General features: G+C 35.8%; 1 protein-coding gene across 1 annotated transcript; it reads left to right on the top strand.

Moving 5' to 3' along the window:
- Positions 1-36,450: 36,450 nt before the first annotated feature.
- SAK (polo like kinase SAK) lies at positions 36,451-66,306 on the top strand. The gene is made up of 12 exons (XM_089640554.1): positions 36,451-36,589; positions 36,674-36,948; positions 40,487-40,628; positions 41,449-41,541; positions 42,410-42,553; positions 43,060-43,271; positions 44,151-44,707; positions 45,260-45,447; positions 45,858-46,107; positions 61,680-61,801; positions 63,936-64,133; positions 65,356-66,306. Exons 1-12 carry the CDS (start codon positions 36,551-36,553, stop codon positions 65,575-65,577), a joined length of 2,442 nt encoding a protein of 813 aa, XP_089496680.1. The 5' UTR covers positions 36,451-36,550; the 3' UTR covers positions 65,578-66,306.
- The last annotated feature ends 5,783 nt before the right edge of the window (positions 66,307-72,089 follow it).

The following is a 72,089-nucleotide window of genomic DNA, read 5'->3' as shown; positions in this document are numbered from 1 at the left end:
AATATAAAGTGTATTAATCGGGAGATCCCCGTGAGGTAATCATTATCTCTATATCTTACTAAGAAATGAAGACAATAAATCATTAGTATTATTATATGTTATATTTTGCCTATGTAAGAAGTCAACTTGAGTACAATTCTCCTGTCTGGAACCCATATTATAATATACATGTACAAGCTTTTGAAAGAATACAAAACAAATTCTTACGTTTTATAAATTTTAAAATGGGTATTCCAGCAATTATGTTGAACTACAACATTATAATTATATGAATATGCTCAAATTGTCAGACATAAGAATTTGCACTAACTTGGTATTTCTATATAAAATTCTAAATGATTTAGTTGATAGTCCGGTATTGCTAGAATTGATAAGATACACAACGTAATACTAGAAGTCAGGATTTATTTCAGTGCAGAAATTCTGGGACTAACTACCATATGTATTCCTCTTTGCCCAGAATACTTATGGAGGGAAACAATTATACCAAGTCAGTGAACATCTTCAATTTATGTTTAAACAAATCTAAAATGTTGTTAATGAAGCAATTCAGTTATGTACAATAAATAAGGTATGTTTCTTAATATTCTCATGTAAAAGCCCTGAAAAAGGGCGTTAATAAATAAATAAAACATGCAACAGTAACATAAAATAAAATAGAAACTAAAACAATACTAAATATAAGACAAATCACTATAACTACATTACAACGCTACTATAATTTGTAGGATTCAACAAAACACTGGTATAAATTTAACTTAATTCTTTAAATGGAGTCAGTATATATCAATAGTACCCCAAGCTTGTTGCCCAGATTATGCATCCTATTGGTTAGTGAGTGTGTCTGATCATTGAAAATGTATGTATTGCAGAAGAATGTTACATTTTGTTCTGTGTTCCTAGTCGGTACATGATATTGAATAGTGGCGACGATGGCAGGGCTAACAATTAATTTGTTAATGACTCTGTATAATACTACCAGGTCTGACACAATTAGCGTTATAAGTTTATTAGATGGAATTGATTCATCAAACTGACATAATTAATATATTCAAATGGAATTTTAAGCACAAAATTCATGTACCTAAATAAATTAATTTGTTTTGAACTCGTTCTATATTGTTTGAGTGAACTTTATACAAAGTTCACTCAAACAATATAGACAATATATCCTACAAATAATTTAAATTTAAATTAACAAAATGTAAAAAATACTAAAAATAAAATAAAATAAATAAAAATAATAATTAAAAATAAATAAATAAAAATGATAACAACTAACAATTTGTAGGCTTTTAAGACAGTTAAAATACATTTAAATTAAAATAAAAACTATAGCAGACTTAAGATCATGCGACGACCAGTGTTTTTTGATATAGTGTCCTCTGCGTGCAGTTCTATCTTTTATAAGCATAAACTTTTTGATATAAGTGTGTTTGTTGGAAGTGACTTGCCAGGTAAGTATGTTTTGGTATCATTTCTAAATAACAAATGTAGATCCTAGGAAATAAATTGTACAGCGCCCTTGAGGTGATTTTTCACAAAAACGGCGCTCTACAAATTATCCAATTATTATTATTATTATTATTATTAAAGGGTATAATACTCGTATATATTTATTTAATGGTATTTTTAAATTGTATAAAGTTGTGTTAGGTAGTACCGAGCCTAACCTTTACATTCCCTTTTCCTGACCCTTGCCATTACATTATTTATCAATTCAGTCGGTTGTAACAAACATTGAGGCAATAATAATATTGACTTGCAGAAAATACATTATTTTCAGTTAAGTAAGTCGTAAAAGAAAACAATGTATGGAACAAATGAAAAACGTTAACAATTATCGTCAGGAAATATGATTTAAGATTTTCACGGCCAAAAGTATTTTTGTTATTTGTTTTTGGGGTGTTATGCCGTGTTGCGCTAAGTCCTTCTTTAGCCAACGTTTCGGACAGCATTGCAGTGTCCATCATCAGGGCAGATGTGTTATTTGAGGTTGTATTAAAATGTGAGCTTAAGTATGAGGTTGTGATACCGTGTTGCCAGCTCCAACCCTCTGAGCTAACATTAACGTATAATTTTTAATTTTTTTAAGCTCCTACTAGCCCACTGTTGGCAGATATTTTTATGAATAACTTAGAAAATAAGATTTTTAATCGTAAGTCATCACTTTTAAATAATTTTCTCACTTGGAAACGATATGTAGACGATATTTTTTGTATCTGGACGGGAACAGAGTGGCAACTAACTAAATTCCTTCTTCTTATAAATTCATTTCATAAAAACATTCAATTCACTGTAGAGGTAGGCAGTAATGCATCGATTAATTTTCTGGATTTAACACTAACTTCAATAAATAATACAATTGAATTTAACATCTATCGTAAACCGACATTCACGGATATAACTATACATAACACGTCAAACCACCCGATATCACACAAACATTCTGCCTATCATTCAATGGTACACCGCTTAGTAAAAATCCCAATATCAGCTGTTAATTTCGAAATTGAACTGTCAAAAATAAAACAAATTGCTCTAAATAATGGTTACTCGACACACTTAATTGATAAAATCCTGAATAAGAAACTTAAACTTATTTCGACGAATACATTTTTATTTGGTACACCTGAAACTAATAATAAAATCATAAATCCCTTTCAATGGTGTAAAATCTTATACATATCCAATTTTTCTTCACTTAGTACAAAAAATTTGCCTACCCACATTAAACCCGCGTTCTATACTGATAACAACTTGGGAAAATTACTTAAAAATACTAAAGATAAAGATCACAAATTTAGCCACTCAGACATTTACCAACTATGTTGCAATGATTGTCCATCGTTCTACATAGGTAAGACAACTAGAAATATAAATATTAGAATCATGGAACATTTAAGATGTTTAAATAACCATAATTTTTCGGAGTTTGCCAATCATCTCATTTCCACCGATCATACTTTTAGTAAAGATACAGGGGTTAAAATTCTTCACCGTAGTAGTAATAAAGGCAAAAAATTAGATAATTTAGAAGCACTTGAAATCAGAAAATCCCTCAATAATAACTCCAGTATAATAAATAACCAAATTAATCTGTATTATAGTCCTATTCTAGACATATTTCCAGTTAACCGCTCTGTTCTTCCTGGAATTCCCGTAATTACCCCTGCCACTTTGTCCACCCCTCCCTCAAACACTTAACATTTTTGTATTTATATGTCAATATTTTGTGTAGTAGATCAGTTTTAAATATTTTCCTGACGAAGGAAGGGATCTTCCGAAACCGGTAGAGTGAAAACAAAACTATAGTGGTCAAAAACAAATTTGTGTGTTTTTATTATTTTAGTATAATTTTTTATTTAAAGTGGTTTTCTTCGTTTAGCTCTGGTGTAGCCGTCAATTACCGAATACCAAGAACTATTGAGCTTAGCTCTATCGTCTCTATTAATGTTTACGGGATTTTTATGAATTTCAATGGCCTCCGTAATCAGCCGTGCTCTATAAGTTTTCGGTCTCCCCAGGATTTCAGGAACAAATCCAAAGTAATGCCCGGTGTCAATCAAATGCTCGGCAATTTCCGATTTGTCAGGGTGGCCGAGTTTACAAGCTCTAAAGTGTTCTGAAATCCTTTTGGAGATAGTCCGCTCTGTCTGGCCTACATAGACCTTGTCACATCCGGAACAGCTGAGTTTATACACTCCATCTGTTTCCAGAGGAAACTTAGTCTTTGCAGACCTCAGTAAGTCCTGTAACTTTGTTGTTGTTGCGAAGAAAGTCTTGATACATTCTTTTCTCAATAGCCTGGCAATTCTGTCTGTCACATTGTGCACATAAGGCAGGAAGACACAGCCTTTCGACTCTTGTTCAATTCTGTCTTCGTTTGGTGCAGATTTGGCTCTTATGATTTGCCTTGTCTGACTTGCTGGGTAACCGTTACGCTCCAGTGCATCGGTCAGCTTCGTAAGTTCCGCCCAGATTTTATGTTCTTCACATATTCTGAAACGTTGGCTAAAGAAGGAGTTAGCGCAACACGGCATAACACCTCAAAAACAAATAATAAAAATTATCGTCAGGGTTTAAAAAACATATCGATATAAATAAAATGCAATTTCTGTATGTGCGTACCCTATAGACTTAAAGACTACAGTACCGATTTTGCTGAATGTTTCAAAGTTTGTTCTTATTAGTACCAGGAGTGTTTAGAGAGTGTTTTGAATGGTATAAGGAGTCGGGGACACCCGAAGAAGACTTAACGCATTATCTCTGCACTGGAATGAGATACGGAGTCGAATTTAAGGCGATGCCATACATAGTAATTCAAAATCATGTGTTTTTGGTTTGAAAATTTGGTCGCCTAGAAATGTTTTAGATGCTTTTATTAAATATTGCGAGTAGAATACATCTTGGCCTTTGAAATAATCGAGCATTTTTTAGATAAGTCTTTTTATAAGCCCAGAAAAAATAATGTATAAAGCATATGAAAACTGCTTTAAAGTTCAAAATATCCTATTTAAGAACCCATTTTCGGTTATGATTTTATTGTATTATGTGGAAAATTAAGTTATATATAAAATGATCGAAAAAAAAAAAATATTTATGCCTGAACATCCACAAAATAAAATAAAAGGCACTTTTTGGCCATGTTTTTTTCTTGCATAAATCAAAACAGGCGGATGGTGTTAAGCGGGAATCTAAACCTTATCGCCATCTACGTAAGGGTTGTTATTGATAGTGACTCAATTTAAAATATTACACAACGTAGTGCATCGCCTTAAGTCACAATTACAATGTGGTATACTTCATGAAGTTAATGTTTGAAGAAATCGGGGACGTTCGAGGAAGAAACAATCAAGTAAATCAATATGACGTGGCGTGTGTGACGTGTGTGACGTGTGTGACGTGTGTGACGTGTGTGACGTGTGTGACTTGTGCGACGAATGAATAAACGGGTATGAGGAGAATGTATGACGTGGAAATGAATGGTAGAAAGTTAAAAAAAAAAACTTTTCAATTCTTAACAGTAATATTTCTTCCACTTTAAAACTAAACCCAGTTTTCAGGTATACTGGAATTCAAAACTTTATTCCGAGCCATTCATAACCCCGAACAACGCCGGGTATATACCAGCCAATGTATAATATTTTATGAAATTGAAAGCGGTTTTCGATTCTACTATCCAGAAAATTTATTACACTCCTACAAGCTGCAGGTATGAAATACGATCTTAATTATGTCAACGGAAGTAACGAAACCTTCCAACTAAAGATTGGTATGACTTTGTTCCAACCGTTGTTCAAACCTTTGAAAATAACATATAATAATAAGCATCACCGCAATGTATCTTAAGGCGATGCCATACGTAGTTATGCAAAATCATGTGTTTTTGGTTTGAAAATTTGGTCGCCTAGAAATGTTTCAGATGCTTTAATTAAATACTGCAATAGTTCAAATACTGTAGAATACATCTTGACCTTTAAAATGATTGAGTATTTTTTAGATAAGTCTTTTTATAAGCCCAGAAAAAAACAAAAAGTGGGTGTGTCAAGCCTACGCAAGACAGAAGTGAAACTTCTAGTATTCCTCTCTCTCTATTTTCATTTCATCAAAAATTAAATGAATTAATTAAATGAACTACAACTATAAATGTAAATGTAAACGCAACACAAAACGCGAACACAACTTATCACAGCGGGAGCACGCTGCTAACTGATTCACTGGCCGTGGTGGGCGTGGCCGCGCAAGTGCGCTACCGGCCGACCTGCTAAACCGAACTCGTATCTCGCTCGTAACTCAAAGCAAAACGTTCGTGAGCGGCTCCCCCACCTCAACAAGCGCATATGGTGAGAGAGGGACAGTGAACGGTGAGCGGTGGTGGGGGTACCCGCATTTTCGTGTCGATCCTGACTCGGTTTTACTCCGTCCCCGAAAATCCATTACGCGCCTAAAGAAGTTTCACTTCAATAATGTATAAGACCTAAGAAAACTGCTTTAAAGTTCAAAATCTCCTACTTACAAACCCGTTTTCAGTTATGATTTTATTTTATAATGTGGTAAATTAAGTTATTTATAAAATGATGGAAAAAAATTTAATATTTATGCCTGAACATCCACAAAATAAAATAAAAGGCTCTTTTTGACCATGTTTTTTTCTTGCATAAATCAAAACAGGCGGATGGTGTTACGCGAAAAGTTAAACCTTATCACCATCTAAGTAAGGGTTGTTATTGATAGCGGCTCAATTTAAAATATTGCACGACGTAGTGCATCGCCTTAATAAATATTTCAAAACGCCGTAGTCCATGACCGAAAAGACTTTTTCATCTTTGACTTTCTGATCACTGTGTAGTATCTTCAAAATAAATCATTTTTCATGACATCAGAGACCACCGTTAGAGAGTTTTTTTTCTGCAAAAAAAAACCAATAAACTATCTGATTAAATTGCAGACCACTTTCAGAAATTTGTTTTCTTTTACAAATAATTCGTAAGTCTGGGTAAAAAAAATAACGTAATATAAAGAACCTTTTTTTTGCTTATCCATTTTGAGGTATATATTTTCTCAAGTACTTCTCAGAATTTAGGTTTATTTCAAATACGTAACTAAAAAAACAAACTCCAAAAAAATCTATTATGAGACTACTAAAATGTTTCAAAGTATTGTTTACTTTCAGCACAGTCCTTTTTCGTAGGATTTGCCAAGGCAAATACAATACTTATTAAATACAGATAAATCAAATTTGCGAAAAAAAATGATTGAATCGAAAATTGTCTTAGAAATAAATATACTGGAGCAATTAGCTCATTTCTTTGAAGCCAGAGAAAATGAGCTTGACTTTGGTTGCAGCGCGGTTGGTTGGTTTTGTTCTTTCACATATGTTTTTGTTGTAAATTGACACATTTATTGCGTTTGATTACATGGTATCGCCATAGCGCCCAACGGTTGTACCTATTTTTTTCTCTTTATTTAATATAATGTGTATTTTTTCATGAAATATACTAATTATTACATGTCAGTGATAAATGAAAAGATTTTCCACACCATAAAGACAGGACTCTTGTATTTCGTGAGGTTTACAAGAAATATACTAATTGTAATACATATCAGTGATAAAAAAAGCTTTTCCACACCATAAAAATAAGATTCTTGTATTTGGTGAGGGAATTCATGCTCGAATAATAATTTTACGTAAGTATTACAAGATTTGTTAATAATTACAAATATGAAAAAATATTAAATTTTTCAATTTAAGCTTAAATTCGTGAAAATTTTCGATAATTTAAAGATTTAAAGGAAGCTTGTTCAAATAAGTTTTTCCTGGAAAGGGATATGCTCGGTGTTCAATTTTCGAATTGTAACATTATTTTGATATCTTGCTGATATATTAAATTGTAAGTTTTTAAACTTTTTTTCTTTAAAAATCTTTTTTATTGAATATCTTTTATACGTTTTGTATGTTATAGATATATTGAATATTGTTAAAAGATTTCCACTATAAAATGGAGACATTTTTTTTCGTTTCCTTAATTAGCAGTAGTTTTAGAATTGATATACTCTAGATATAAAATGTTAACATTTTGAAGCCAAATAAAATATACGAATTTTCTAAAATAATATTATCTATATTGTATATATTGGTGACCGGATAAATGATCAAAATGATAATTCATCACATCTTTAAAAAATTATATAAAGTCATGGAAAGTGATGAAACAAAACTTTATTAACTGGGTTAAGTAGGTTAGGTTATGTTAGGTTTAAATTTTTTTTCATCGTTTCTAATGACTTTATATCACTTTTTAAAGGTGTGTTGAATTGTCACTGTGTTGAGTTATCATGGAACCGTATGTATTATATATAAGTAGCTAGAAGAATTGATCCCCTGTGCACCTATGCACTTATGCAAAATACGACGGACACGAGCAGAATACCCGTACGCAGTAAGTTAATGTTGGCTTCATGAGAACAGGTCGTTTTTTCAACCTCCTTTTTATTTTTTAAGTCGGCTCGTATTTTAAACGAGCTATTTTTTGTCATAGCAACACTTTTTCTCTATTTTCTTCAATGTTTTTTCCAATACAAGCATTTCATCCCATGTTATACTTCGCCGCAATATAATATATATAGAACATTGCAGAGCTTTCACTGGTAGATCTATACACTTGAACATGCGGTGTATAGTGTACACGTCATAGGATTCTCCAGAAAATGCTTTCATCTCGTTCCCCTAACAATGTGGTCGATATCTAATACGAAACGTCGCATTCCGTATCGATAACACGTTGGAGCGATAATATGACATTTGATATTTTGTATTTATGCAAATACAATGCATTTGCAAACTCACATCGAGCCCGGGTAATAAGGAGTAATATCATTTTGTATCATATCGGCTTAAAGTGCTTGAGGCGCTTGTGCATGTCTGAGGTATTGAAAATGGGATTATTACTGAGATGCAAAAACTAACTTAGTACAAGCAAAAAATAATTATTGCTGATTTATCAAAATCCTATTAAAATGTGATTGCAATCGATCCTTACACACGGAATACATTACAACTACAATACCCATTCATTCTACACTCTTATCATTTTAATCACCTTTCAGACAAAACATTATATATCCTTATTCCCTAACTTAGCTGTATAGTATATACATAATTAATTAGTGTGATCTATTTACTAATACTTTCTCAAATATTTCATCTTCTTATAATTCTCTAACTTCTCCATCCAATTTGCAACCCAAACTAGCTATACATCATTTTTCTTATTTCTCTATTTTATATTATAGTAATGTATAGATTCTATGTCCGCAAACTGTGAAATTCACCCGCCATAACACATGGTCATCATGCATGGAGGGTGAAATATTACAAAAAACCACATGTACTCTCTAAATCATGTATCAATAAAATAAATAAATAAATAAAAATCCATTTCCTAATAAAATATTAGCCCATTTGGAATATTATATCCGAACACGTTCATGTAGCCTAGTCCTTTCCTGACATATATAATGAAGAAATGCGACAATATTATGATTTTAAGAACAGTCCCTTTTTTAACAGAAATACGAATAATTTAACCAGATTTTTAATATATTAGCAATAATTTAGATCAGCAACTTTCCAACGTGTACAGGTGGATATTCTTGTGTTCAGTTCCTCCTAAAACGTGGGTCTCTTCAAGACCGATTCTCTCCTTCCTCTTCTCAAAGAGACCCTTCAGACAACATGGCATAGGCCCCGAGGCGAATTATTTTCCTCATGGTGTCCTGTATTTGATTTGATTTTTATACAATAATAATAATATAATCCGATATTGATTAAAACTGGCACAATTGACCTTCAAAACAAGAAGAAGGTCAGTGTATACATTTGTTTTTTTATGTGCAAAGCTCAGGCAACGTCGGGGAGTTGAAAAATAAATAAAAACATCAAATAACAACGCCCACCGTTAAGATGAGGTAAACCTGAAGCGTGGAGTACTCCCTCTGGTGCAATGGTTATTACCTGTATTCCTGTTGGTTGTACAGTTCACTAGATTGCACCTTTCCATAGTAGTTATTGATGCTCAAGCCATACAGGAATAGGAAAAGCAATTTCCACAGTTTTATAACGTCCAGCTTGACCTTTCCCATGCTTATAGCGTGTACCCTTACCCTTTATAGCTTATTTTCTTATGTACAGCACATATTTTTATAGCTTTTACTTTTATCTGCACTAGTTGTATCAACTGTATATGATTCTAGGTATACGTATTCTAGTTTATATAACCCATTCATGATACATACATATAACCCATAGGGATGATGTCTAAGGAACTGAAAAGAAAAATAAATTACAATAACGAGATACACGGACACGGGACGAGAAATTCTAAGCAAATTAGATTGCCAACAAGAAAAAAAACAAACACCCAAAAATCTCTGATGTACCAGGCCGTTCAACTCTATAACAAAATCCCGAAGGAAATTGCTGTGATAGAAAATATTAATAAGTTCAAAAATGAATTAAGAAAATATGTCTATCTCAATTATTAATGTTTCTTTTTTGTGACTTTATTGAAATATTTAAAGAAAGATTATGTTTGCCAAACAATGTACATGTTTATATGTTTATAAAACTATTAGCACACACGAAGATGTGAGCTAACTTAAGATTAATAAATAAATAAATAAATACACCAATGTTCAAAGATATATATTTATGGAGAATTCACACTCGAAACATTCGAATGTCTATATTAGATTCATCTCCTTGTAACTTTAAATCCATTAAGATGTTTTTTAACGTGATTATGAGCTAAAAAAATAATTACAAGTCACTTTGGTATAGTAAAACGTTAAATTCAATCATTTAACATTTTACATGATAGGGGCAGTAAATTAACAAAAACTATGAGTGGTTAGTTAATAAAAACAGTAATTTTATCATCCTTAAGATGAAGAAGTTGTCTCTATGGACCCACAAATACCACGAAAAATTGTCCCAATTGAAAAACATTTATGTCTCTCTCAAGAGGCCTAAAATTTATAATTTTCTTTTTTTTATTGTCATATATAACATAATATATAAAGATATTTTGGTTATGTAAGTTTGTTACTAAAAATATATAAAATCAAATATCTCGTTAAATTGTTGATTCTATTAAATTGTGGATTTTTGTCGTTCCTAGCACAATCGACAGTAATTTATAAAAATAAGCTAAATTTGTTGAAATAAAACTTAATTTAAGTCCAAATACACAATTACGGGAATATATTTATTTTCAGGAAAGCGACAGCTTACATTTTGTCATTTTTTTTATTTTTTGAATAATTTAAAAATTGCTAATATTGGAGATAAAATTAGCAATTTTTAAACGAAAATATGAAAAAGAAAAGATACGGTTGTATCTGGGACTTGAACCTAAGACCTTCAAGGGGAAGGTTCTAGCGCTAGTATTATCTTCAATAATTAAATAAATGTTATCAGTTTGTACATGTGCACTATAGAAAAAATAAAACCAATTATGGACTTCCTCCAACAACACAATAAAAAATATTATTTAATACAGATGAAAAATGAGAAAAACATTTATTTTATGGAGCTTATTTAGGTCTAATTGAAGATGTCATATTAAGACAAGATATCATGTTTTAATAAGACAGGATATGACATTAATAAAGTTCAAAACAGAAATATGTAAAACAGCAAAAACTCACTCGTGAAAATAATTATTCAGAAAAACATTTTAACCTTTGGTCACGGTTGTCATTTATTGGTAACCAGAAGAAGACAGGATTGTACATAAAATAAAATCAAGTCATAATTAAATTATTATGGATAGAGCAAAGTTGAAGGACCCTGGCTATAAAATATAAACACAGTTTATAGTTCAGATGATATTTCGTTCTCAGAAGCTTCGCTGTATGAGCTAGGATCTAGGATGGCATAAAATTATACGAAGTGTAGGTGCTTGCCAATCAATTTTTCCGTTTCGAATATTGAATATAAATTTACGAGTGGGTACCGTTACCCTAAACAAACAACTATCTTTTCTCTTATACCCGTTTTACATGACACCTTTTTCATCCAGTTTGTCTAATGGGGATGAAAAAAGGACGTGTTTTATTTTCGTAGTTGGTACCGTAAGTGACTTGTGTTGGTATTACTGATTTTCGTACAGTTTAAGATGGCGGACATTATTTGAAATCTTCGTGAAATATGTCATCTCTCATTGATTTACGTAAATATATTACGTGAAAATGTTGCATTTGTATTCAGCTTTAATTTAAAATATTAATAGAAACGCTATATCTATTTATTACTGATAGGTATTGTGAATTTCGCGTATACGTTTGATGATTTGACATTTTGTTTCTACCATCTCTCATTGTTTTACGTAACTATATTACGTGAAAATGTTGCATTTTATTCAGTTTTATGTTTAAAATATCTAAAAAAAGTTTAAGTATTAATAACAATGCGTATTTATTACCGTATTACTGTTGCGTATTGTAAATTTCGCTTGTATATTTGATGATTTGACATTTTGCGTTGAGGAAATAATACACGAGAACTTTACATACGTACTGTTAACTCATAGAATAAATTTCAACGTTTGTTAACTTCATATTATACCATAATGTTTAATTAAGGAAGGCTAGTGAGAGCTAATGCTTTGGCATCTGCACTGCTGTGTTTTATTATTTCATTTTTTATACGAATATCGTACTGATCAAGATGCGGTGATCAGCTAGGCAGTTTTACCAAGACATAGGTATCTATAAAAATCATTATGATAAAGGTTCAAAGACAAACGGTTAAACAAAACATTGATTGGATAATGACCAAGCAAGTGACAAAATGACAGATGCTTTCATAAATGCAATCTGTGGTTTTGTTCAAGGTGTTGCCATTTTTCGACGATTTAGTACCGTCACAAAATATTATTTCTTCTCTAATGCCAATTATCTATGTATACAAAATCGTAAGTATGAAAATAATGTACGTGTCAAGCGAATTTTTTTGGTACGGTTTCCGATATGAGAAGTGGTATGAAAATAATTATCGTGTAAAGCAGGAATTGCTCAATTGAATATTGAAATTGGTTTATCCAAACAGTAATACTTTTTATTATTTGTAGGTAACTACTCAAAGTTGTTAAATAGATATAACATAATAGTGTTGGCCACAATATACATTAATTATGTAGGTTGGTACCTAACTGAAAGTTTCATCCAAAATTTAGTGATGAGCATAATCAAATTATTTAGATGGTTAGGACAAGTGGAAAGGTTCAGCGCATACTTGCCATCAGCATAATTAAATTAATAATATAAACACAGCTTCAACTGGTGCTTCGTCATACAACTGGAATTATCAGTGCTTTTTATGGTGACCGGATAACTCTCAAAATGATAATTCATCACATTTTAATTTTAACATCAGTTATACAGGGTGTATCGGCACGTACCCGACAAACTTTAACCAGCTATTCCTTAGCACATTTGGAGTAAAAAATCTTATGTGCACTTTGCTGTCCGGTAACGTTTTTTTTAATAAAAAATTTACTATTCATATTTTCACCACATGTCACCACTGTTTTATCCTTTGTCAAAGTTTGAAAACCCATCTGGCAAATATTTTATTCGAATTCCGTTGAATAATGCACGCGTGTATCTATATTGGCGCACTTTTACAAGCACAGCGAAATGGCACGGCACCATTCGTCTCATTTTTAACTATTATTATTTAGTGTGTGCGAAAGAGCGAAGACGCTTTTTGACATACTTGCTTATAACAGCTGTTGAACACGAAACGCAATGCCAATGACAGTGATGTAGTGTGGAAATTTTATTTTTTTTTGTTTTTAATTGAAAAAAAATGCTACCGGACAGCAAAGTGCCTATAACATTTTTTACTCCAAATGTGCTAAGGAATAGCTGGTTAAAGTTTGTCGGGTTAGTGCCGATACACCCTGTATAAAGTCATGGAAAGTGATGAAACAAAAATTTTATTAACTGGGTTAAGTAGGTTAGGTTAGGTTAGGTTTAATTTTTTTTCATCGTTTATAATGACTTTATATCATTTTTTAAAAGTGTGTTGAATTGTCACTGTGTTGAGTTATCATGGAACCCTTTTATACGTGTTCATAGCCGTTGAATGCCAAAACCTTTAGAAGAAGGTTTCGTGCATCACTATTCATAGGTTTTATCAATTTATGGAATTATATCATAAAAATCAAGTACGCCCAAATATTCATTTTGGGAGCCACCTCTGGCTGGAGCCCCTCAACACTTGATAAACCGACGTGATTCTACGCTAAGGAGAGCAGTCCGTCTGATTAACAATCCATGTTAACAGACCGATTGCAATCTATAATGCACAGACGCAATGTGGACATTCTGAGTCTGTTCTACAGGTATTTTAAGCAGCATTTATCCCCAGTGCACCGATGCACGTGCGTGAAACTCGACAGACACGAAAAAGGTTGGCTTCATGAAAACGGGACCGGGTATTAAAAAATCACTTCCTTTACCTTAACCCGCCTTACAACGCTGTCCAACCGGGTGACGACGTAGTTCCCCTTTATTTACACTGTACTGACAGGGGCGCTCTTGTGAGGTGTCACATAAAAATATTTTTTAATTAATTAAATCATCAATTAAAAATATTTTGACCGCCGAATAACAAAAAACATGTTTTTTTAGTTCTTCTTTTGGCCGTCTGCAGAGATAAGTCAGTGCAACAAACAGGCGACTGACGTCTTATTTGAGAGAGACAGCACGAAAGAGAGGCTTAATGTAGATTTGTAAGAGCATGCAAGATTGCCAAATGTCGCTTGTTATTGACGGTCATTTGAAATCTAAAAATATCTTTTCAACCGGTCAAACTTATGAGATTGAATAATTATGGCGAGGAAGCTTCATACTTTAAAATTGATTCGTTGATTGTACGAAGACATCACATATTATTCTCGTAATAATTAGTTAACAATAATATTCAATGCCCGAAGTGGCTAAATAAGATACAATATGATGTACCTGCGCGCTCCACACGCTCTTCTATCCTATTCAAAGTGGTTCAATAAAAAAAAACTTTAACAAAAGTGTTTCTTCAACAGACAGTGTAATAATTACAATAACAAGATACTATCAAAATTGAACATTTTCAAAAATCAACCCGTAAAAACTGCAAAAGCCTCTTTTATTATAATACATCTGTTTTTGTTAACACGTTTATTTAAATATACCTTTTTTGGTGTGGCTGAAGATGAAACCTTCTTCCCCTGGGTCTGGAGTCAACAGCACTAACAATTGAGCCAAATCCCGATAGGGTAGGACCAACATTTATTTCGTAAATTAACTGCTATATATCCGCTCGTATGCGCGATTGTCATCAAAATTTGATAGAATGCATTGTCGTCGACAACGAGTCTATCTGCAGAGTTGTAGCTAAAGCTGGTGTCGAGAAAGGGGTTAATTTCCACTTTCACGATAAGAATTCTTTCATCACTAAAAACAAGTGAAATTCAATTACGTGTTTTTAATAACAAACTCTAACATCTGCCTAACGATACGTTTGTGGCAATCGGATAAAATTACAGAAGTTAATATACAAAATAGATTTCGGTCATACCCGATCGGTATTTGGCGACGTTGGTAGAGTTGTTCTCCCCCAACTTAGACTCCAGTTCCTAGGAAGGTTCAATACTCATTCAAAATAAAAAATTGAAAATTTTAAGATATTGTAGGGTAAATTATGGGGAGTTTACAACTGACAAAAATGACAACATTACTTTTACCCACATTCTTGTGAGGCTGGTATCACTGTGAACCTGCGCGCGATGGTCAGTGGTCTAGCCGCCGGTTTAGCCCCAAATCTCAATCAATCCTTCAAAATATTTTAAAATATTTGTATTTTAGAAAAAATCAAGAAGTTAGGTTAAGTACGAATCGTGTATCCCAGATCCCAGCTAGATCTTTCCCGGTTCTATGGTAACCGGTGTAACCACCCAACGATGTATTTTTACAGCCTTCTTACTTTTCATGGTTGTAATAAAGCGGGTCGCGGTGCTTGCTTTAACAACCATTCACCGCATATTTTCGAAACAAACATAATTATTTTTGTAAACGTTACGATTACGCAATGTAGATTTTCCGCTGTTTACTCAACAGGAGCGGGTAATTGTTTTAATAAATTTCCAGACAAACCGAAAAATTTCAGGCGTGGGAAATTTTATTCTGCCAAAAATCGTATTTTTAAGGCATTGTTTTACTCAAATATTGGATGTAAAACCTTGGAAACAAAACGATTTTTTTAATACACAGAAAAATGAGTTTTGCTGATTTATTAAAATCCTGTTAAAAACGTGATGGCAGGCCATTTCCTAAAAAACTCTCATTACATTCAGAATATATATCTATGCAGCTGCGTATATCCTAATAAATATAGTGACGAAATGCGAAAATATTAGAATTTTTATGAAATCCCAACACCCCAATAACACATTCTTGTTTTACCGTCAGTTTGTTAAGAAACCTGTCAATTCATTCGTTGCAGGCAAGGCCTGCAGTCCCGTTTATAACAGGAAAACGAATAATATGGCCAATTTTTTTTATAAATAGTGTTAAGATAACATAGAGTTAATTATGTAATTCACAATGTTTCATGATAGGCAGGTAGGTACCTAGGTACTGAACTCGACAATAAAACACCATGTTATATATTTATAATTATTTCAGAAAAAACACCGTTCAATATATTTATAATTACTTCATATTAACCATACTACAAAATTTTAATAATATGTAAATGAAATCCTCAGCACGGGAGATTCCAGTGAGGTTATCATTTGAAATCCTCAACACGGGAGATTCCAGTGAGGTTATCATTTGAAATCCTCAGCACGGGAGATTCCAGTAAGGTTATCATTTTAAATCCTCAGCACGGGAGATTCCAGTGAGGTTATCATTTGAAATCCTCAGCACGGGAGATTCCAGTGAGGTTATCATTTGAAATCCTCAGCACGGGAGATTCCAGTGAGGTTATCATTATAACCTTACTAGAATCTCCCGTGCTGAGGATTTCATTTAAGTATTATTAAAATTCACTTATTATTATTATTATCTTTGAGTTGTAGTTAAAATGTGGAGCAAGTGATTGTAGTTCTACTCCAAAAAATTTTACGAATTCTTGCAAAAAAGAAATGTTTTTTCCAATTTTCTTTTGTTTATACTTGCATGCTTGTTAAAGGTTAGTTTGGAATCTAATATGACTCATAATTTACCTAATCAGAAACATTTTCAATAATTTCACCATTGTGTCCAATTTTCACACATGAGATAACATGTGTGAAAATTATAGAATTTAATTTAAGCTTATTTATTTTTAGACATCTTGATTCATTATTCAGTTTACTGAATAAAATGTTTGTTAATTTTCAGAAACAACTTTTTTCTTTTTAACTTATTTTGAAAGTATTACCAATCAATATAATATAGGTACATTGCAGAAGAAGATAATACGATAATACGATAAGAAGATAATAAATCTAAACGAAAAAGGAAACAGACCAAGTCACAGAAAAATAAAATAACTAGGAATAGAACCCAGCTCGATTACTTAATTTATTTATTCGATTCTTAAGTGTGACCGTTATTTTTTTATTTTTCTGTGTCTCATTCTGTTTCATGTTTCGTTTAGATATATTAGTATTATCTACTTCTTCAATGATATTTATTAATTCCTTAAAATTTCCCCCGATTATATATATATATATTTTTAGTGTATCATCTCAAATGGTTGTACTTTGCATTTTGTAAATATTTTAACCATGTCTTTAATATAGTTTATGAACAATAGATACCTTACAAAAACTTTAAAAAAACTCTTCTTTTTTTAACTTATTACTGGGAATAAATTTGCCAGAAGCTATGAATTGATAAGAAAGGTTTGAATTAATTTTCACTTTGATAGACACTGACTCTTTAGACCAAAGGGGCAAAGGGGTAACTTTAAACCAGTCTAGTAGTTTGCATTCAATACCGAGTTTGCATAGTTTGTCGAGAAGAATGTTGTGATTCAACTTTGTCAAAGGCTTTGACATAGCATTTGCATGAAATCCACTACAACACCCAAACTCTCCGACAATCTTTTAAATAAGAGTAGGTATTTACTTTCCTTTACTTGAAATTTCATTTTAACGTAATTATCGTACCAAATTAACATAGATTAAGAACAGACAGATCAACTCTAACGAATCCATCTTCATTTTTGACTAGACATCAGGTTATATAAAATATATATATATATATGTTTAAGCATTTATATAATATACATATTTGAGCATTTTTTAGTAGACATCGGGTTATATAATATACATATTTGAGCATTTTTTAACAGTCATCAGGTTATATAAAATACATATTTAAGCACTTTATAGTAGACATCAGGTTATATAATGAACATATTTGAGCCTTTTTTATTAGACATCAGGTTATATAATATACATATTTCAGCAATTTTTAGTAGACAACAAATTATATAATATACATATTTGAGCATTTTTTAGTAGACATCAGGTTATATGTTATACATATTTGAGCATTTTTTAGTAGACATCAGGTTATATAAAATACATATTTGAGCATTTTTAGTCATTAGCTTCGCCCAGGCTCTGAGAGGCGAGCAACGCCAATTAATATAATAATTTAGTGCGAACAAACACCAAGCAATAGTTGAACAGTAATTGTATATGGTCACAAATAAATTCATACACTTTAAATTTAACCTTTTGACGACTTAATTATTCATTGAATTAAAAGATAATACTAATTACTCTAAACGAAACACGAAACAGAACAAAACACAGAAAAACAATTATTAAACCATTCTCAGTTCCGACCGTTATCTATTATTTTATTTTTCTGTTACTTGTTCTGTTTCATGTTTCGTATTGTATCATCTTAGTATTATTTAATATTTTTACGTTAGTATTATCTTCTTCTTCAATAATATATTACATTGAACCTTCAAAATAAGTTAATGAAAAAGTTGTAATTACTGTAATGCCGAATGTGGTTTGTAAAACCCTTAGAGCCACAAAATTACAACTTTACAGTAGACGATAAAAACGAATATTAGTTTGTAAAACTAATTAAAATTATTGAAGTTTTTATGAAAGTGGTTATTTGTTTATCAAAATGTTGATGTAAAATATTGCAATTCTATTTATAATTTTGAAAAAAATTGAGGGTGAGCATTTTTATCATTGTTTTCATCAAACAAAAACCAAAAACAAATTGAGTTTTAATTAATATTTTAGTATTACAAATGACTTTATTAGAAAAAAATTCTTTACAAGGTTGTACTTTGAAAACTATTCTATATGAAAACATGAAAAGTAACATTCCCAAAAACAGGCATGAAAGGTTTTACCAGAACACAGTCGATGTGTTGTGTGGACTGTCTGGACGAAGCTTATTAGACCATACTTACCAGTTAGTCCATTAATAAACCACTCACAGTTAGTCTAAAAATCACAAAATCTAACTTTTGTTGTCAATAACCCTTTGAAATTTAAACAAAAGCCATTTCAAATACAGAATAAAAACAATCTTCCGGTAAAATTTTATACTTTAGGTAAGTACTTGGGTACTTTATCGCTTGTTTGAATTCTGAACACGGAACAGTTTTTTAAAATGACACTTAAATTCCAAACAAATCCGAGTTTTTGAACCAGAGTTACAATTACAGACAGACCCACAACCGAAATTAGTGTTTTTGATTGTAAAGTTAACCTGTAAATGCGTAGTTTTTTTTCAATAAATCTAAATTTAAATCTTCATCACCAAAAAAATATAAATATTCGTGGAAACTAAAGAATAAACACAATTTGCATCTAATCCTAAGAAACACTTTCTTGCAAATAGAGTTGTGGAGTGGACGCATGGAGCAAATGTGTCATAGATTCTACTAATATAAACCAATTTAATGCTCGATTAGATTCTTATTTGGAGAGAAGAAAAGATTAATTTATTTTAAATATTAAAAAAACTCAATGAATGTTAAACTTATTATGAAATCAAATATGAGCGCGTCAGCAGAATGCTGCCTCCTCGTTAAATAATAATAATTAGTATATCAACTATAGTTTGTATAAACTCTTGATTCATTAATCAAAAATATGTTTTTTTAAAACACGGCGAAACGTGAAAACGCTTTTCTGGCATGGAAAATGCCGCAAGCGGGGACGTCGCATCGGGTGTGAACCACTCGACAAAAAGACAAATGAATTCACAGAGCTGTTCCGTCATCCATTACGGCGGACTAACTCTCTCTTCCATCATGGGCGATCCTGACAACCCATATCCCATTTGCCCGGCGATCAAAAGTTTTACGACGCGAGAATATGTATACAGATTCTATGCGATCGCTGAGTCGTAAGGGATAAATTCCGGAACTACAAGTACCTACTATAACTGTACTAAACATTCCCCTTTTCACGGCCCTCCTCCCTTTTATATCGGTACTTCCTCAAACTACGGTTAAGGGGAAGGGCTCTCAATCTTAAGCTGTTCGAAATAAATTTATGTAGCCCTTTTTCGAGTTCTCTAAGCCACATTCTATTTTTGGAATACTGCAGTTGATTTTACTTTTTATTGAGTTAGATTAGATGTTGGGTAGGTACTAACGGAGTCTTGTTAGGGCCACATTCACTGAAGTTTTGCTACCTTCTAGATGGGTAGGTCCTATCAGGGCCAGACCATGCAAAGGGTGGCATAGGTGAATCTACCTACATATTACTCAAGAGTGTATATGGATGGGTTTTTACAGTTTTGTTTCAAGATTGTTGAAAATTTGCACACTTGACCTTCGAAACAATAGAAAGGTTACTGATTACGTGAGGATTAAAAAAAATACTGCCATCCCCTTTGCAGACCATCTAAAGCCAAATTTAGATGTCGCAGAATCATTTTATTAATGTAAGCTGAATGAATGCTGTAGGTATTCATAGCAAGCAAGAAGAATTAAGTAACAATAAGGGCAAAATGCATTGTTAATGAGATTCTACTGATATAATAGAAAGCAATTACAGTAACAACAAACCGCTGAAGATTTGAGACAGCAAAAAGTAATGTCTTGCAAGAGACATGCCAAAATGTATCTAATATGTGTTATTGACTGTCCTAAAGACATCGATAACAACGACATTGCTTCTTTCCAATTTTTAAATTTAGTAATATTTGAGGGGGTAAAATCCGAAAGACGAGATCTACAATTTAATGGTACCTACTTGTATATTTTAATACAGTCACACCACTTATCTTTTAAACTTTATACGCCCTCATCAATTTATTTAATAAATCAGTGAGGGGTCTTCAAGGAGAAAGAGACTTTGCCAAGCAAAGGAGAAAATATATAATATATAAAATGTAAGTCAGTACTTTTTTCTACACTCCCCTTTTCAAATTCACGTTGCACTGCTGCTTTGTTGATATAATCCTATTTCAAAGTGTCAGAAGAGCGCCAAGCTGTTATAAACTTTCATAAATTGCTATAATATTCCCAGACCCATTGCAGAAGAAGCGACCCCACAAAATACTACAATCTTATTATAACCTACTTACATCAATTTGCACGAGGGCGCTCATTTACTCCAGTCAGTAGAGATAAAAAAGGCACTTGTCTTGCAAAAGGCGGTCTAAAAGATACATTTATATTATGTTTTAAAGATTGGTACCCTGAAAAAAAAGTTTTCGACCGTGGGTGACCTCCTGAAGATGCCAAATTTTTTTTTTTTTTAAATAATTAATCAATGGTTGATTTTACGACAAAATTATCGAACACAAATTAAAAAAAAGATAAAATTTATTATTATTGTTGAGTATAATACACAACGAGTCACAGCGGCGGAAAGATTAACTCTTTTTTAAATCGTGAAAATCATTTTTGTAATTTTATTTTGTTATTTCTGGCTATGCATAACAGAATTATGATAATTTTTTAAACTCATTTTCACACTAACACGAAGAAGAATATAAATGGTGTTTTTTTTAAATGTGGTATCCATATAAGGTATAATCCAAATATGTTCCAGTTTCGCAAACAGAGATCGAAATGGGGCTTGAGCCGTGCGGACTGCGGATGCCGTGCCCTGTAATGTACAAATTCATTTCAACAGTATTCTTATGAAACCATCAAAAAGCGACGACAAAATGTAATTGTATGAAAGAGTAGAAAAAAATACAAAGCTGATTGAAATATAGCAGTTAAATGTAACATTTGAGGGTAAAATCAGATAATAGAGTTACAAATAATATGCAGACAATCACATCAGAAATTAAATGGAATTCCGTAATACGTTCTCGGTTAGGTATGTTATTACTTTCCTGTCACGGTCGGGGTCGGTACTTGTCGACATCTTCGTCCTCAACGTCTGTGCTCCTGAGAATATGGGGTACCATTGATGTCACATCTTCGTTCTCCATTAAAAAGTCCACGTACAACAGAACACTTCAAACCAGCTTTTCTGCAGCCACATGTAGGTATATTTGTTACAACTACACGAAAAGAAATTTTCGTGTGCTGGCTTGTCTATCATTGTTATTGGAGCGAGCCCATTGGTGCCAAATTTCTGGATTTTTGTGGATTCAATACCATTTTTGGACTTGATGGTGGTCCTTAACGTATTATATGTCCTTCGTTGGTGGCAAAGAAACAAGATGTAATTTGTTGTCGATTTAGCGAAACGCTTGTATCGGGCTTCTTCCAAATTTTCCTTTTCCAAGTGGCTACCACACAAAGCAACGATAAAGCGCTTGAATATGTCAATGATGGAATAGAGCTGTGTTATTTCTGGATAAGCTTTTTAAGGAAAACATTTTTTTTTTCAGGGTATCAACCTTTACAATTTAAAAATTTAAATATCTTTTAAATCTCCTTTTGCAAGGTAGAAACCTCTATTGACTAGAGTAATTAGGTTTGTCGCGATACTATGTTCTAGTTCAACCTCTGAGAGCTCCGCTGTAATCACTCTTTAAATTGCATGCGTTGTTTATGAAAATCAGGAGAGCTTTCAATGAAGCTATCGGCGATTTGCCAATATTAGAATTTAAAAAAATCATCATGGCTCTTAAAAATATATAATATATTGTACGCAGTGAGAAATCGTATCCGATAAGCTATTGCAAATAGCTTGTCAGCAGGAGCTTAGTTCAACAACATTATTTAAAAATTATTATTTTAACTGTTACTAACTAACTAACTAACCATCACGCCGTTTCCCCGCAGGGGTAGGCAGAGAGGACAGACCGCCAAACAACTCGGTCTTGGCACACACTCCTTGCCTCATTCACATTCATACATCGTCTCATACATACTCTTCTATTGTTCTGACTCTTGACATGGCCCGACACAAGTATCTGATTCACTTGGTCGTGCCATGTCTTCCTCGGGCGTCCCCGACTTCTGCTACCATTCACATTTGCATCGTATATTCTCCTTACACTCCTTTCTTCGCTCATTCGCTCTACATGCCCAAACCATCTAAGCGTCCCTTTCTTGATCTAACTCATTACGCTTGTAATGATCTGCACTTTTCAAACTTTTCCTTCTCTTCTTTCTACGATAAATTTTCTTTAAGTCCCATAGGTAACTTTTCCATAAGGCTTTGGTTATGTATATATCCGGGGTAGGAATGTCCTCCCTGCCGTCTTTACAAGCCCTTGCCCCTCTCTTTATTACACACCCCTTCAAGTGTGTGCACCCTAGTTTGTCTACGTGGTTTACGATCTTGAACGTAATCATTTCACGTGACGGTTCAGTATAAAAAGTTTTTTTTTTTTTTTTTTATATTTACTCCACACAGGAGGCCCTGAAGAAAATAATTTCCCTCAGGGCCTATGTCATCTTTGGGGATGCTGTGTGGAGGGTCTTTTTGTGGAGAGAAAGGAGTGAACATGGGTCTTGAAGAGTCCCATGTTGTAGGAGGGAGGAAACACAGAGGCCGGCAGTTCGTTCCACAGCCGAGCTGTTGAACTTAAGAACGAATCATAGAAGCGACCCGTTCTCATGTGACAAGTGTCAACTGTGTACAAATGTTGGGCGCGCGTTTGGCGTGTATCCCGACTACGCACCGGTGCCGAAGGGATCAATGACGCTAGTTCCTCAGAGCATCTTCCATTGTAATACCGATAGAACAAGGACAGCATACCTACCTGACGCCTGTGCTCTAAAGATTGCAGTCCGTTTGTTAAGATTGGGGAATCTATCAAACGGACCGCCCGTTTCTGCACAGAGTCAAGGGTTTTTTTCAGGTATTTTGGGGCTCCAGACCAGAGATGGCTGCCAAATTCGACAGTAGGGCGCACTTGCGATTTGTACAGGGTGAGCAGTTGTGTACTATTAAAGTATCTGCGGGCCCTGTACAGTACGCCCAGCTTCTGAGAGGCCAACTTTACTCTAGCTTCGATGGAGCCCCCGTACCTGAGCTGGTCACTTATAGTTACACCAAGCATATCAATGGAAGGCCTGTTCGGAAGATTGCTTCCGTTGAAGGAGACTAGATTATCATTTGGATCCCTTTTAGACGTAATCAGACAGGATTGGGTCTTTGAAACATTAAATTCGACGAGATTATTTTTACCCCAGGAGGAAATACTCTCGAGATAACCGTCCATTCTCTGCTTCAAAGCCCTCCGAGCCGTTGGAGTTTGTGTGCCCTTTGGGGGCTTGTCAAACAAAAAGCTATCATGAACTGTACTGTCATCCGCGTAACAATGAATCGGTGCACATGTCAAAAGGTCATTGATGTGCAACAAAAACAAAGTCGGAGACAGAACCGATCCCTGTGGGACGCCAGCATTTATGGAGTGCGAGGAAGAGGTGAAACCGTCAGCAACCGCCTGAATCGACTTATCCCTTAAAAAGTCAGCAATCCACGTACACAGGGATGCGGGAAGTCCGTAAGAATGCAATTTGTTGACAAGTCCTCGGTGCCAGACCCGGTCAAAGGCCTTGGATATGTCTAGTGCGACCGTTTGGGTCTCACCGTGACGTTCCAGGCACCGCCCCCAAACATGCGTCACATACGCGAGAAGATCACCGCACGAGCGGTTCCGCCGGAATCCGTATTGACGGTCGTTGATAATTTTGATCTTCTCGACGTTTGTGAGCAGTTTGTCGTTGATCACACGTTCCATCACTTTGGACAGAACTGATGTGATCGCTATGGGGCGGTAGTTGGCCGGGTTGGAGCGGTCACCTTTCTTGGGAATAGGGTGAATTACCGCTTTTTTCCAACCAGAGGGCACAGTGCCACACTTCAGGGACATTTTGAAGAGCTTTGTCAAAACTGGAACTATTTCCGCAGCACACCTCTGCAATACCAGGGCAGGTATTCCATCAGGTCCACTAGCTTTGTTAACATCGAGCCCCCGTATGACGTGGAGTACATCCCGATGCCGGATCCTCAGCTTTTTCATATAGAAGCCGCAGTGAGGAACCGACGGCGGAACAGCACCCCCGTCGTCGAGGGTCGAGTTTTCCGCAAACATTTTCCCTAAAAGGTTTGCCTTTTCGGTGGCGGTGTTTGCTAGTGAGCCGTCAGGTCTGGTAAGAGGTGGCAAACTGGGTTTGCAAAAATTTCGACCTATTGAGCCCGCAAGCGACCAGAATGCTCTGCTGCCATGCGGGCAGGCAGCCAGCTTTTTGCTGATCTGCAGGTCGTGTTCGAATTTTGACCTATTGATGATTCTCTTGCATTCCTTTGCCGATTTGTTGTATGCTGATCTGCTTTCGGGCGTTCGAGATGTGTTGTAGGCTCGGTAAGCCGCGTTTTTTCGTCGAACTGCTTCGGAGCATTGTCGACTGAACCACGGCTTTGAGCCCACACCAGTTTCTTTAGTAGTCGATTGTATGAAGCCATCCATCGCCGATTTGATGACTTCACCAATCTCCTGGGCACATCTTGAAGGGTCCGAAGTCCGAAAACAAACAGCTGACCACGGAAAAGCATTGAAGTGGGCCCGCATACCGAACCAATCTGCTGACCTATAGTGCCACACTTTTCTCCTCAGCCTCTCATTGGTTGGTCTGAGGCTAACGGGGATTGATGTCGTCACTAGGCAGTGGTCAGATGATCCCAGAGGCGCTGTGACGTCAATCTTATAACCGTGTGGCACAGTAGTTAAGAATAGGTCTAACAGATTGGAGCGGTGAGTCTGGACATAAGGAACCCTTGTAGGCTCCTGAACCAATTGCTCTAATCCGTAGCAAATGGCAAAGGATTCCGCCTGTCGGCCAGCCGAGTCCGTTGGGCCTGAGAACTTCAACCATGGTTCGTTATGAACGTTGAAGTCCCCCAGAACAACAAACTCGGCCGAAGGGTAGCGGGGCAAGAGATCATCAATAGTATCGCTCAAATGTTTGAAGAGCTCGGAAGTGTCTGATTCGCTATGGTTCGGTGAGCGGTATAGACATGCGTAGAATCTTGCCGTACTGGCAAGATTGACGCGCACCCACATTACGTCGAATCTGGAGTTTTCCAGACTCAATAGTCGCACACAGTTGACGTCAGCTCGACTATAGAGGCAGACTCCTCCTTTCAGTCGGAATTTGCTTGCGAGGGTAAAGCCCGGGCAGTCCAGATAGGAGGAGTCTGGCGGCTCGGCTATCTGAGTTTCGGATAGGAAAAGAAGGTTGGGACGTTGGGACAAAAGATGGTGATGGACGGAATTTAAATTTGTGTGCAGGCCGCGAATGTTGGCAAAATTTACCAACAGTTTTGGCCCGCACCGGGGACGCCTGCTACTCGCCGCTGTAAAGATGTTATGTTTGTTTTTATGTATATTCATGATTTTAATTTTTTTTTTTTTTTTTTTAAGGGTATGAAGTGAAAGGAAGGTCTGGAATGGAAAGGTGTGAGGGGTGGGTAGGAATATGGGGTTCAGGCTGTCCAGGAGTGATGAGCGTTTGGTTCCAGCCCACCCACTGCGGTGCTAGGCGATAGGCTGGGAGAGTCCGGCTGGAGAGGGCATCCAATGCGCCCCAAACGCTGCTGCTGGGTCCCCTCCGGTCACGAACCGGCACAACAGCAGTGGCGGGGTTTTTACACTCGCTGATGGGGCAGCCCACCCTTAGTCGTGAGCCTGAGGGTCGGGCCCCTGTACTATCGAGCGGCCCGGACAGCGGTAACCGGTTGTAAAGGGTCTCCCTCAACCAGCATCTCCCAACCGGCCCGCCACGCAGAAGGTGGGCCGACGCACCCGCCACCAAGACCTGGGCAAACCTTAACCCATGAACCCGGGCACCCCTGCTAAGTCACCAAACGTAGCGAACCACTTGGGGTGACCTGTGGCAGAGGTGTTGGTCATCCAATAAATGGTTCCCAGGGCGGCGGTACGGTTCGGTTTCACCGAACGTTGTGTTGGCTTTTTTGTTTCTCGGTATAGAAACCTAGTTATCTTTGTATGTGTGTGGTACCCCTCGGTTCTTTTGAGATAGAGTGAGTTGAATCCATTACCGCTGTGTTTTAAAGCCATTTCATAAACCTCATTCTCTGACTCGCCTGCTCACCGACTAGCTACGTGATTCTACCTGTCGTGGGGTAATGTGAGTATAACAAGGTGTTAGATTTTATATGTGTGATAAACATACGATAAATTTATGGTGTTAGTTGTCGGCGCCATCCATGTATATATTTTGGGAGGGGAAGGAGAGGAAAGGGAATGAATTTGTTCAAGCTAAAGTTGGCTCCTCCTCTTTACCAAACAAAACCGATGGATGATAATTTGAACAAGGCGATCGATATCTACGTGTCTGGATATCACAACCGGCCGGGTCTCCCCTTGTTCCAAATCGGCAACCGTCACGCCAGAATAAAGAAAACCAGGTCTCCTCACCAATTTCAGAATTGCCCCAACCTCATGCACCTCCAGGAAAATCTACTTTACTGAGTGTAGAAGGGGAAAACCATGACATCCCTTGTCACGAATCTAGCCGCAAAAATGTGACACGTAAGGTCCTAAGTTACGTGCCACCTCTAGAAAACGCTGTAAATTCCTCGTCGTCGGGAATTTACATCCCTTTCTAGGTCAATAACATAGATAACACACGACGATCTTGTCGACATTTAGCCCGCTTCTATCGATAGGTTGTGTGCCTACCCATTCAGCCTATTATCATGTGAGATATATTTAAGGTTTACTCGAAATGCCAAATTTAGGATGAGGACTGTCTGTATTTTAATATTTGGTTCCAGTAATTATTTCATGAGGATACTAGCATCCTCGTGTATTAGGTATGGGTAACTTCTATTGAATACCTATCCTCTCAGGTAGGTATAAACGGACAATTGGTTTGATTTTTGGCATTTAATTTAAAGAGGCTACCTACCTCTCGAAAGGAACCTGTTGAGAAAAGTTGTTCGGATGGTAGTTTTATTTCGGAGATTACCATCTCCCCCTTTTGACTCTAGATTTGTTTTTGTGCCTCCCAATTTGTAAATTAGAAAGTCAAACAATAGATGAAAAGTATTAAATTAGAAAGTCAAATAACAGAAGAAAGGTATTCATTTTTTCTGTCTGGTTGCATCCGATCGCTTTCTATTCGGGCGGTCATACGCTAGCAAAACTTCCCCTTCGACTGACTGTACACCGCGCCTCGGCCTATATATGAAAAGGTCATTGGCCCGTCTCCCTTTTTCAGCTGATAGATAGTCTGATTGACACATTCCCTTTTGAAACATTATTTGGGCGGCAGGGGTTGTAAACTTGGATGCTGTATCCGTCCTTTAAAGGGTCTTCTAGAATTTAATAAAATATAAAAAAACTCACCCTGTTAGTCACCTCCAAATCCTAGTGTGAAACTTACCTGGTTACACACTACATAGCTAAATCAGTTTAATTTTCGATCTCCTCCCTATCGTCTTCTTTCCTCCTTTTAGCGAAATCCTTGCAATTTGTTCAATTTTGGTCCCCTCCTACGCCTATAAAAAGGTAATTAAATAATTCTGTAAATACAATTGTACTTCCCTAATCTCTGTCAGGATTCGAACCCGAGTTTTATGATTTGTTTGATTCTCTGGTTTACGGTCTCCGTGGGTAGAATGCCATCTCGCCAAATCAATTCCTCCCTAGCCCGATTAAACATTTCCTGCCTTTAAATACGTTCACTCTGTTTTAAAACGCAATCATTATTATTATTATTTTCATGTTTTTAAGACAATTAATTTAGTTTGAACTACATATTTACGAAATCACGTTTAATTTAACACATTTTATATTATAATCGCGATCGCCCAACTCTTAGCGCCCCTGGGGTGATTTTTCACAAAACGGCGCTCTACAAATTATCCAATTATTACTATCTCCACTGAGTACAACCACTTTCACTTCACACAAACACCGGTTCAATAATATTTCACTTTAATTCAATATTCCACAATACTTTTAACACCATCTGAATTCACTAATTAACTGTAATTTCACACAACACTTCTGATTTGTATCGATTTCTCGGAGCTGTCAACGTACCCAAGTTCAAAACCCGACTGTCCTATCGATCTCTGCTTTTCTTCCTTCCCGTGGGAACATGTTTACTTCAAGCCCGCCTGTCAATAAATCTTATGTTGTTATTCCAACCAAAAAAATTTTTGGAGCACGTTCGTTTCGTTTATTTATTTATGTGAGTATTCAAAACATCACACACTTACATCAGCCTTGCACTCTTTGCGGATATCCACATTCCTCACACGATCATACATGGTTTTACCACACATACGCCTCAGGGATCTCATTTCAACAGCATTCAATCTACTTTCATCCTTTCTTTGCCAGTTCCATGCCTCACTTCCATACATCAGGGTAGGTACCAGCACTGCATTGTGGACTGCTAACTTCGCTTCTTTGGACAATTTTTTGTTAGCGCCAACTGCGTTCAGTCCTCCATTAATGGAGTTACCTGCATTTACTCTTCTTTCAATATCTCTGTCAGCCTTCCCATCTCTCGTAAACATGCCTCCTAAATACACAAACTCATCCACCTGCTCCAAGTATTCCTCATTCACAGCTATATTGCACACTGTTTTCGTACTCTCTCTTTCAAACACCATTACTTTAGACTTACTTACATTAATCATTAACTCATTCTTCACGCATACTTTGTTCATCCTAGACACGAGAGACTGCAGATCATCCATACTATTAGCAATCAGCAGGGCCGCCGACAGGGCACGTTAGCCAAGTTCGAAACTTGGGGCCCGGGCCTACGGGGGGCCCTGGACGGGGCCCAGATATTTTACTAAAAAATGCCAATGACACTAGGAACGGACGTGGGCCGGGCGCTCAGGCCCGCACGCTCCGTAGGCCCAACTGTCAGAGCGTGTTCACACACAGCACACAGCTATAATATGCGAGGGATAGCGTATTTCGGCATAACGTTCGCCGTACATTCCAAATTGGAATATATGGCGAGCGATATGCTGAATTACGTCATCCCACGCATGTGTGTGAACACGCTCTCAGAGCGTGCCACTCACAGCTCAAGCTACAAGCACGCCATGCCGGCCGGCCCGCTGTGGGAGGGGCGATGCAGCCGCCCGCCGCGCCCCCGCTCATACTCACCCCCGGGCCCTACCGACCCGATCGGCAGACCGTCGCGTCGGCAATCCGTCGGCGACAGTCATAGCGGAATCGCTGCGCGCTGAGTTTGGTATGGTTTTATGGTTTAGTCAGGTTAAGTAGTGTTTCGTTTGAACTGTTTGAAGTAAAGTGATCGTTGTGGCGTTGTGTCATTGTGAAGTTTTAAGTGAAGAACGAAGCGACTCATTCATATAACACTAATAATGAGCTATCGCTATCAGCACAAGTCAGGGGCCTTGAAAAGAAAGGAGATGGAGAAACGAGAAACGTTGTCAAGAAAAGGTCAGAAAACATGTGATAGTTTTTTTACTAAAAGTTCTTCCTGTTCTAGTTCTAGCACAAGCCAATCGTTTACAAATTCTAACGCCCAACTGGAACCTGATAACATACTCAGTTGTGTTTCAGACGAAACTCTCCCATCTTCTTGCCATGAAAATTTAATTATTGATAAATCTGATGTAGATGAATTTGAACTGAATATCTCACAAAACCCTGACAACGACAAGACTTCGCCTCTATTGTATGATATTGGCGTAAACGAAAATTTGAATTTTCAAATACAAGATGTGAATGAAGCTATTCTCAATGGCACATTTTTTAAACTCCCAATCTGTTTTCCTACTGACTTTGATGGGAACTATTTCCCTCCCTCAGCTTTATATTGCACATTAAAGAATGGGGAACAAGTAAAAAGAGATTGGTTGGCTTGGAGTGAAATTAAAAATGCTTTGTATTGCTTTCCATGCCGTTTATTTAGTAAGTTGCCATTGGCAATGAGATCTGTATTGGCATGCCCTGAGGGATATAGTGGAGATAAATACTCTTGGAAGAGGGTTCATGACAAACTGAACCCCCACGAAAAAAGTGCAAATCACAAATCATGCTACATTCAGTGGCGAAACTTAGAAAATAGCTTACTTAAGAACAAACCAGATGTAAAAACTCACCTCACAGAAGCTATTGAAAAAGAAGCTGCCCGCTGGCGGGCTATTTTAAAAAGGATTCTGCGTGTAATTTTATTTCTGGGCGAAAGAGGGCTGCCTTTAAGAGGAGACTCAAATTTGATTGGTGACCCTAGAAATGGAAACTTTCTAGGAATATTAGAGCTTATCGCCCACTACGATTCTATTTTGCACGATCATTTGACAAAAGTACAACAATCGCAGGCAGAAAAAAAACGACTCCAAGTTCATTACCTTTCAATGGAAATTCAAAATGAGTTTATTTTGAGCTGTGCAAACAAAGTTGTCCAGACAATTGTAAAGGAAATCAATGAGGCAAAATACTTCTCTGTCATAGTTGACTCAACTCCTGACTCGGCACATATTGAACAAACCGTGTTTATTTTCCGATATGTTACTCGTTACCTTGAAGGAGAAGAAAACGTTCACAAAATTAACGAGAGGTTTTTCAAGTTTGTCGACTGCAGTAAGAAGACAGGAGGAGCAATCGCAGATTTAATACAGTCTACACTTAAAGAGCACGATATTCTACTTAAGAACTGCAGGGGACAAGGATACGACAATGCGTCTAATATGAGTGGGATATACAAAGGTGTGCAGAGCAGAATCTTAGCTGATAACCCACTAGCATTATATTCGCCATGTGCTGCGCATAGTCTCAACTTATGCGGAGAAGAGGCAGCTCAATCTTGTGTAGAGGTTATCACGTTCTTCGGAATCGTCCAAAAGTGCTACAATGTATTCAGTTCAAGTCCACAAAGGTGGGAAATTCTCCAAGAAAACATTGGGTGTTCGCTTCATTCTCATTCTAAAACAAGATGGTCTGCAAGAGTTGATAGCGTGCGGCCTTTTGCTGCTCATATTCCTGGACTGAAAGTTGCTCTTAGTAAGATTAAAGAGCTTTATCTCACTCCTCAAACTTTGGCCGAAATTAAGGGCATTGAACAGTATATGAATACATTTGAATGTCTACTTATGTCTACGACATGGTTTAAAGTGTTGTCTGAAATAAACTCCTGGAGTGTAGTTTTGCAAGCGAGACAAGCAACTCTGGACGTGGAAGTTGTCAATTTGCAACACTTAGTTGAAAACCTATCTACCCTTCGTTCTAAGTGGACTAGAATATTAGAAGAGTGTAAACTTGTAGCTGAAAATTTTGGAATTTCACAAGAACTCCCAAAAAAAAGAAAAAAGACAAAAGTTTCGGCTGATAAAAGTCATGAAAAACAGATTGATTGCCCAGAAGAGAACTTTAAAATTAATGTTTTTTATGTGTTGTTTGACAGTGTCATTGGAAACTTGACCCGAAGATACAAAGCTGTCAACAATATTAATGAATTGTTTAAGTTTCTTTGGCAATACCCAAGTATGACTCAAGAAGAACTAAAATAAAGGGTGAAAAACTGGTGTGATCTCTATAAAACTGATGTATCTGAAGAAGAAACGCTTTTGGAAATTGAACACTTAAAAACTATTCAACCAGGAAACTTTTCAGAACATTTAAATCCACTGCAGTTACTAAATACTCTTTCAAACCAAAAACTGTCAAATCTTTTCCCTAATGTAGTAATTGCCATTCGAATTTTCTGTACTCTGCCTGTAACAGTTGCGGAAGCAGAAAGATCTTTTAGTTTGTTGTCTAGAGTGAAAAACTTTTTGCGTTCCACAATGGGTCAAGAACGTTTAACAAGTTTGGGAATGTTATCTTTAGAAAATGGTCTGGCCAGAAACTTGGATTTTGATGATGTTATAACTAGCTTTGCAAACAAGAAAAGTAGAAAAGCAAAATTTTAGATGACAATTTTTATTTGCCTATATTATTTTTTTATAGTTTGTGGAGTTTTTACTATAATTTTAAAAATATTCCAATTTAGTATTCCATTCGTGAGTGGAAGGGTTAAGTTTTTCCTTTGGGGAAGACTTAACCCGGACAACTAAATCGGAAGTTTAAAAACGTATCTGTGTTGTTATAATATATTTTTTTTATTTGAATTTTATTTTAGTAATTTGTACATTTAAGGTTACCAATTTCTAATTAATTATAATATTTCATATTGCAGTTAATTAATTATAATATTTCAAATTCACTATATTTTTTCTTGTTTTATGTAGCTCCTACAATACATCTTGAACTTTTCAATTGGTGAGGACTTTAAAGTTTCTGGTAGTGTGTTATATAACTTAATTCCTTTCTACAGCAAACTGTTTTGCGTATTCGTTTTGTCCTTTTTGTTTAATCTTATTTCCTTGCTAGTCCTTGTGTAATGTCTGTGAATGTCCTTAATGTATACGATTTTATTTGAGAAGTATTTTGGTAACATGTTGTTTAATATTTTGTGAATAAATATCAACGTGTTCAAGGTCAGTATTTGTTTCACGGTAAACCAATTAAGTTCCTTTAACATTTTAATTATTTTTAAAAATCTATTTCTTTGGAGTTTTATTCTCATTACTCTGTTTTGGAGAATTTGAAACTTTTTCTGTTCTCTTTCATGTCAGAGGAAAAGGATACTTGATCAGTAGTTGAAGTGTGGAGCAATAATAGGCGTAATAGGAGTAATAATATTATTTTTTTAATCGTATTTTTGAAACCCTGGGTATTTTTTGAAAATTTCAATCCGAAAAATCAGACCTTTTTTTATAAACCGGAAAGACGGGACATAATTTTATAGGTAAGAAAAAACAATGATTACATAGCCGAAAATCATTTTAAAAAAAAGAACGTTTTCCACACGAATGACACAGCAGAATAACGAGGCATACCAAAAATATTACATCTCATAAATATTTTTTTCCTTGATCCATCTTATTGATCATAAATCATTATAATGTACAACGTCTATATTAATAAATCCAATGTAATATACTTGTACTTGTAAATTATAATAATAATAAGAATATTATAAAATTTGATTTTGATAAAATCAGCACAATAACCATTATACCTCTAAAACACGTACCGACATCTAAATTGTACGGGGTTCTCTTCACATCTGTCAAAAATTCAAACCAAATGAAAAGTTCGCAGAGAACAAACAATAAATCTAGTGAACGAATTCAAAAATTCGCCTGAAATCAAAGTGATGCCATATAAAAAAATTAAATCAGTGTGGAATTTTACAAAATTAATAGGAACATTTTCAGTAGACGGGACATTTTCATGTAGTGACGACACGAGCCCAAATAATGGATTTATTTATTTAAAAATAAAAATAAATGTACATTTCTACAAAATTTTACTAACATTTTCGTAATCTTAGTAAAAAGATCTATCTACACGATTTTTTCCAAGTCGTTATGAAATCCATGCAAGTGGCCTATTGAATTGTAAATGGTGATGGCGATTTTTCTGGAAATTTTAGGCCGGATTCTTCCCAAAATAGATATCTTTTTGCCAATTTTCTTTTGGGTATATTCGGCATGTCTATTGAAGGTTTGGAATCTAATATAACTCCTAAGTATTTGATTTCAGTAACATTTTCAATAATTTCACCATCAATTTTAATTTTGCTTTCACTGAATGTCTTCTTATTTCCAATCACCATACATTTTGTTTTTAATTTAAGCTTATTTATTTTTAGCCATCTTGATACATCATCTAGTTCATTATTTAAAATATTTATTAGTTCTTTATAGTTATCTCCAATTAAGTATATAAGTGTATCATCGGCAAATAGTCGTACTTTGCATTTTGAAAATATTTTCACCATGTCATTAATATAGACTTATAGAGTATGAACAATAGGGGTCCAAGGATCGATCACTGCGGTACTCCTAATTTATTTTCCATTGGTTTTGAAAATTGATTATTTATTTTTGTTACCTGTTTTCTGTCTTTCAAATATAATAATTTAATTTAGCCTCAATATATCTTGATTAACGAAGAATATGTAAATACACACAAACAAGAAACACAAGTATTTTATTTTGAGTATTCACCATAACTTTTTAAACATTTCCATTGAATAATTATGCTAAATTCGAATGATTGGTATAATGGTATAAGAAAAGGTAATGAAGTAGTATTCCTAGCAGTAGCAGGTAAGCATGAACTTATTAATTGTTATCTCACCCCCCCCCCCCCCCGATAAGTTGTGGGGAGGGGGCCCGGTATAGTCTACTAGACTTGGTGCCCAGATTAGCTGTCGGCGGCCCTGGCAATCAGCACCGCATCATCAGCATACAACAGGCAACATACTTTCAGATTACTCAAATTCGCGTCCAATCCCACCTCTTTCAATTCTTGCATACAATTATCCATGTATAGATTGAATAACCATGGTGACATTACGCAGCCTTGTTTAACACCTTTTGTGATATCAAACCACCCCGTAAAACCACCGTTCACCCTAACACATACAACGCTTCCCTCATATAGAGACGCAATTGCCTGAGTCAGATTCGTATTCACTCCATACTTGGACAACATCTTCCATAGCTTTTTCCTGTCGACTCGGTCGTATGCTTTTTGTAGATCTACAAAGACACAGAAAAGTTTCTGGTTTTTTGCCAGAAACTTCTCGGTGAGCATACGCAATGAGAAGATCTGGTCCATGCACCCCCTTCCACTCATAAAAGCACCTTGCACATCCCATATTTTATCCTTTGTTTCCTTTCTTACCCTTTCAATCAAAATTCTACCATACAGCTTGCCAACTGAACTTACAGATGCTGAGCTAATAGCCCTATGATTCCCACATTCCATACGTGACATTTTACCTTTGTACAATGGCATGATCACTGCCCTTCTCCAATCTAAAGGCGTGTAACCTTCCTTTAAACATTGGTTAAAAAGATTACACAACCATGTGAGAATTATACGGCTTGGATAAAGTATTTCGAGGAAATCATTGAAAGCGATGTAAGTGACAGTGATTCTAGCGGCGAATCAGATATGAATGATGATGGACTGAATGTTACCGAAATTAGCATGGATGAGATAGAAAGATCAATTAAGTGTATGAAGAATGGTAAGGCTGTCGGGTTTGACAATATTTTAACTGTTACTATTTGAATTATTACTTAAACTATTATTTTATTGTTATGTATTCAAAGCAAATCCAAGTTCTTGAGTTCATTTAACTAGAATTACACATACACTAACGAAATTAGAATTTTTCAGTCTCTTCCATGTCATTTTCTGAATATTATAATATTATTCAATATTCTATATGATGTACAAGCTACCGACATCTAGCGTTGTAATATTGTAAGCTATTAGTAGACTTCTTTTTCGGGAATAGGTCTGTTGTAATCATAGATATTCACTAGTGATCGTCCAATGATAGCGCTGGATTTTTATTATAAATATTTTTATTCTAACGGCAACACTGTCATTGTTTTGAAATTAACTGTGAAATCGAAATGGCGCATTTTAACGTTTGTTTTTTGAACTGTCATTTATGTTATTTTTTATGAATGTAGTTTAGTGAATTAAGTTTCAATTATACGAAATGCCACCCGTATCAGGTGGCTTTGGGGAGAGAATCGAAGTATGTTTATAGTAAAATTTGTTGTATTTATCTTGTACAAACACCTGAAAACTCAACTGTAATGTACACCAAATTTGTTTTCAGGACTATCAAGTTCTAGAGCTGCTAGGAAAGGGCGGTTTCGCTCACGTATATCGCGCAAGATGTCTTCGCTCGGGTATATTTGTGGCCATAAAAATGATCGACAAGGCATTGATGGCAGGAGCAGGAATGGTAGGCCGAGTAAGGCAAGAAGTCGCAATACATTCCCGCCTCAAACACCCGTCAATTCTGGAACTCTTCACGTTTTTCGAAGACTCAAACTATGTATATCTAGTGCTGGAGCTAGCCCATAACGGAGAACTCACTAGAAACTTCAGGTAAATCAATTATTCACTTAATAGTTAGCCACACAACGTACTAATTGGAACTCATGAGTTTGAATCAGATTTACAAACCCCTTGGGAAACAGTGTATGATAATATTATCAACTCTCATTAGTACAATTTTATTATTCCCAGTAGTAATGTTTCCTTCAACCAATTATATACTAGACTAATGGACTGACCTTCATATCCATACATGTGAAATATGTTTTGTTTTGTTTTCACTTTGTCTTATTGGTGTGTGATGTGACAAATACCCCAGAATATTAATAATAATAATACTCTAGTAAAATATTGGCAGTATTTACTTGTATTGGCTGTCAACTCTGGCCGCTAGAGGCTAGGAATGGACGATGGCGGCAAATAATTGAATTTATTGTATTGAAATTTGGGAGGCGGGTATGGGTACCGCCGCCCCTGGAACTATTTATTGGATAACCAACACCTCTGCCATTGGTCACCCCTAAGTGGTTCGCTACGTTTGGTAACTTAGCTGCGGTGCCCGGGTTCATGGGTGAGGTTTATCCGGGTCTTGGCGGCGGATGTATCTGTCTACTAACTGCATGGCAAGCTGGATCAAGGGAGACCTTTTAACCACTCCAACAGGACTCTCTCGGAACATCGCTTTGCACCACAGAGGGAAGGATGGATTCCGACGTCCGTCACTCCTGGACTCACTAACCCCCAGATTCCTACCAACCCCTCTTACCTATTCCTTCCCAGAACTTCCCATCCTTCCTTTCTAAAAAGACCCTCCACACAGTATCCTCAAAGAAGACATAGGCCCCGAGGGGAATTATTTTCCTGAGAGCCTCCTGTATGAAGCTAATGCTAAAAACAAAAACAAAAAATACTTGATTGATTGAGGTGGTAGGCTTATAACCGTCAATGCAAACTTAAGAGCGCTTTCATTTTTTTTATGTTGATCAAATAAGCAGTAAGTTTTATGTAGGTTACCTTGTATTAATTTTTAAAAAATTTAACACATGATATCTATTAGTGTAGAGTAAAGAAAATATTTTACATAAAATGTACAAAGAAAACCAACTCACACCGCTAGGAGGTGCTAGTGTAGCATGCTGCCATCAGAATGAATGGGAAATATCAGAAGTTGGATGTATTTATAACTATATATACAGTATTTGCTTTTATAAAACACTTGAATAACTGAGTTTAAAAATACATACAGTGAAACCTCTATCTATCTCTATATATTAAAATTAAAATCTATATATTAAAAATGTATATGAAACTAAGCTTTAAGCACCTGTTGACAAGCCAATTCAATTGGCTTAGCAGGACTTGTTTGTTGATATGTATTAACTATTTATTCAATAAAAAAATAAAATTAAAAAAAGGATGAAATAAACTATCAAGAAACATGTAGACAACATATTTAAATGTTCAATTTTCTAAAAAAAGATACATATTATTTAAAAATCAATGAGTTTTTCAGTGGAATTCTTTTCTGTTTCTACTGACGGTTTTTAATCTTTCTTGAAGAGTACGCACTTTTTTCATAGGAATAAAAAATGGAAAAGATACATGCTTTAAATCAGTCTTTCTCAAAATGGGCGATAATGACCCCTTGTGGACGCTGGTGGCTTTCGGGGGCGCAGTAGAAGACTCAAATAAAATTAGTGGGCGTTAAGGAAATCTAGAGGGGCGACGGAAGATGCTGAATTATTTTACTTCCTTATAACAAAACTGTACCCTGGGTTATGGTCGGTTGTTTGACGATTTCTGATAGCATTACCATTGTCATATTTGTGTGAACGTGGATTTAGTGCTGGAGCAACGATGCTAACTAAAAATGCGGCGACTTACGGCTGTTTTTAAGTGAATTCGAGTCTGATATTAACAAACTCGTCCAAATGCATCAAATTCATCCTTCACATTAAATAAGTTTTAAAGTCTTCTTTTAATATCAATAAAAATACTTATAAATATGATTAAGTATGAGTTTTATTTCCTCTCATTGAAACATTCTTTGATCTCAGAAATAGGATATACCCTTTCTATCCTATCCATATAATAATATTTGCAATAACTGTTTTTAAGATACGCAACAGACGGTAATGTAAAAAAATATGGAATTCAAATATGGTCGGTAGTCGAAATAAGTTTGAGAACCTGTGCTTTAAATGATTAATGGGGTGCAATCATAGACATCTAAATCAGTAGACAGGAAGTTTAGGGTGAGGGGAACAAACCATAAAGCGAGGAGGGTGAAGCACTACACGTCACTCGATATGAGCATGAAATGTCAGCCTACTATCAAACATGATGCCAAGATCTTTCATAGTGGAGACACGTTTTAAACTTCGGGCATTCATGGTATACCGGTAAAACCAAGTATGACGTGCCCTTGTGAAAAAATGAATGAAACATTTAGAAACATTGAATTCAATCTGATATTATACACTACCTCCAGTCACACAACGATTAAAAGAAACAATTAACTGTGCATTTGATTAAAGTACATAGCGCACATCCCTGAATTTTCTGTAATGTGTATGTTATTTTATATCGCTACACAAACTGATGTGACAGTATTAGTCGGCTCCATTACAAAAATGAAAACAGAGCTTGTGCAGAAAAGCCCCACAACGGGTTGTGCTACAAACCGTTACCTTACTTTAGCGAACTATACTTTTCTGTGGAAGGTCTCGTTATTTTGATATTCGCCCGCCGGCGGTCAAATGCACGAATGATGTCGACCTTTATTCAAGCCATGCTGGAAGTCTCCAGCTCATGATCGTCAAGTGGCTTGGTTTCTGGTTCCAGATGTTAGGGCTAGTCTATCTCTTCTGATGTCAATGGGTGCAATCAATTTTTGCGAGTTTTGTATGACATTAATTAGGAACTGGAAGAAATAAACAACACAAAAAGCGATTATTCAGGGAAAGATCGATCGTGATTTCACTGCAATCCTAATTTTTTGTTCAATCAATTGCACAACGGACTGGGAAATCAGGTTTTGTATTGCAGTAATATGTAGCATGTCTATTTGTAACACAACACGTCTATACATTAAGTGTGTCACACCCAACATGTCCTGTGACAAAAGACAAGTGATAGCATGTGTTGTATCACAAACCACTATTGTCCGTCAATGTGTTAAACTATTAAGCGGAGCATTATATGTGCTAAATTTTTCTTCTTTTGTTGTTCGCCATGGGAATGTGTTTGAATTTGCTTTTCCTTTCTAACATATATTCTTCTTTATAAATATTGTCTCTCCACTAGCTTCAAGAACAAACTGCCTCAGATGAAAACACCTTTTGCTATTTATAAATATATACATCTATGACAGTCGGGAGCTTTTAAAATTATTTAATAGTAGCTTCGTTTTAAAAACAAAAGTAGAATCTTGACGTGAAAACCGATAGAAACATCCCTAAGACGGTTCGCGAAAGTGGTGGGTACCCTCGACTGTACACGGCAAAAGACTGGGTGTGCGCAACTTCTTTTGTTTGTTGTCTAGCTCGTGTTCTGTAAATTGATGTATTTTGTTTATTGGTTAATTCAGGCTGGGCTCGGGGATGTCTGAGCAGGCAGCCGCTAATATCCTGCGTCAGGTGGTTTCGGGGGTCCTGTACCTTCACTCGCATCACATCCTGCACCGAGATCTCTCCCTCAACAACCTGCTGCTCACCAAAGACATGCAAGTGGTAAGTGCTAAAGATTTTTTTATTAAATTCAGGGGGTATTTCACCACCCTCTCGATAAGCAGTCAAAATAACTATCCATTGCAATAAGTCGAAAATTTAGCTAATTTATCCTAAATATAGACACTATATAAGGACAGTATATAAGAAATTAATAAAGTTTTAACATAGTCCACCGACGGCAGGTTAAGCAGATGAAATCTCACTTTACTTTTTAAAACATTTTGTGTGCTTCACCCTCCACTCGGCATCCTCAAAGATGGTATAGGTCTGGAGGGAAACTTAAAGTAAGAATTGTGTTTTGTAATTTTTTTGCACTTTTTATGATGGCCCTTTACATGCATCGAGGTATTTATAGATAAAGCTGACATTGGTGTTCAATTGGCTTATTAATGGTAAAAAACTGAAGAAGCACTCGATGTTGGCGCGCCGGTAACCCCAATTCTCGGCCACGGCTGTCGATCTCCGGCAAATCCGTTCGTTAAGGTTTCGAGTTTGTTTGAGGTCAGAAAGATTCAGGCGACATCTACAGCCGCCACACCCCCCTTTCTACTTTCCGCACGGGAACAATCATTTACACTGATTTCGCAAGAAATGTACACTATACATCTCAATATGTACATGGAAGTCATTTGACTATACATAATTAACACAATGCATACTCTTTATATACCTACAGTTGTCTCGCATACACCATTTATACCTATCTTATTTTGAACAATTTATTATTTTATTTCACCTTTATGGGAAATATCACGAACTTTGATCTTTTACTGGTGGTCTTGTGACAAACTATTCCTGATTTGTGTGTTTTTGACTTTAGAAAATAGCAGACTTTGGTTTAGCAACTCAGCTCGCTCAACCAGATGAGAAGCATCTTACAATGTGCGGAACTCCCAATTACATTTCACCTGAGGTAAGACATCAATACTTTACATTGCAGAAGTTGCCTGTTGGCATAGCAAACCCTCAACGTGTCCCATTGCGCATTACCATAAGGTATTGTGTCTACAGCTCAGGTGTTGTTACCGCAGGATTAGGTGGAAACAATTAATAAAATTGATTTGTAAAATACAAACTAATGTTCCGTAAAGGATGGGGTTTTTGTAAAACAGAAAGAAAGAGTTTAGATGTATATTCAATAAAATTGCATCCTAAATTTAACTGTCTGGCAAAAAGGGGCTTGCTTAAATATTGAATGGTATGGTAACGATTGCAGCTTGGTTGAAGACAGCTTGTTGCTTACTCAACAGCAACTCATCTCAGCTTGAATTCCAACAAATAATCTTCGTGTCAGTTTCCGTAATGGCCTTGTCAATCTCGTCCCCAAGACAAAAGCCCGTGTAATTGCAGGATCGGAAGATGCTTTTTGATTGCTCATCATCCAAGGATAAAGACACAGTTTTTTTTAAATGAATCATGACGAAATTATCAAAAGGATTCGTTGGTCCCCAGCCAAAAGGGCGCCCACTGCTCTGGGCTGTTGAAAAAGGAATGGTTTCTTGCTTTGATATGAACTCCCAGGTTTAGCAATCGATGTGTCCCCAAATATTCCAAGGTTGGCAATCTAACCAATGCACATTAGTTAATCTGTAAATACTGGAGGTGCCACACACCGAAACCATGGATATAAAATAAGTAGAAGGTTCCCCACACTTTGTTACAAATCCTATATGTAACAGTGTGAACAGGGCAGTGCAGTATATGTCTTTAAAAGCAGATTCCTGATATTGTCGCTACAGTAATAGAACCACCTTCATGATGATAAATATTGTCAATTCCAGGTGGCGTCCAGATCACGACATGGACTCCCTGCGGACGTTTGGGGATTAGGGTGTCTGCTGTACACCCTTCTGACCGGGAAACCCCCATTTGACACCAAGCATGTCAAGCAAACCCTCAATAGGGTTATACATTCTGATTATCAGGTAAGAGAAGCAATACAATAATAATTATTGTATAATATTTTCAAGACAGGCACATTAAAGGGTTAAAAGTCAGTATTTTAATGTTGATATGTATTTTAATATTTAAAAAAATCAATCTGAAAAAGTACTTTGATTAAAAAACTTGCAGAAAAACTCCTACAGTTACTCCGTCTTATACACACGGTGTAAATATTAGGTGGCGAGATGGTCAGAATAGTGAAAAACTTTACTGATAACCACGGTTTGGGTATAAGTAAAACAGTAGCTAAACAAAAAATCAACTGGCTATACCTAATATTTACACAGTGTGTATGTAATTTGATGAATTGTTCAAGTTCTGTGAAACAATTATCCCGAAGTTTTGTTTTTTCGATCGTTTGAAAACTGAATTTGAAATCCCACATGAATAGTTTTATGTCCAGTCCCTTGGAAAACCTTATGTTTGTTTTACTGTGTACATATTTGTGAATTATGATTAATCAACCAATTCTCCATCTATTCTTTAGATGCCGCCTGGGCTATCGGCGGAAGCCAAAGACCTGCTGGACCGCCTGCTGCGCAAAAACCCAACGGAGCGGATCCCGCTGCAGCAGGTGGCGTGCCACCCCTTCCTCGGGCCCCGGACCCTGGCGACGGACACCAGCTCCAACGAGGACAGCAGCCGGGATTCGGGCTTCCAGGCCAGCACGGGGTACTCTCACCAGCATATGAGGGGAAGGTGAGTTTGGTTGATATATTTTTCAAATTAATTTTAGCTAAAAATTGCATCAAAAATTTCATGAAAATATTCAATCTTATCATTATTTTCTCAGGGGTTATTACATTTGACATTGATTTTCCATATATCATAATATTTGTGAATATGAATTTGGTTTAGTGTTTGTTTGGTAACATTTTGTAATTTTGACATCATCAAATATGGCAACCTAATTTATAACTAAAAACTTTTGATTTGTGTAAAATTTCTTTACCCTTATGTCTGCTGTCATGTATTATGATACATCGGTGGCTATCCCCATTGCATACTTATTTGATCCATGAAATGTCACTAAAACACATACATTGTTCTAAAACATGTCACATGGTGGGATAGATTCCATTGAAAGGTTAAAGCTGCTTATAAATAGGGCACTTGATTTTTTTTGGAGTAGACTATTTAATGACAACAATATCATGATATCCTCAACCTCGAGTCCATAAGAGTCTAGTTATAACAAGCATCCCGGACTTGCATTTTATAACCACACTTGGTCAATCCACAAAACTCGCACCTTGTCCGCTTGCTTCATCTTGTTCCAATGAGTTGACTACAAACTTACACCGGAGAGTCGCAGGCGAGCGTTGACCGCCTGCTGTAATTCGTAGAACATAGAGCACTTTACTAACTGTTCTTTAAAGTGCCTGTGGCGCTTGCTATAAATACGCCCTAAGAGTACAATAATATAGATCCATTTTGATCCTCTAATTCTAAGTCTCTAAAGACAGCTGAAACCATCTTTATGCAACATTATGATGCTGAATTTGTAGTGGTATTCTACCTCCAAATCATCCCCTTTACTCTAAGTATCTTCATCAACTTATGTATTTTATATTTCAGATCGGAAGAAAGAATGGCTAATTCAGCCAATGCCGATTTTCTATGTCACCAAAGACCCAAACATAATTTCTTTGATAATTCCACTCCAAATAGACCGGCTTCCTTCAATGTCCTCACTGGACTAACGAACAATGACAGCGGTATAGGAAACCACTATTCCAACACTCATAACTCGGAAAGAAAGAATTCTTTCATTTTGGAACACGATTTGAATTCTCACAATCCCGAAAGAAAGAATTCCTTTGTTTTGGATCATGGTTCGAATTCTCACAATCCCGGAATAAAGAATTCTTTTGCTTTGGAACACGGTTCCAATAAACTCGATGGTGATAATTTCCACCGCCAGAGGGCCAGAAGTTGTGATAGAAGTAATCAGGCATCAGCAGTTGATACAATTGGCAAGAATGACTTGGTTTCCAAAGTGCAACATATGCATTTGAAGAACAATGTGGAAGATTCGGAGACCCAATCAGAAGAAGACCACAAGTGGGATGGGCTTGGCTCACAGAAGAATTTGGCAAGTGGCAGCTCTGAAAATAAAGAAAACTTGATTGCAGGTATTTAAACTTTTATTGATTTCTGTAGATATTGTGTCAAATGAATTGATAAAACATGTACATACCACATGTGATAGAAACCTTTTTTTTTATTATAAAGAATACCTTCGGACATCAAAATGACATCTACATTTTTAAAATATATTTTACCAACACACGTCGCAACTGAGTAGTTGGGTACAGTCTAGGCTGGTCACATGATACCCAATCCGCCTCGTTCCAGTGGCATGATGGTAGGAGTAAAAAAGATAAATAACTTTTTCAGAATCCTTTTTTTCCCATACAAAAAGACATATATGCCTACTAAAAATCCTTAGTGTGAGGTACAAACTTACCCCATCAATTCGCCGTGAGCTTGCCGAGAATGAGGTGGCAACGTTGTGATCGGACCATATCCATTGAAACCGCATGTAAACAATAACATTAGGCAGAGTGTTTGTCGTTTAAAATTATACTACAATTCGTTTGTTTTAAACCAAATTAAAAAGAGAACTACATACTAAAATTAACAAAATGTATTTACACTTTGTTATGAAATTTGTTATTCAGCAGGCTCAAGGTCGATCGGAGTGCCCCCCCTGTGTGCCGCACGACTCAGTGAGGTGAGCCATCAGACCAGGAACGCCCGGCTGTCCATATCCAGTGACGGCTGTGTCACAATTCACTTCATCAGGAAGAGGGGAAGGGCCAGGGAGGACAGGATCACAGAAGTTTTCAGTATATCGAAGGATGGAATGCAGGTAAAAATCATGTTCCAAAACCAAGAAATTATTTCTCTCCAGATTGTGAGAATTCAAACCATGTTCAGAAATGAATGAATTCTTACATTTAAGATTTACAGTTTTGGATTTCCTAGGCTCATAATTTTTTTTTTCTATTCTATTCAACTATTCAGAATCGTTTTTGACCAAAAGTGGAGATACAATATCTCGGCTTTAAGTCATCAATATTTACATTAAAGTCTCCTCTAGGCATTTAGTTATTTTTCATCATCTATTAGTCTTGTTTTGGCATCCAAAACCATATTCTTAAAATATCCCAAAAGTTTGTACATACGATCATCTTCATCACCACGGGATCCTGTTAAAATCTCAGATGTTTCAAAAGGAAAAAAAAATGGAAAAATTTAAAAATAGCCTTTCAATTTCAGACGACAGTGTACTCGGTGGACGGAGGTCGTGGCCACCCCTTAACCTCTCCCTTGCCCCCCCACACACCCTCCCCCTCAGAGGTGTTTACCTACCACAACCTGCCGCAGAAGCACTGGAAGAAGTACCTGTACGCTGCCAGGTTCGTGGACCTGGTCAAGGCCAAGACGCCCAAGATATCGCTGTACAGCGCACAGGCCAAGTGTCACCTAATGGAGAACGGGACAGACTTTGAGGGCTGCTTCTATGATGGTAATTACATTGAAATTCTCTTTCCAAAGGTTTTCCAAGTGAAGCTTATCCCTTTCATCCCTAAATGTTTTTATTTATATCTCGTATTGCCTACACTTAGGGCTAACCTAATGCGTAGAATTCACATGCAGATCTGCATCTGCCCGTGAATTCCTGTGACAGGCAGATCGGCTCAGTCCTTCTGTCCTCTGTCTTTCTGCCCGTCACGAACCGATCTGTGTGTAGCGGCAAGCAGATATTAGCATAATTCATGGCACATCGAGGTACCATGAATACATTCTGGAGACCTTTCGAAAGCAGCACGGATTACATCTTGTACCTACGAGAATGTACTATTTATTTATTACAAGATAATACATTACAAAATGATAACAAATTTATAATGTGTTATTCCCAGTGAGTTTACAAAACTCATTTCGGGAGTGCCTCATTTCTCATGCCTGCATAGTACTTTTTTTAATTTTTTTTTATTCACATTTAAACCCGCTAAAGTACTTATGTAGTTTGTCAGCAGGGACATAGAGACAACATTTATACACTCATAAGATACAATTTGAACGGTACATAATTACATAAATTGGTTACATTGCAGAAAAGTTTAAATAGCAGCATAAAAGCCTTATATAATAAGCAAGTAAAAATAAATGTATGAACAAATTAGTATTATCAACAAGTACATCAATAGTTTCATAAATAGAGGTAGGTAGTCAGGTATTACAAAATAATTGTTTTTCCATTTTCTAAGAATATGAATTCCATTTCAGGGGCATCAGTATAGATCATTATTATCCAATAACCATTTCCTTAGATTATATTTAACATTAGCAGTATACATGTTATTATTTTTAATTGTCATTGGTAATAGGTTAAAAATTTTGGGTACTATATAGTTTAAAGTTCTTTCACCATATTTATTAGTACATTTCGGAACTACCAGTCCTTCATTTTGAGTGAATCTTGTGTTATGTGGATGGCAAACTCTTTCCCTATACAATGAATCAGACAATATAACATGTTGACTTACAATATTATAAAACAATAATCCTCTGACAGGTAAAATATTCAGAGACTTGTATATTAATTTAATGTTACTTCTGTGTTGATTGTCATATTTATGGATTAACAATTTTATAATGGAGTTTTGTAATGTTTGTATATAGCTTATATTAGTTTTACAAGAATGTCCCCAAGAAGTAATTCCATAACGTATAGTGGATTCAGCCAGAGATAAGTAGATTAACTTTAAAGTACTTATAGGCACGAAATATTTTATTTTATAAATCCTACCCACAATAGCTCGTAGACGTTTACAAACATTAGCAATGTGTACATCCCATTTCATGTAGCAGTCAATAGTAACACCCAAATATACATAACTTTTGACAAAATCAATGGTTTCACATGAACAGGGCTGTGCAACATTTTTATGTATGCAGTCAAATGTGTGTGTATACAATGAAGGAATTACATTACGTCTGGCGTGTGGAGATCTGATGTGCATAATTTTAGTTTTTTTGGCGTTTATAAAGAGGCCTGCATCATGCGACCATTTCAGTAGGGCAATAAAATCATGTTGCATAAGGTTCATTGCAGTAACCAGATCTTCGTGCGAAATTACGAGCGCCGTATCGTCTGCATATACAAAATGTTTAACGAATGAAAACAATTTTCTCATAATTGAGACATAAATAATACAAAGGGTTGGCCCTAGAATTGACCCCTGTGCAACACCTGTTGAGATATATTTTCTTTTGCTAATTTTTTAAGAATTTTTACTCTTATTTGTCGATCAGTTAGTAAATTTTTTAATAAAACTAGCAGCTTTCCTCTAATTCCTATTGCCTCCAGTGTTTCTAATAGTTTATTTGTATCAATGGTATCAAATGCCTTAGAGTTATCTATGAATAAAACCAACACTTGTTTTTTTAGATTTAATTCATAATTTATGTGATTTGAAAATTCCTGAAGCAGCATTTCCGTACTTTTTTTCTTTTGAAATCCATATTGGTTGGGATCCAACAAAGAGAAAGATTCTAGATATTTATTAAGTTTTATGGAAATGTATTTTTCAAGTATTTTTTCTAGGGCTGGCAATATGCTTATTGGCCTATAATTTTGAATATCTGTATGTTTGCCCCCTTTGTAAATTGGCCTAATGATGCTACTTTTTAGTTCATCTGGTATTACTGCTTGCGATAAAATTAAATTGATAAAGTGTGTTATAACAGGCCCTAAAATATTAATATGGGTCTTAATGTCAAACATTCGAATGTTGTCAATCCCTGGTGACTTTGAGTTGTTTAATTTGCTAACAATAATATTGATTTCTTGGCAGATAGCTCTGGGTAGGTACATACTATGTTGCACTTCATTCGGCCTGACGGTCGATGCTAAATAGTCACATTTATGTATCATAGAGCTAACACTATTTGTAAAATATTCAACAAACTTATCTGCTACGGTTTCTTCATTATTCGTATTTAACATATATTTCGAGATTATTTCGTCACAACTACTTTTGGACTTGCGTCCTAATAATTTACTTATTTCATCCCAAGTTTTTTTTGTATTTCCAAAATAATTTTTGAATTTATTGTTAAAAAAGGTAGACTTACATTTAATAATTTCTTTTGTCACCTTATTTCTGAAAGTTTTATATTCCAATTCAAAGAATTGATTGCTAGGAAAATTCTTCCACCTTCTGTACAATGAATCTTTTTTTTAATGTTTTCTAAGATATTAGAAGTTATCCAAGGTTTTATTGACAGAGGTCTTTTTTTGAGTTTATAATTCATAACGATTTTACTCTGTTCATACAAATTCTTAAAGTTGTTTTTAATTTTACTATATAGTATATTGCAATCTTGTTCCTCAAGCAAGGAGTGCCACTTAAAATTATGAATGTTATTGTCGATTTTGTTTTGCGATAAAAACGAAATTCTTTCCCCGTGTTCTGGGGCTTCTTTCCTTGCACTATATTTAATATTAACTGCAGTTAAAAAGTGATCTGCTATAGTAATATTATTACATACACATGAGGAAAGAGAATCGCTTTGTTTACATCCACTGTTTAATCGGACAAATATGTGGTCTAAACAAGTACGAGTAACTTTTCCTGCTAAAACTGCTTCTCTAGTTACGTCACAAATACATTTGATTAAATAATTATCCGACATTATATTTTCATATGCCATAATAATAGGGTTTTAACAATTTAACAAGTCTAGATTAATATCTCCTATAAGTAAAACATTTTCTTTGGGGCTTATAGTATGCAGAATGGCAGATATTTCATTAAGAAATTGTGGTTGGCTAGAGTTGGGGGGGCGGTATATTGCTATGATGTTTAAAATACTCTTGTTTGGAAGTGTCATAGAGCCAAGCACACATTCAAAATGATTTGTTTCTATTGTTTTCTGTTGAAATGTGAATTCATTTCGAACATATAGCAATATACCTCCTCTAGATTTTTTAGTTCGGCAATAGTTGTAACAATTAAATCCAGGAATATTATACAGACAGACAAGATTCGGTGTTATAGCCGTTTCACATAACATTAACACATGAATATGCTTCCAACAAGTATTTAAGTAGACATTCAAAGTATCCCAGTATTTATAAATCGATCTAACATTCAACTGAACAATATTAATATTTTCCATATTGTAGTTGCTATGAAACTTTAGCCAATCACAGAAATTATGAGTATTTTCGTAATCTACCTCGTCATCTTCTTCAATGTAATTAGACGCCATAATCAATAGTTGCAAAGTCCTTGGCAAGGGCAGCCTTGTAGGCCGGGCAGGAGTCCTTGTCTCCAGTCGGATGTGCAGCGGGCTTCCCAAATCTTGTACAGGTGGCGCAGACAGGCTCGGCGGCGGCTTTTGGGCAGTTTATCCGGGCGTGACCTTCGCCTGCGCAGTGTCCACTAGAGCGTACTATTTTATTTTATTTATTAGCATTATAAACAGTCTTTATACATGCATATACAGGGTGGCCACAGACCTGGAAAACCGGGAAAACCGGGAATTATCAGGGAATTTTACCGAACCGGGAAATGTCAGGGAATTTTAAAATATTCTTAAAATATCAGGGAATTCCAAAAATAAAACGAAATTCGTTATTTACGATTTGTGAAGTCCCAAAGTTGTGTTGTATTACTTTTACTTGTGGCGTGTGTAACAAAAGATATGCCGACAAAGACAAACTAGATAAGTAGGTATTTTTTTATTATTATTTTCGTAAATAGCCCTTGCAACACAATCATGTCGTAAACCACCCGCCTTGGTTTTTCCCCTATACTATGTAGGTGCGAAATCTGTAAAGAAAAAGCTAGCAAAGTTACAACAAAGTGTCAAAAGGGTCGGACACCCAGTACGGTCGTAATAAAATTTAAAGATCATCATTATCAACATTTTTACAAATCTTCTTCAAATCCGGGTGGTATTTTAGCTGTAAATTCGTATTAATACCAATTATTTCTTTATTTTCGCGGCCGATTACCGTAGCGGCGGGCCCTTTAAATTCAGATATTCGCAATAAATTCGTAAAAATGCTATATTTTTACGCGTAAATCGTGATTTCGGTCGCGGCCTACCCTTTAAATTGAGATATTCGTAAAAATACGATATATTTCCGCGTAAATCGAGATTTCGCGGTAATTTTCCGTCGCAGCCGGCCCATTATTTCAAATATCTGAATTTAAATTCGTAAAAATACGATATATTTCCGCGTTAAACGAGAATTCGCGGCCGTCTCTTAAAATTTCGATTCGAAAAAAATTCGCAAAAATACGATATATTTTCGTGTAAATCGAGAATGCGCGGCCTATTTCCGTCGCGGCCGACCCTTTAAATTAAGATATTTTATGTAAATTCGCAAAAATATGAAATATTTCTGCGTAAATCGCATTTTATCGGCAGTTTTTCGTCGCGATCAGCCTTTTAAGTTCAGATATTTGAAGTAAATTCGTAAAAATATGTCATATTTCGGCGTGAATCGAAATTTTTCGGCCGATTTCCGTAGCGCCGTATTTTTTAACTCGGATATTCGAAGTAAAGTTAGTAAAAATACGATATATTTCCGCGTAAAATGAAATTTCGCGTCCGATTTCCGTCGCGGCGGGCCCTTTAAAATTCAGATATTCGAAATAAATTCGTAAAAATACGATATATTTACGCGTAAATCAAGATTTCGCGGCCGATTTCCGTCGCAGCGGGCCATTTAAATTCAAATATTCGAAATAAATTCGTAAATATACGATACATTTACGCGTAAATCGAAATTTCGCGGCCGAGTTTCGTCGCGGCCGACCCTTTAAATACAGATATTTGGTGTAAACTCGTAAAACGTATTTTCTCGGCCCTTCAAACTCGGATATTCGAAATAAATTTGAAAAAATACAACATTCCAGTGTAAATCGATTCAGATTTACAAAATAATAATACTAATTAGGACGATGTATAACCACGTAAAAATACATTTTTCGGCGTTTTACCGCCACGGCTGACTTTTAGATTCAGATTTACGAAATATTATGATTTATTTTCGCAAAAATCAAATTTTTTCGAATTTCACCAACAAATATTCGCGCGCGGACAAAAATAAATTTAGAATTACGAATTAACGAATTTCGAATTAAAAAAATTTTTGTATGAAAAAATTTTTCTGCGGAAATTTTTTTGGCGAAAATTTCGAATTACACGTTTTTGGGATTATTGGGGTTCTACTGTACTTACTTTTGTTTGGTCTTTTCATTTGTACACAAATTGTCTTCAGGCGAAATATCATAAATTTGTTGTTTCTGCTATCGTGGTACGAGAACACGCCGTCAGATGGAATGCAGGAAAACACTTCTTCTTCTTGACATATAAATTTATTAATTCACAATATAATTGCAGAGGATCTTATTTTCCTCTGCTAAAACTTAAACTGAAAGAAATAAAGGTCTAGTTTCCTTTATTCTTCAGTTTTCCCTAGGTTTACATAAACCTAGTAATTATCTCACGACTGACTGCGTAGGTACGTCTGTACCTACCCGTTATAGCAACACTCCAATACTGTTCTTTTTCTGGGAGGTATCTGTATTTAAACTAAATTCTGAAGGACATTTTACCAAAATAAAGATGTTCCACCCGCTCGTTGGCAAACAACATTCTTAACATAAAATAAAATGCACTTAACTATTCTTAATGATACAGACGTGATTTAAACAATACAAATATTTTAAAGGAATTATTTTAAGGGAGATGAAACTTTATTTGGGGCTTTTATTACTATGGGACAGGGGTGGGAAAGGTATTGGCAAATATTTTTAGGCATAATGGTTTAACTAGGGTGATCATAAAATATAAAGCGAACAGCCCTATTTGAAAGCTGCCGCTGCGTGAAATAAAATGAATTCTTAAATCATAAATGATACAAACAAGACAATATGTTTATAAAAATACCAGGCCAAAGAATTGTTTTATTGTAGGGTCGAATCTGCAAATGTGGGAAGCTACACTAACTTTAAAAATACGAACTGTGAGAACTGGCCTGAAGGTTAAATTTTATTGAGCAATATGTAATAGTCGCATTCTGGAAGATACATTTGTAATAAGTGTATTTTGTTTTGAATAGATCATTGTGGTGCAAGGAAATAATAAATGCTTTAGATGACGGAATTCCCTTTATTTATGTATCTGTAAATCGTGTTTCAAAAATAAAATTTTGAACTATATGTCCTTATACCAAATAAAACATATCAGGGAAAAATATAGAAACTGCCCTGGAAAACCTGGAATTATCAGGGAATTTTGAAATCCTTTTTTTGTGGCCACCCTGATATATGACAGTGATCAGAGTAGTTATGTCATTGACCAATAAAATAATGACAAAACAAACCATAACAGAAAAATACATAACAACATACCTAATACAAACAATTCTGATAAAGTACATCAATTATCAAAAATGTATTAACCACTCGGAACATTAGAGCGTCAAAAGACGTAAATATGATAATAGAGGTCAAGACATTAGTACGTCTTTTCACGTAAACGCGCGAGATTTTAAAAAAATCGATTTATTTCCATCACTAGTATACGGATTGCCATGATTTAAAAAACAGAGTATTGATAATGAATAACGCTACGCGTCTGCATTCAAGAATATCTATGGAATCTAGAGGTGCATTATCTAAGTCGTTTGGATTTGTCATCTTGTTCGTTCATAATTTATTGCGTTTTTAAATAATTTATTAAAAATATTTTAGTTTGGACGGTTAATATTTTGAGGTGACTAATAGTTTTTAATTATATTTCTTCAATATATAAAGTGTTATTTCTTTATGATACTCAGAAAACAGTACATTTTTCACAGCTTTGAAATAATGGTCAGCGATTTTTAGATATTTTTGACGTTTTCAGAAAATGTATATTTAGAAACGCAAATATTTACGTACAACAAAACAATACGATAGTGAATTTCATAATCTTTCCAAAACATTTTTTAGAATGAGGCTACGTTTCCCAAAACGTGAGTTATGAAGCTTTTAACAAAACTCGTGAATAACACAAAAATTTTCGCGTTTTGACAGTTCGCAAAGGAACACAAAGTAAATAAAAGTCCTTTTCTGAGAGGAGCGCTTGTTATATGCCAGCGGATTTTCTCAAACTGTCAAAATCTCTTCATTTTTTTGTCGCTAGAGGGCGGTAGTTGTACATTAATGAACTTGTCAAAATACAACGTCAAATGTGCGTACATCATGTCGCGCATCATCACGTACGCAATCGGAAATATTAAGTAAAACAAACAGCTTAGTAAAAAGGTATGACTTATTTGCAGAACCTACTATTTTGGTAAAGCATTTACTTTGACATTTTTTATAATTGTTTATCATTCACTTGCTGTTGTTAAATCTAATTAGATTTGAACGGCTTTTGGCTTTACGAATCGCATTTCAGAAGCATTTCCTATACAAAGAAAGGTTGTTTTGCACGGTATTCGGAAACTCGTGGTATAAACGGTATAACTTGTGAATGAATCTACCTTTCATTTAAAGTCAATTTTGGGTTATGATTTTTTTTTTATTTGAGCTATCGTTTTCGAGAAAATCGAAGGCGGATTTATTTGGTAGATTTAAAAATTTTATATTTGATAGAATATCTATACATATTAATAATATTGACCTCGAAAAATAAAAGAAAGTTTTTTTAAAATTTATACTTATATTTGTTAAATTATTCAGTGTTAACTAAACAATAATCTGTTTTAACCATGGCAGTAGCTATCGTGCAAGGCATGCTAGTACTGTATCAAAATATAACTAGCCGTTGGAAATAATAGTTATATTCATTTAAGGTTAAACGCAACGCTCGTAATATTCTACGTGTTCATAGATGGCGTAATTAATTTATTTTTATCAAAATTCGCTAAATAAATAGTTTTGTCTATATAAAAACTCAATTCTATCGAGAAAGGCATGCAAATACAATATTGGATTGAATAATCGGTAAAATATTGTATTTGTGTGCCTTTCTCGAAAGAATTGAGTTTTTAAACGAACAAAACTATTGATTCATATTCATATTGCGTATATACGGGCGCAAACAAATGATTTTACTTAATATTGTAAAGAAATACTTTGCAAAAGCGTATTTTAATAAAATTATTTAATTAACGCCATCTATGAACACGTAGAATATAACAAGCGTTGCGTTTAACCTTAACGACCAACGTTATTGAAAAAAATTACGTCAATGGGTTGAAATATAATACCTAAATACAAATATTATTCAACGAATCCACGATTCGACCTATTGTTTAAGATGTATTGATGCGTAATAAATATATGAAATGGTGAATCATTTAAATTTACTGAATTTAAAGTTACTGTTCTTTATACAAATAGCACGGCGTCATATGCGCCTCACAATTTTTGCCTCATTTGGGTGTTTAAAATGTTACCTGGCTATTATAGACTTAGAGGCCTTGTGTTTTCTCGGTAGGGAAAAAATTGTTTCCTAAAAAACCCTTATTATTTGGAACTTTACAACACAATACATAGATAGAATATCTTTGATTTGACAAAGTGTGAATGGTTACGTGTGTATACGCAGAAGGGTGATATACTCGTAAATTTACTTAAAAAGTTTTTTTTTGTCTGTTTAATCTAAAGATAAAAAAAACGGTAATAAACTTGTTTACTCCTTATATTAATACGCCTTACCATGTAAGGTCGGAACAGTGAAAAACTTGACTTGTTATCACTTAAAATTGCCGATTTTACCAAACTAAAAATGATTTGGCGTGAGATGGTCATTTTTGGTTTAATTACCAAACGTGCCATATGAAAAAACGTTCACTCTCCCACTTAGTCAGAGCGCGTAAAGACAATGAATTCTCTCACACACACTTGCATAAAGATGCCGCCAGTAAACAACATGACGTTAGTGCTAACCGTTAGGAAAAGGAACGCATATTAAATGTTGTATTTTACGCCTTTTAAAAAATATGACACTTGAAAAAATACAATACGTCAAATTTACATGAAAAAAGAGAATTTGTGAGTACTTACTGTTTTTGTAGCTTCCTTAGATTATTGAAATTCTTTAAGTGAGTCGGTATTCTACTTTTAGACCCATTAATGAAACATTTTGATGGCATTTTCGAAATATATACGCCGTAAAACAGGGAGCCTATAGTTTCACCGCCATCACCGGGGGCTTCCATCCCGGAATAAGTAAAAAACTGTGAAATGTGTTGAAAATTTGGTGCAAGATGAAGTATTTATTTAATTGTTAATATCCACAGATAGCATAACGATAATAAGAGGCCGTACTTCTACAGATGTGTGTATTATATACATATTTTAAATTAAAAATATTGTGTAAAGCCATTATTAACGCGATAATCATAGATCCAAGTTTTAAAAGTGGGTTGTATGGTGTATCAATGTTTTTATTTTTTATGGTGGAATGCCTACAACAACTACAAAAAAAATAGGCAGACTGAAAAATAATAGTCCATTAATTGGTAACAAAGAATATGAAGTCTGAGAATGACATACGAAAGGTAGTATTAAGCCGTTTTAGAGAGCCGTTTTCCAGCAAATCACCATTCTGCCTTATAACCCACCCTTAATCAATTGAAATATTTAAAAAAAAACAATGAAATATTAAGTTTTTTGGTTAAATAAGATGCAGTATCACTTTTTTACGGATGCTGTGAATTTAGCTAGGTTCGTGTTAAACACATCGATGTTTGGGCATAATCTATTAAATGTGCTACAGCTTCTTCTTATAAATACATTTTCAAGGTAATTTATATTGCTTTTAGGAATATAAAACGTATCCAGAGATCGAGTAACTCTTTTTGGACATTTGAAATGAATATTTTGTAGTAAGTATGGGCTATCAATATGGTTATGAAGTATCTTATAGAGTTACTATGCAGAACATTCCCGGCTGTGGTTAACCGGGAACTGTATATAAGCATGTCCGCATAGCTACTGAGTCAGTCGCTAGCTGAACCACTGTACAAACTGTTTGAGCAGGATTAAGAGAATGGATTGAATTGAATAATAATATCTATTTTAAATGAAAAGTGTTACTTTATTTAGTCTTTACATGAGCTTAATTAAATGCTGTTCGCGAGCGCGCGATTCGATTCAGAATGACTCACATCAATGCACGAGCATTGCCGAGGATTACCGAATCGCGCTCGACCCACACACCTGCACAGTTTCTACCTAACCGTGCATCCACACATTCGCCTACAGAAACATGCAGAACTCAGTTCGCCTTAATACTACCGCCGTTCGAGTGTTTCTCATTTCTCGTTACCATATTTAGCTTATAGCATAGATCCTGGAAACGGTCTCGCGGCAGCGCCTTCGTAAATATATCTGCTCTCTGATTTGCAGATGGAACATATTTAACTACAATTTCTTTATCATTCACTTTCTCGCGGATAAAATGGAAGTGTATGTCTATATGCTTCGTTCTTTTGTGAAATACTGGATTTCTGACTAATTGAATTGCACTTTGGTTGTCAACGTAAAGCGTTGTTTCTTCATTACATGGACATCCGATGTCCGATAACAGCTTTCTGATCCAGACTACTTCCCGAGCTGCTGCCGATGCAGCTACGTACTCGGCTTCCGTTGTACTTAGCGTCACCAGTCTTTGACGCTGTGACGACCACGTTACGGCCCCGTTCGCGAGACAGAAAACGTATCCTGTTGTCGACCTTCGCGTTTCTACATCCCCGGCGTAGTCAGCATCCGAGAAACCTATCAATTTTGGTTCACTACCGCCGCTTTATATTCAATACCGTAATCAGTTGTGCCTTTTAGATATGCAAATATTCTCTTTACTGCTTGCCAATGCGATGAATTGTGCTCGTTCAAATACTTGCTTACTGCATTTACTGCGAACGCGATGTCTGGCCTCGATACAGCCGCTAGGAAAACCAGAGACCCTACTGCTTCGCGATACGGTACATTTTTAGTTTTATTGTTTTCCACAACTGGAATCAGTGCTGCGTGCGGATCCGCTGGCACGCACACTGTTTTCGCATCCGCCATTCCGAATTTTTCAATTATTTTCTGCGTGTACGCGCTCTGATGAATCATCAGTTTACCTCTCTCTCTATCCCTTTTTATTTGTAAGCCGACAAAAATATTCGAGTCCTCGACTGTTATTTTAAATGTTTCGCTTAGTCGTTGAATAATTTCCTTAAGGGTCTCTATATTGTTCGAGGCTACTAGCCCATCATCGACGAATAGCGCCAGATATACTTTGTTGTTTTTAATCCTTCCAGTAAATACTTATTTGTCTGCTTCGCATTCTACGAAGTTGAATTCGTTCAAAAACTTGTTGAATCGTTGATTCCAACATCTTGGGGCTTGTTTGAGCCCGTAGAGAGCCCTCTCGAGCTTGCATGCGACGTTCCTTTTGTCTTCTTTCAGCTTCAGTCCTTCCGGAACTTTCATGAAAATTGTTTCTTCTAGTTTGCCATACAGGAATGCAGTTTGAACGTCAAATTGCATTACTTCAAGATTTTCCGCGGCTATCGTTGCCAGCAAAATTCTCAGCGAGTCATATCTCACCACTGGGGAAAACGTTTCCTTGAAGTCAATCCCCTCTCTTTGCAGGAAGCCCCTTGCGCACAATCGAGCCTTGAAACGATGTGACTTCCCGTCGACATCCGTCTTTACCCGAAACACCCATTTCGAGTCAATTAGTCTCATCTCCGGCGTTTTCTTCACGAGTTCCCACGTACGATTTTCTTCATGAGCTTTAAATTCGTTTTTAATAGCACCCGCCCACTGCGCAGCTTCAGTGCTAATCGTCGCTTCTTCGTACGTTAATGGGACTATGTACTCCGCCACATTTGCATTGTGTTGATATCTTCTAGGAGTTTTAATCAGTGCTCGATCTCGCAGGATTCTTCGATCTTCACAGTCTTGATCGTCCTCTTGTTCGTTTTGGTCGTTTTCCTCGTGTTGATACCTTCTAGGAGTTTTAATCAGTGCTCGATCTCGCAGGATTCTTCGATCTTCACAGTCTTGATCGTCCTCTTGTTCGTTTTGGTCGTTTTCTTCGTTGTTGATCACATTGTCGTTCACGTTCTCGTTCTCTCGTGCCTCGTTCTCTCGTTCCTCGGGTCGTGAAAGAATTGTTTCGTATTCCTCCTCCTTCTCGTTTTCTTTCGCCACTGGCGCCCCGATTTTTTCGTTGAACACAACATTTCGAACCACACTGACCTTTTTCTTTTCAGGATCATACACCCGGTAATTCGTCGATTCTTCCGTATATCCGACGAATATCTTTTTGCTCGCTCGTGCATCGAATTTTCGTGTGAATTGTTTGGGAGTGTGCACATACGCGTCTGATCCAAAGATTCGAAGATGTTTCAGATTCGGAGCTTTTCCAATCCACGCTTCGTACGGCGTTACTGCACCACTTGTCCACACTGTTCGGTTGAGAACGTATACGGCACAATTCACTGCTTCCGCCCAAAGGGTTAATGGAAGATTCTTCGCGATTATCATTGTACGAGCACTTTCAACAATCGTCCGATTGTCGCGTTCAGCTTTGCCATTTTGCTCCGGATTGTATGGCGCTGTTGTCTCTCGCTTTATTCCGCATTCTTCGAGGTATTTATCCATCTGGTCATTGCAAAATTCTCGGCCATTGTCGGAGCGAAGAGTTTTCATTTTTCTTCCGAACTTATTTTCGATCATTTTTTCGAAGATCTTGAATTTTTCGTACACCTCGGATTTCGTTTTTATGAAGTACACGTGTCTGTAGCCGGTAGCTTCATCTTTAAATGTCAAAAAATACCTCGATCCTCCGACAGAATTCGTTGACATCGGCCCACAGACATCTGAATGCATTTTCTCGCCTGGCTTTATTTTCTTATTTCGCTCCAGTTTCTTGTTGAAGGGCAGCCTGTGCGATTTCCCAAATTGGCACGGTTCACAGAAGACGTCACTTTTGTCTGAAAATGTTACTCCACTCACGAGCCCCTTTTCTGCTAATTCACGAATCGCTCGTTTCCCGACGTGTCCCAATCGCTCGTGCCACACAGTTAAATTTGTCGTAGCTACGTTAGCTTCTTCTGTGCTTCCTTGTTTCGTGACCTTGAAGAACATGCGATACACGTCATTGTTTTGTTTCATTCCCGTCCCGAGCACTTCACCGTCGCGATCCACAATAACCCGATTATTTTCGAAACGCACTCCGAGTCCCTTCTTTGTACATACTCCGACGGAGAATAAGTTTTTTCTCAATTTCGGAACGTGTAGCACTTTTTCAATTCTCGCATCTTGCCACACTCCATCGATCAATTTTTTAATTCGCACCGTGCCTTCACCAGCGACGTCGCATATCTGATTGTCACCAAGCGATACTGTAGCGCCCGTGTTATCCGGCTTGTAGTCAGTCAGCCAGTCACGTCGGTAGGTTAGATGTTTCGATGCGCCGCTGTCGATCAGCCAGACCTCGCTTTGATCGATCGCCATTACGCCACTCTCCGTCCACGGTATAAGCGCGCTATTTTTCATGCCCGACGCGATCGAGCTGCCTGTCTCTCCTACAAACGCGCAATCACTTGATGTTTCGCCGTCGTCACGTGGCTTCCGCTTATTCCGACACTGACTCGCAATATGTCCCATGCCTTGGCATTTATAACACTGCACTTTCTTCATGTCCTTTTCAGCACTTTTTGTTCCTCGCCCACAACGATTTTTGGCTATTGCAGCCAGCGCTTCCGACGCTTCTTCTTCTTCGCCGCTGAGCCTCGTGTCCTCTCTTATTAGCCGTTCCTGGAGATTATCAAGAGTTTGTCGCGCAGGGTCTACGCTGTCCCACGCCACCTGCAGCGTGCTAAACTTTTTGGTGAGACTCGCGAGTATTTTTGCCATTATCGTAGCGTCTGATACATTCTCACCGACGTCCTTCAGTTGACTCGCCATATTCATCACCCTGGCCACATGCTGAACCGCAGTGTCTGCTTCGCTCATCCGATAAGCGTGAAATCTTTGTAGCAGACCCAGCTTGTTTGACGCGGTTTTCTGCTCGTGAATGAGACACAATTTGTCCCACATCTCTTTCGCAGAGATGCACGACAACACACACACTTGTTGAGCCTCGTCAAGATTTGACAGAATTATGAATTTTGCCGTTGAGTCATCTTTCACGTTTTTCTTCAGCGCGGCCGCATGTCCATCGCCGGCAGCAGGCTTCTCTCTCGTGCCATCGACGACATCGAGAACATCGTTCATCACAAATAGTGCACTCACTTGAGCTTTCCAGCCCTGGAAGTTTGTTCCATCGAAAGGCTTCACACCCTTCACCGAGATGCCGACCGACATCGTGAATTTTATTCACACTTCACGCTCGTTTTCAAACAGTTAGCTCTGACACTAAAACAATGGCCGACTTCCGTTCCGCACCACGTGAGACTTGTCGAATAATTTCACTCGCGTTCTCTTAATTTTTAGTTATACGTTAACTGGGCCCATAACCTGTTTGAGCAGGATTAAGAGAATGGATTGAATTGAATAATAATATCTATTTTAAATGAAAAGTGTTACTTTATTTAGTCTTTACATGAGCTTAATTAAATGCTGTTCGCGAGCGCGCGATTCGATTCAGAATGACTCACATCAATGCACGAGCATTGCCGAGGATTACCGAATCGCGCTCGACCCACACACCTGCACAGTTTCTACCTAACCGTGCATCCACACATTCGCCTACAGAAACATGCAGAACTCAGTTCGCCTTAATACAAACTACAGGAGGCGCGACCGCCCTCTGCTCGCCGCTCAAATGTCCAAATGTATGTTGCCGTCGGCAGATCTGCTCGGCGGACAGATCCGCCGGGCAGATCCGTGTGTGAATTCTTCACATTAGCCTTCCTATGGGACCGGCAAATTAAAAAATAAATCACTCCGCCCCCCCCTCATTTAGCTTTAATGTTTTTGCGTATGTTTTGTCCTGAATCCACTCTTGAATCGAGCCATGCTAAAAGGGTAAATAATAAATAGTGCTTTTACATTCATACCTTTGTGTTTGCAGGTGGGAAAATAACAATATCTTCTGTTGATGGTGTAAAAATTGTTGATAAGGAAGGCAATACTTTTCACAATCCTAAAAATCTAGAAACGCCTTTGCAACAGTGCTATGATCACTTCCAAGAAGTAAGTAAAAAAATATCATTGTGAACGATGAGAGTTCTTCCCTAGTCCAATTTAATAAATTTAAACTCTAAAAATAGTTATAAGAGTTTGCATTAGCAATATTTTATTTGTGGCAATACTGACTTGCAAAACAAAATGGCTGCCCTGCCACCCATTGTTTTCCATTGTTCTTGTCTGGTGCTAGCTGTTTTTTACCTTATTCAACCCGTAAAAAACTATGTTTTTATTACAATACAATTTATAAAAAAGATGTCTTTTAAAAAAAAAAAAGTTTGACTGACGATTGAACCTTCCTACCCAGGAACTGAACTCGCCAAATGCCTATCGGGTAGGACTGACATTTATTTAGTATATTAATCGTTTTAGTGCTATGCTTATTTTGCAAGTTTGTATGTCAATTGCTACTGTTTTTACATTATAAAGTATAGTATTAAATAAAAATACAATAACTTTGACAAAAATCACCAAATTTCATTGATTATTTTTGCAATTAAACTAGTAAAGAATGATATTTTAAGTTTCAAATTAAAAAGAAACTACACAATTATAACAACAAAAAATATAAAATTTTGCTGCTTCACAATCGTGTTTTCACACGCATAGTCTACGTAGTCCAGTTCTTAGTTCCTAGTTCCAGTAAGACGGCAATGAATGCTTTTATTTCATTAACACTAGTTGGTGTCCACTTTTTCCCGTAAATACGGTTTCAAATTTCCTGTGTTCAAAAATTGTGCAGCATAATTATCAGTTTCTTTGACGATATTTTTAAAAAGTAACGAAGTGAAAAATAAATTGAAATAAGGTGTTGTTTTTGCGTCAGAAAAAGGAGCGTGACTAGGTCCTAATTTTTATAAAAACTTGAAAAAAAAAAAGTCAAACAAAGGTCTCATCGTCCGTAGTGTCGCCATCATTTGATACATCATCCGCAATAGAATTAACCACTCAGAACAGTAGAACGTCAAAAGACGTAAATATGATAATAGCGGTCAAGACATTAGAACGTCTTTTCACGTAAACGCGCGAGATTTTACAAAAATCGATTTATTTCCATCACTAGTATATGGATTGCCATGATTTAAAGAACAGAGTATCGATAATTAATAACGCTACGCGTCTGTATTCAAGAATATCTATGGAACGTAGAAGTGCATTATCTAAGCCGATTGAATCTGTCATCTTGTTCGTTCATAATTTATTGCGTTTCTAAATAATTTATTAAAAATATTTTAGTTTGGATGGTTAATATTTTGAGGTGACTAATAGTTTTTAATTATATTTCTTCAATATATAAAGTGTTATTTCTTTATGATACTCAGAAAAAAGTACATTTTTCACGGCTTTGAAATAATGGTAAGCGATTCTTACATATTTTTGACGTTTTCATAAAATGTATATTTAGAAACGCAAATATTTACGTATAAATACACAATGCGATAGTGGATTTCATAATCTTTCCAAAACATTTTTTAGAATGAGGCTACGTTTCCCAAAACATGAGTTATGAAGCTTTTAGCAAAACTCGTAAATAACACAAAAATTATCACTTTTGACAGTTCTCAAAGGAACACATAGTAAATAAATGTCTTTGTCTGAGAGGTTAACATCCGGCATGGTGAAAAATATCGATTCACTTTAGGGTGTATTTATTTTAACAGGATAAACAATAAAGAAAAGCGTCAACCGCAATACACCGCACTCAAATGTAACACGCGCTTTCAAATGACTGACAAATGCACACAGCGCCGTAACGCCACGTTGCAATTTTTCTGCAGCGCGATAACGCTGAATAGACCTCTTAATGGATGACTGCTGTAACGTCATCCGATTTCAGGGAAATGCGTATAAGTCCGCGTGTATATACGTCATTGCCACCAAACGTTGATAGAATGCATTGTCATCGACAATTAATCTATCTGTTGAGTTTCTGTTCGATCGGATGTTGGAAAGTGGGTTAATTACTATTTCCAAGATTTGCATTCATTCATTACTGAAAATAAAAGCGAAATTTATTTATTTATTTATTTCTATACATACGACTGGTGTATTTAAAAAAGAGCAAAACTGTGGCCATAATCATGTCCATTGGTTTTGAGAAAAAGTTATATGTATTAGCATGTTTATTATTATTTTGTAGTGTGCCTCCCGCCTTCTAGAAGTGGAGTCAGCTCTCCAGGGTCTCTCTGAGGACTGCTTCCCCCTCATCATGGGCAGGAGACCCCCTGTCCCGGTCTCGGGAGCCCTAGGCCTCTCTCAGCAGGCCACACCACCCATGTCAGGCTCAATAAACATAGGATCTTTCTGTCACAGTGCGGGTAGTCTGGCTATGAAAACGGTTAGTTGATTTTCTGGAAGTGGTTTTGCCAATTTATGGTCCTCTTGCATTGTGTCAGCTAAATTGTTGCGTAACTCCGACTGTGTCCTTTTTTTATTATCATGCATACAGTAACACTCCAAATCTGTGTTGTAATTTTTTGTACAGTTAGCAAATTAGTCAAAATGAAGTAGGTTGAGGTACAAATTACATACCAGTGGTGGCTTTTTGACTCAGACTTTTCAGTGAGCTAATATCATAATAACACAGCATCTATATAGCGCAGTTTAGTGTCATTTCACTTCAAGTGCGCTTTACTATAACAAAATGAATAATAGTAATTTAGTATTAGTGGTCTTGTTCTTTAAATTATTTCTACAGTGCCCAGGATGGGTTGTTTCAGAGAATTTGAACAATTCATCAAATTTCGAAGCGAGTTGTTTCACAAAACTGAAATAATAACAGAATTTGAATAGAATCTTCACTGAACTTGAAAATCAACTTTGAAATTTGACAAATTGTTCAAATTCTCTGAAACAACCCATCCTAAATGTACAGTTTATACAAAGCATTGACAAAACATAACAGTGCTATTATAGCACAGGACAAAACTAAAACATAATATAAAACAGGAGGCAGTTCAGTGCTCAGAAATGAGAATATTCTGAGTAGAAATTTAAAAACGGTACAATAAGGAGGCAAACGAAACCAAATAATTACCGCAAGTTTGAAAATGTAGCTTATTATAAAACATTGAAAAGAAGTTAAGATTTAGGAATGGTAGGATTAACTAAGATTAAAATAAAAATTCGACATTAATGAAGTTGTATTCAAAAAAATTGTATAAAAACTGAAAGATTCCTGAAAATCTTCATAAGAAAAATTAAAATTTTGAAAAATAAAATAATGTTTTCATCTACAACATCATTAGGGTTGTATTTTTCAATCTTACCACTCTAACTCACTGAAAAGTCACAGATCACCACTGTTACATTCATATATAAGAAAAGTGTGCACTCAGTTTTGTGAATTGAAAATAATAATAATGTGAGTTATGAGTCGCATTTTTTGATATATGACGCATAATTTACGCTGTATTCGGTTTCATATTAAAGTCCGGTTTGTGCCACAACCCGATTTGCGTTGTTTGCTTTAATTACACGCATTTGACCTCAGCTTTACTGAAAAATTTCAATCCAGCATCTCAAAGATTGTTGTTCAATTTTTTGTTTTATTATTCCAGAGTGAAACGGAACCAAAATGTGACTTTGGTCAGTCCGTGAGCAATCAACATGCCAGAATCTACAATACCTACACTGAGTGCAATCCAGCTCCGCAACACGGGCTCACTAATAATCATCAAATCACTGCATCTGCCAACTTGAGGCAGGACAATGACAATCTTAATTATATGGACGACGCAAGGAGACGTCCCTTCGGGCAGTCAAGATTTGCAAATACGTGAAATAGATAGAAATGTTGTGTAACCTGTTAATCTACTTTACAATTTGGGAGGCGCGTATAGGTACCGTCGCCCCAGGAACTAATTAAACCCGTAACTAACACCTCTGCCGTAGGTTAGCCCCAAGTGTTTCGCTACGTTCGGTCGCTCAACAGGGGTGCTCTGGTTCATGGGGTGAGGTTTGTCGGGGTCTTGACGGCGGATGCATCTGCCCACGAACTGCGTGGCTGGCCAGATTGGGAGAAACTAGTTGAGGGAGATCTTGTCACCTCTCCAACAGGTCTTTCTCCGAAAATCGCCTTGCACCGCAGTGGGAGAGATGAATTCATAAGTCTGTCACTCCTGGACACACTGACCCCAGATTCCTACCCACCCCTTATACCTATTTTCCTTCCCAGAACTTCCTTTCATAACAAAAGACCCTCCACACAGCATCCCAAAGATGACAAGGGCCCTGAGGAGAATTATTTTCCTCGGGGCCTCCTGAGTGGAACTATTATAAAAAAATATATAAAATCGATGATCAATGCCATAATATATTGTTTGAAGAGATGTCAATATGTAATAAGTTTCGCTGGGCAGGACTTGTAGCAAGAATGGAAGATAAATGCCCACCAACTGGTAGATACTGATCAGTATGAAAGACCACAAATCGAAACGTTGCTTGAAATGCGTTTAGCTTTGTTTGGTGACCAAATGTGGAAAGCCACTTAGGGGCTGTTCAAGTATTACGTAAGCAGATTTATTACAATTTTTGGGAGGAGTAAGAGCTTTGCTTTTACCCCCCCCCCCCCCCCCCCATGCTTACGTAAAAATTGGTACCTATATGCATTTTTCTGTTAATGTATTCTGTTTTATAAACAATTCAACTTTGGCGAAAGAGGATCAACGGTAACACAAATATTAACTTGCTTTGATTTGCTTACAACACGTCAAATTGTCAATCGTACTGAAACGAAACAATAGATTGATGGAAGAAATTTTGACAAGTGAGTAGTGCGCGGTAATTCCCCCATTCGCTTCTAAGCGAGTACCTTAACGTATTAATCATTTGTGAGAATCCCCGAATATGTATTCGGTTTTCAAACATAGACAATGTGTGGGTTGCCAAAGTGTAAAAAAAAAATAACTACTGCTGAGCAGTGCTGACGTAATCACTATCTCGACCCCCCACCCCCCCATGTCATCAAAAATAAGCAAAGCAAAGACCCCCCTGCCCCCTTATACTGCTTACATAATACTTGGAACGGCCCCTTACTTCCCAACCTTCCTCCCCCTATCTCCTTCCCCTTCTCACCCCCTTTAGCCTCACAACATATCCTGATTGAGCAAATATGGCATCCCACTGGCTCCAGGAAGTTCTGACTTGTTGCTGTATTCACATTTTTAAAAAGGCTTTGTTATAATAAAACCTACATCTCGGTCATCATTCATTACATCAATTCTTCACCTTCTATTGTATGTGGTAAATGCTGGGTGGTATTTCATTGTATGTCTTGAAACTAAAGCCAATATGTACTAGTGTCCCGAATTCTTTCTACTGTTGGATTGTTTTATTACATTGTTGAATTTCTTTCTACGATATGTAAATATTCATTACAGATTCTAGAAACCAAAAAATTCAGAGCTTGAATAATCATTCAGTGAAACCAATAATTATTACTGATGTTATTTTACAAAAAAATAGCAACAATTGAAACACAAGTTATTTCCTTAGTAATCGTAGGATTTTTGATGATTAAATGTTATTGATTTACTTGGAATATTCTTATGTTATGGCGGCATTTTGACATTGTAAATATTCATTTCTGTTTAACCGGTCAGCAACGTAAGCAGATATACACGATAAAATAACGATAGCAGTCAAGTACAATAAGCGTGTTTACACGTCAACGCGTGTGTTTCCACAAAAATCGTCATAACTCCGTTATTCTTCTAGTGACATCCCTAAAACAAAAAGTAGAATATTCGTATTGAATCAAGCTTCACATCTCTATTCAAAGTTATCCATAGAAACCCGTAAAAAGACCTACTCAGTGGAAGCAAATTTTACCCGCCAAATCGTAAAACAACGCCAAGATTTTAGCAAGTTTAATTATTTTTTAAAAAATATATTTTGTATGAAATGGTCAAAAAGTGAAGTGACAGAATTGTTTATTTTACATTTGTACGATGAAATAAGTGTTTTTTTTTACATTATCCGTGATTTTAGTATCGTTTTTACATAAAACATTACAGGTGAGTCATTTTTACAATTTTTTCATGTTTCCATTCTAAATTTAAATATTTACAAATGTTAATATTTATTTATGATACAACAATTTGAAAGCCTATTTTGTAACCTTTCTAAAACAGTTTTTACTATTCGGCTCCGTTCAGTAATGTTTCATTTATAGAGCTTTGATTGTGAGGGGGTAATAACACAACGTTTTCGTGAAATTGACATTTCGGCAAAGACATCTTAGCTTCAAGTTCGCGAAAAGTCGGAGGGGTTAACATAGTTTTAATGTGATTAAAACGTACAATAAATAAAGTTAAATAATATATTAGATAAATATAATAAATACTTATTTTATACCAAATATATGAAACAAATATTTTATAGCTAAAGTGTTTTTAAATCTAATTACATATTAATAAATACAACTAATCGATATTTTATTTTTATAAATTTACATATGCAGCCAATGTGACTGGGTTTCTGTAGCAATCTTCCTTTTCTCTTTTTCTTCCCCCACTTTCTGCTGCCTCCTAACATTGTGTGAGGAATTCAAATATGGATGCCTTGTTTCACTGGCTCAAGGCAATTAGATTTCTTGTGTAGTAAGTACATAAAGTATTGAGGACAACGAGCGGGCTGACGAACTAGCAAGGAAAGGGGCGAAAGCACCACTTGCAGGATCCCAGCCGGCCGTAGGAGTAGCAGCTTGCCACACAAAATTACATTTTGATATGTGGGTCAAATCCCAGCACTGCAAATAATGGGAGAGGGCACCTGGAATGAGACAATCCAAAGTACTCATAAAAGGACCAGAAACTACTCGATATGGACAGAAACTCAACTAGTAGGACTACTAATGGGAGAAGAGAAGAGAAGATGAAGAGACTCCAATTCATGGTGCCAATGTCCTGCTCTGGTGGGAACTAGGCTCAGATACCTGGGGAGACATACAGTAGAACCAGAAGACATAGCCACATACCCAGAGATGTGCAAAATGGGTACCCAAAACCATTTGAAATGCAAAATGGAAATGGGTCAAAACTTTTCCATTTGAAAATGCAAAATGGTTTTTAGAAAAGCATTTCAAATGCAAAATGGTTTCTCAGGTCAAACAATTAAAATAATTATAGAATTTTTAAACAATTTTGTCATTTAATAATGGACATCAATGTAGAACAAACATATTACATGATGGTAAATCCAAAAACACCACGACTACAGATAATGAAACCACAAAAAATTTGCGCGGGACAAATGTTGCCAACGTAAAAACATAGAAACTGCTATCTAACATTTAATATTACAGCGTCATGGCCCCATGTTAAGTATTTGAATCAGTATTTTTTGTAATGGTATCACTCAATTGGCAGGGCTCCTACCGGGGAGCAACTTGATAAATATAAATTATCTCTCATATCGAGGTTGAGGACCAACTGATATTTGGGGCTTATGAAAAAAAGATGAGTGGAGATATGTAGTAGGAAGAATGTTGCAAAAAAGCATTTAAAATGGAAAATGCATCGAGAAAAGCATTTAAAATGCAAAATGGAAAATACCCATTTTGCATTTCCATTTGAAATGGATTTATTTGAAATAAAGCACATCTCTGCACATACCCAATAACAACCATCGTGAACTTTATTAAAGAGACTGGGTTGTTGTTAAAGGATTGAGGTAAAATGGGAGATGGCACAATGGGCCTATGGCCTAAGTGCTCACGGGAACTAAGTGTAAACCGTCTCCGCCCCAAAAAAAAAAGTACATAATTATTTTTTTATCTTTTTGTGGAGATTAAAGTGTTGCAATCGATAAATAGTCTCAAACTATGTTTTTTTTTCTTCAGGTCTGAAAGGGTTATATTATCCCCACGAAGAGGAGTAAAAAATAAAACAATATTTTTGTGCAATTGTCTGAAAAAATTATCATATATTATGCATAAAGATCACTTACACTTAAAAAATAAAAATGGACGTTGAAAAAAAAAAGATTTCATTTTCATCAAGAAGACCTAAAAAAAGATGACACTCCTATTGTCATACAAAGATTCACCAAGTCATTAACAATACAATACATATTTTTAAAAAATCCTCATCGAATTCTCTTTGCTTTAACTTGAAAAGATTGCTTTTTGTCATATTAACATTTTTTTACCATGTTTACGTATCTTATGGAATGTTTTAAAGAAAAAATGCAAAAATCAGTCCAAACCGTATTCTGTGATAAATTCACATTTTACTAAGAAAGCTTTCAGGCATAAGGTATAATGAACCTTATGCATTCAATAATACTGTTTATCGTCATTTTAATGACAATATCCATTCAATTTAACACCGCTCTTACATCGGAATATTCGTAATATTAATGTTCACTCAACCATTTTGTAAGAACATCTACAGTAAAAGCCTTAAAACAAACATTGTAACAAAAAATAAAACGAACCAAAAACTCGATGTACATTGCTTACAACAAAAGTAATTCAAAATGTGCCTTTGTGTTTTGTGCAAAGTTGAAAGTAGTAATTATAAATATAAAAATCGAATGAAACAACCATCAGAAACAAAATAAAATGAATAAGTAAAGAAATTGTTGATTGCAAAGCATAAAATTAATTAAATAACACAAAAAGGACTGTTGCGTTTTGCCAAATCAGTATCCATTTGAATACCTGATGATTGTTTCAACACTAAATAAAATATAAGTCTATTTTTAATCTCATCTTTTAAACACTTAACCGAATAAATGTATGAAAGGGGAGCAGAGGGGAATCCACATGATGTACTAAACTAAAATAATGAAAAAGCGGTGATAATGAAATGATAAACCTGACAGTTTAATGTACAACTAAAATGATATGTATTTATTATCAAAACTAAATTGAATTCCTTCAATGTCATACTGTCTCTTCTATAGGAAAATTGAGGCAAACATTTGAGCCACTATGTTTAATATTACAACTTTCTCCTTAAAATTAACAAATAAATCCTACAATATAAATATGTATTACAATAATAATTACAAAATAACGCTGCCAATAACAATAGTAAAACAAGCATTAAACTTCAATAAAACCGTCCATGACAGAAGAAGCAACAGATTAATACTACAGTACACTTTGTACTATCAATTTTTTATACTACATATAATATTATTTGTTATTTTGTTTCAGATGAGTTCACCAGGTGTAACACTGCAAAAGATGTAATTATATAAATTACATGTAAATTTGTAATTATATAAATTACATGTAAATTAATGTAATTATATAAATTACATGTAATTATATAAATTACATGTAAATTAATGTAATTATTTAAATTACATGTAAATTAATGTAATTATATAAATTACATGTAAATTAATTTAATTATATAAATTACATGTAAATTATTGTAATTATATAAATTACATGTAAATTAATGAAATTATTTAAATTACGTGTAAATTAATTACTGAATAAATTTGAGTTAACCCTTCAAGCTGTATGCATAGTTTGTATGAAAAAATTATTGGTTTCAATCGTTCATGTATTTTATTCAAAGACATATACAGTTGTGTATGTATCATTGTGACATTATCAGAATCATGCTCATCATCATTCATAAAATAATCATTTATTTATTTTTAAAGAAAGACAAACATTCACGGGCTACGAATTACCAGACAATATTTGAAAATCTCCTACTACCACCACAGCAAGCGGAAAATGTTGCTTGTGTTGTTATGAAGGAATTAGCCAGCCGAGGAATTGAACACATTATACCTGGGTGAGACCCAAATGCAATGTCAACTCTGCTACCAACCGGTCAATACCATATTATAGAGAAGTTTACAAATTTGAGGTAAATGTATGTATAAAAATGTCATGGGGGCAGTTTTATTATTTTGTGACACGTGTCAAAAGATAGTTTCTGAAGTATCGACAGATTGCCACTAACAAAAATTACAATTGATGCACATTTTTATCATATAAAGCGACTAGTCGTGCATATCACAATACGGCTAGAAGGGTTAATAATAATAAGGGTATAATTTATTTGGAAACTCAAACGACTAACCTTTATGTAAAAGATAATTTTTCGTTTACAGTGTTACATCTAGATTTACCCAATGGTGTTGCAAACCTTGTTTTACAATTTCAAAAAAATCAGTCTGATTTAACAACAATAGTTTATCAAATTATAAACTTCATCTCATTTGCCAACACCTTAAAAAATGAACACTTTTTATTGACTCGCTTGAAGGAAGGGTTAGTTAATTTAAACTTAACATTTAACAAAAGCAATTTTTTTGTTGA

Source organism: Hesperophylax consimilis, chromosome 15, assembly GCF_061612785.1.
Source record: "Hesperophylax consimilis isolate HC1 chromosome 15, BYU_Hcon_1.0, whole genome shotgun sequence".
Lineage (NCBI taxonomy): Eukaryota > Metazoa > Arthropoda > Insecta > Trichoptera > Limnephilidae > Hesperophylax > Hesperophylax consimilis.
This window is presented reverse-complemented; position numbering and strand designations above follow the sequence as displayed.

Excerpts from the sequence above, each read along its gene's own strand:
- SAK (XM_089640554.1), top strand. The coding sequence starts at position 36,551 with ATGCCACCCGTATCAGGTGGCTTTGGGGAGAGAATCGAA. Across the intron at positions 42,554-43,059 it reads TTATACATTCTGATTATCAG|ATGCCGCCTGGGCTATCGGC; the intron begins GTAAGAGAAGCA and ends TCTATTCTTTAG. Across the intron at positions 64,134-65,355 it reads GTAGTCTGGCTATGAAAACG|AGTGAAACGGAACCAAAATG; the intron begins GTTAGTTGATTT and ends TTATTATTCCAG.